The sequence below is a fragment of the Pleurodeles waltl genome, chromosome 3_1 (assembly GCF_031143425.1).
Source record: "Pleurodeles waltl isolate 20211129_DDA chromosome 3_1, aPleWal1.hap1.20221129, whole genome shotgun sequence".
Lineage (NCBI taxonomy): Eukaryota > Metazoa > Chordata > Amphibia > Caudata > Salamandridae > Pleurodeles > Pleurodeles waltl.
The window spans coordinates 907395856-907467944 of NC_090440.1; positions in this window are offsets into that span (position 1 = coordinate 907395856).

Genomic DNA, 72089 nt, shown 5'->3' on the forward strand with positions numbered 1-72089 from the left:
TAGAGTAGCGCATACTGGGGGAGGACCCCATCCACAAGTTTCTCCAACTCTTCTCCAGTGAAGGCAGGGGCCCTTTCCCCAGGCGCAGCAGCCATTGTCCCTTCCAGACCGAGGTCACAGCAACACTTGCAGTATAGGTCCTCTCCTGTGAAAGTTCAAGTCGCAAGTGAATAAGTAGATAGAAAATGGCGGTCACGTCCGCGGCGGTGCGTACCGCGGCGGTGCGTACCGCCACCGCCGGCGCCCTTCGCCATTGGCTCCTGAAACCCATAGGCTTCAATGTTAACCAATGCGGCTTCGCGCCGCGGTCTTCGACCGCCGACCGCCGCGGTGTGCCACGCCAGCGCATTGACCTCACATCCCATTGTCACACTTCACAGGTCAGGCAGCCGCCATTTCAAGGGTCCACATGGCTCAATTTCAACTGCGTCACACAGGCCTAGGCCTTGCATAGCCACTCAGACACGCCATTCACTGCATAGAGAATCGTTTACTGTGCAAGCTGTGAGTACGTACCTGTGGGTTGCTTGACTGTGTGCTCCATGTTGTCCTTCCTAGGCACCGTCCGCTGGGTTTGACGAGGAGACGGATGAATCCTCCCGTGTACAGGCCGCTGGTGGACCTGTCGACAATGGAAGCACGCCACATTATCCTGACCTACCGGCTTGACCGTGCCACTATACAAGAACTGTGTGCCCAGCTGGAGCCCGACCTGATGTCCCCCATCCGCCAACCCACAGGGATTCCCCCTCTGGTGCAGGTCCTGTCAGTACTCCATTTCTTGGCAAGTGGGTCATTTCAGACAACAGTGGGAATTGCTTCTGGGATGTCTCAGCCCATGTTTTCGAAGGTGTTATCCAGAGTGTTGTCGGCCCTGATGAAATACGTGAGGAGCTACATCATTTTCCCTGAGGTGGGCGAATTGGCTACAGTGAAGGGTGATTTCTATGCCCTTGGACATATTCCCAACGTCATTGGTGCCATTGATGGGACCCATGTGGCTTTGGTTCCCCCAAGAGACAGGGAGCAGGTGTACAGGAACAGAAAAAGTTACCATTCCATGAACATCCAGGTGGTGTGTTTGGCTGACCAGTACATCTCGCATGTAAATGCCAAATTCCCAGGGTCAGTGCATGACGCCTACATCCTAAGGAATAGCAGCATCCCTTACGTGATGGAACAGCTAGAGAGACACCGTGTATGGCTATTGGGGGACTCTGGGTACCCCAACCTGTCGTGGCTACTGACCCCAGTAAGGAATCCCCGGACCAGGGCAGAGGAACGGTACAATGAGGCCCATGGGCATACTAGGAGGGTGATCGAACGCACCTTCGGCCTCCTAAAGGCCAGGTTTCGGTGCCTGCATATGACAGGTGGATCCCTAATGTACTCACCTAAGAAGGTGTGTCACATCATCGTGGCCTGCTGCATGCTTCACAACCTGGCTTTGCGCCGCCAGGTGCCTTTCCTGCAGGAGGATGGTCGAGACGGTGGTGTTGTGGCAGCTGTGGAACCTGTGGAGAGTGACGAGGAGGAAGACGACGGGGCTGAAACAGACAACAGGGACAGAATCATTGAACAGTACTTCCAATAGGACACAGGTAACAATTCAAACATCATTTAGTAAATGTGAACTACTCTCCTGCATCTCTGCTGCCTGTCTATTTGCCCCAGTGTATGATGACTGAGTTGTGGCTTTTCCCTCCCTATTTCAGATCTGGGGTCCCCACTACGAGTCCTGTGCTTCGTTTCCCCATGGACTACAGCTTTGTGGCAGCTGTTTGTTGACTTCACTATGTACAAGGACATATTTGCACTGTCATGTCAATTACATTATTTTGAAATCACAGCCAGACTCCAGATAGTTTTGTGCAAAATAGGTGTTTATTTCAGTGCTCAAAATGGGATGGGTGGTTTCAAGTGGGTGGGGGCTATGGTGAAGGAATGTCCATGGCAGAGTCCAGAGTAACAGTCACACAGGTGCATTGTCCATAGGCCTGTGGAGAGATGGAGCATGGGGAGTTCAAGGATGGACAGGGTGACAATGTGGGACAGTGGGATGACATCAGGTGGTATCCTTTGCTGGCGGGGGTCTTGACATCCTACTCTGTCTTCTTGCGAGATCTCAGGGCCCTCTTGCGGGGTGGTTCTTCTCCTGCAGGAGGTGGGGGTCTGGTGGGCTGCTGTTGTGCGGGGGCCTCCTGTCCACTAGCGCCGGCGGAGGTGGTTGGCTGTTCTTGGTCCAGGCTAGTGGCAGGGGCCCTTTGTTGTTGTTGAGTGTCCGTCCTGGTGTTGATGAGGTCCTGCAGCAGCCCTACCATGGTAACCAGGGTGGAGGTGAGGGCTCTGATGTCCTCCCTGTACCCCCGATAGTGTTCCTTCTGCAGTACCTGGATCTCCTGGAACCGGGCCAGTACCGTCGCCATCGTCTCCTGGGAGCGGTTGTATGCTCCCATGATGGTGGCGAGGGCCTCGTGGAGAGTGGGTTCCCTGGGCCCGTCCCCCCCCTGTCGCACAGCTGCCCTCCGAGTTGCCCTGTTTCCCTGGGCCTCTGCCCTCTGGCCGGTGTGCCCACTACCACTGCCCCCAGGTCCCTGTTGTTGTTGGGGTGGTGGGTTATCCTGGGTGCACTGTAGTGGTAGACACACCGCATATTGACGCGCCCTGGAGACAGAGGCATGGGCCCACTGGGTGGGAGCTGTGCTGGTGTTCCCAGAGAGGTTTGGGTCTGTAGTGGCCTGTGCCTGTGTGAGGGGAACCGACTGTCCAGAGGTCCCCGATGGTCCGGGCTGGTCATCAGTGTCCAGGTCGACAGAGCTTCTGTCATCGCTGACGGCCTCTTGGGTGGGGGGTGTGGAGAATTCTGGGCCCTCCATGGCGGTGTGTTGACGGTCGGGTCCTGCAGGGGTATAGAGGTATGGTTATAGTTTCAATGTGTGGCATATGGGTGTATCTGTGGGTTCCCGTGTCCCCAAGTGCTGGCATTCGTGTGTGGGTGCTTTGGTGAGGGTGGCTTGTGGGGGGGATGTGTATATGCATTGGGCATGCTTTGGTGATGGGTGTCCATGCTTAGTGGACGCATGCAGGCCTAGGTTTTGGGATGTGTGGGTTGTGATGGTGAGACATTGGCAGGGAATAGGTGTGCTGGGGGTGGGGGTGAGGATGGTGGTGGGGGTGAGGATGGTGGTGGGGGTGAGGGTGGGGGTGAGGATGGGGGTGGGGGTGAGGGTGGGGTTCGAGGATGGGGGTGAGGGTTGGGGTATGATTTGGCATGCAGGTGGGGGGGAAGCAGTATTGAAGCTTCAACTTACCAGAATCCATTCCTCCGCCGACTCCTGCGAGGCCGTCAGGATGCAGGATGTTCAAGACTTCCTCCTCCCATGTTGTAAATTGTGGGGGTTGAGGTGGGGGTCCTCCGCCAGTCTTCTGCACGGCGATGTTGTGCCTGGATACCATGGAACGAACCTTCCCCCGTAGGTCGTTCCATCGCTTCCTGATGTCTTCCCGATTTCTGGGGTGCTGTCCCACAGCGTTGACCCTGTCGACAATCCTCTGCCATAGCTCCGTCCTCCGGGCAATGCTGGTGTATTGGACCTGTGTGCCGAAGAGCTGGGGCTCTACCCGAACGATTTCCTCCACCATGACCCTGAGTTCTTCGTCTGAGAAGCGGGGGTGTCTTTGGGGTGCCATGGAGTGGTGTGTATGATGTGTGGGGTGGAGTATGTGTAGTTAAGTGTGTTGAGTGTGGTGGTGTGTGTTGTTTTGTGTGTGGATATTGTGTGGGTGATGGTGTAGTGTGCCTCTGTGTGATGGTATTCTGTGATCGCTGATGTGTCTCTCAGTGCTTCTTTCTGAATTTTTGGTCGTAGGGGTTTGTGGGTGATGTGGGTGTGTGTTTTATATTGTATTGTGTGTGTGGGAGTGGTGTGTGTATGTGTATCAGGTGTGTGGAATTCAAATCGTCCAATGTGGCTGAGTTTTTTTCGTTTGTGTGTATTCTGACCGCGGTGGTGTGTACCGCCAATGGAAAACCGCGTTTGAAAGACCGCCGCGTGGATTCGTGGGTCGTAATGGCATGGGCGTATTTCTGTTGGCGTGACGGTGGAGGTTTGGTCACCTCCACTTTTCCGCCGACCGCTGGTCTGGCGGTCTGTTGTGGCTGTCGGATTTTCGGAGGTTTGGCTGCTGCGGGTCAGAATGACCGTGGCGGGTTACCGCGACCGCCGCGGAATTATGGAGGATTTCTGACCGGCGGTAGGCGCCTTTTACCGCCGAGGTCAGAATGACCACCATAATATGTTGACTGGAAACTTCGGTGAGCCATGGCAAAGTCCATCCATATGGAAGAAAGCTTCCAACTGCTTAGGCCAGTGTTCCAATCCTGCATCTTTCACTTTGTTCCTAAATTTCCCCATGTATACTGTCACCAATGCTGAGGCTGATGTTGGGGTGGGTCACTGCAAAAAACCTCCTCCAAAACTGTAAATCTAGTGCTCCCTATCGGCATCCTTGGTGTATCCTATTAATAGGTCAATCGTAAACTGGTTTCTTAACACTGCAGTCACGAATGATAAACTTCTTGATGCCCCTACAATTGGCTCAGCCAGTGGCAGCAGTTCTGTAGTTCTGAGGGCAGGAGCTGATGCCCACTGCCATACTTGTCCTTGTAAGTGAGGTCTAGCAACTCTTGGGAAACAGGTCTTACTCACCGACTTTACATGACTGCTTTGCATTGGTACGTTTTTTACGCACTTCTGCACCTTACCTCTGGAGTGTCACTAGTTCATTTGAAGTTTCCATTCTGAGCACAAGTGTGGGTGCTGTCCTAATTTGTTTTCATCTTCTCACAAATTCCTGGCTTCCAACTTTGTCATTTATGTGGCCACAACTATCAACTTCACCCACCTTTTGTGAGATTATGTCCTCTTTTCACGACTCTTGAGAATTTATGCTCAACCCACCTCTTGGAGATGAGCTATGATGTCATTCCCTGTGGATGTCCTGTTTACTGTATTTAACTTTGGAGCCTTGAAAAAGTCACAGGTTGTGATGAAATATGTGTTGGTTGATGATGATATTGAATATGGAATAAACAGATACTTACCTGTCAATAAAAGAGCTTGAATCCAATTTTAACCTCTCTGAACTCTCTTTTTGCAATTGGACTAGATCATTGGAGTTGAGTGTTGGGGTTCTTTTTTACCCATTTTTACAGTGTACCACGCCAGATACATTGATATGCCTTTGGGTAGTCGAGCATAAATAATTCACCATTCAGTACTCCCCATACATCCTGTTCATTTATCTACAAACTTGACACTGTATACTATTGGATACTCAAAGGAGGTTCAACCAATAATACCACTACTAACCACCCTTTTTTTGTTTACAGTAACACATCTTCGTGTGCAGTGGGAGGCCATTTGCAAAGGTTGTCTGTTCCTCTTTCTGTTGTTTATTGATGTTGTTGGTATTAAACTGATACTAATAATGTGAAACCCTTGCCCAGGTAGTGTAATATGTGTAAAAGTGACAAAATACAAAAGTGACACGATAAGTCTAAATGTTGTATTATTTGCCTTTTCTTGCAACATAAATGATACATCCCTGCTGCATTATTTGGTCACTTTCTGCCACATAATTCTAGATGCCTGTCAGGGGAATGTGCCTCGTTATGTCGCATAATTTACCTTTCTAGCCACACAATTTATTCAGCCCTGCGGCACAGGTTGAGGCTTTCCTGCTGTAGAATTCAGAGGGCATAGTCATAATTTTACACAGGTTTATTTTCCCTTTCTCACAGGAGTGACAGTTGGGAAACACAACGGTTGTTACTCGACCCTGCCATCTCCTTTTCCTGATTTCAGAGGTTTTGTCCTAGAGAGAGTTTCCAACACAGGGGACGGTCGACAGAGAGTGAGGCTGGTGACGAGGGTGGCTGATGTTGCCAGTCCTACAAGGCAATGGGGAAGTTCTTGGCCTAGCCAGAGCCCTATTTTAGTCACCATTTTTGTTCTTTTAGTTTGTGTTTTTGCTTTGGGAAGCTCACATAGTTTAAAAAATATTTTATGAGATTGTGACCATGTCATCGTTGCAGTTTCACACAGCCCTGATTTTCTAATGTTGTTAAACATTTTTTTTTGCCAAAACTAGGCCTGGGGTCATTTCAATTCCTCTAGCGAAATTCCCGATTTTCATATTACACCTTTTCATGTAATGTTTGTCCAGAGAAAGACCGGTTCGTGCAGAACATATATCATAAAAGAGAGATCTCCTGCTTGAACCAATCTCTAACCAGTATGTTGTAAGGCTTTTTATGCCATGTGCAAGGCTCGCATACAAATAAGGCTCCATACCAGCAAACCTTTCAGTCTGGAAACGTAATGTGAGAAATGTTTATGGATTTTTTGGGGAAAAAATATGCGATTTTGAACACCCCCCTAGTTTAAGTTCTAGATTGTAACTAAACAGTAAACCTTTTGCAAAACTATAAGACAGGTCGGACACAGCCCCCTTTGACCCTATACTACGTTGTACACCAAGGGCCTCAAGCTGGCCGAAAGAAGGCCACTGCAATTAAAACAAGCGAGATCGTGCTGCGAACTTAAGGTAAAAAATAGTTCCCAAACCGGACGGAAAACAGCAGCCTCGCATCTTTTCTGCACTTGGTCGCTGCGCTCGAGGAGGGCTAACCACCAGAAAAGGCATGACGTGTGCGTGCCTTCAACTAATGAAAGCAAGCAGATTTCAACAGGCAAACCCTCGAACCAATGAAAGACAACTAACATAACATGAACAGGGCTCAGAGCCCCTTTCTAACTCCTAAATCGTCTCGCAAGCGAAATGCAAGCGCATGCAACGTAGGCTCGACCCTAAAAAACTGCGGTGCCTACACAGCCGCACGCATCAAGATAGGAAAAGTGGAAGTTAGAAAGAAACACATACTTTAGTGCCATATGCACAGAATGGCGTCCAAGCAGCCCTTACAGCGCATAGGTAACGAGTGGACACAAAGAAAGAACTAAAAGTTCTTAGGGATGGAAGGGGCTATAAGCTCTTTGTCCTTCCTCCCTTTCATGGAAAGGGGCACAGAACAGAATAACGTTGAGATACGATTGTACCAGGATACACTGTGAATGGAGAAGTCACATTGCTGGGGCCAGGACCTCGTTGAAAAGCCATGGAAATTTAGGAAATAGCTTTCTAAAGGTGATGTGAGGAATGAATGGGAACATCCCCTTCATAACTCCTTAACTATAGGAATGGGACGAGGAAGGATGATGAGGAGGTAATGAATCATATACCACGAAACATAGTGAGTTGCCGCTTAAACTCAGAAAAATAAAACCAACATGCCAGAAACAGATAATTATCGAGGTCAAAACCCAGCAGTGCCCGCCAGTTCCGACACACGCACTTTGGCGTGGTAGCACAAAAAACGCATTCAGATAGGCAGCAGTCGTTTTTGTACCGAGAATTCAAACGATAAACGGTGAAGTTGTATCCTCCATGCCACAGAGACACTTATTTGGCCAAATGTCTGTGACTGGTAAGCAAGCAGAAAGCTGTTTTGACCCATAACATAAACACATTTTTTCAATCACTTCTATAAACAAGAAATTTTCGCAAGAGAAAGGGTGTTACCAAGAGTCTTTAAACTGAACAGAATTTTAATTTGCCCATAAATCTGAAATTGATTTGTGACCCCTTTTGGCAGGCCGCGAGCAACCCGTAGTAACCTTAGGTGTCGCTTTCACAAGATATTGACTGGGAAAAATAATTTCCTCCCAGTGGCAGTGACTGATGCCTTTCAAACGCCCCCGACAGAATCGGCAATTTCATTTTCATAATTAGAAATGGCCGCGTCCCCTTTTATCGCACCGAGGGTGACAACCACCTTTCACATCAAACAAAGGGGGGGCTTTATCAACACCAAACACTGCTTTGATTGTGGAGCAGCAGCTCTGATTTAAATGAGACCCCCCTCCCTCAGCCTCTCTTTGGACATAAACAAAGCAGGGCAGAAGAATGATTACCAAGGAAATGGTAATGGGTCATTTTTTAACAGGCAGGTTCTTCACCAGTTCTAATATACGGCCCCATCTGTGCTGATCTAATTTACATTTTGTCCCTATGCTTTTTCTAGAATTACACAAATGTGCTGTGTAATGAGATCTGACAGCATGCGTAATGAATATGGCAGAAAGGCGCGCGTCTGTGTTTCAGAAGATTCGCTACTTGTGCATTTGTGTGTTTTTGGCTTTGGATGCCTGAATGTAGCAAAGAACTACCACAGGCTTATGCTGGTGGCAAGGCCACAGCATGGATGTCAATTAGCGGTACCCTGAGGTAGCAGGGATTATTTCTGTCTTGGTATGTGCAATGACCCAGTAAGTGAGCCTTGGGTCCTAATGCTCGCAAGAAAAATGGGCTCTCATCTCCTGGTTTGATAATAAAAGCAGCTATAAGTGGGATGCAGTAGGACCCCACATTTCTGGGCTCTGATGCAGCTGCTCCTGCTGCTCTATTATTTGACAGGGACAAGTCCAAAAAAAAGAAATGAGGGGGACTAACTAAGTTAGGCAGTATGCAAGTGAATTCACAGCACGTGACATCGTTCGTAGCAATAAAGGAAGTGACATCACAGGAAGTTAATCATAACCCATGACTTTACAGGAAGTGACATCATAAGAACTGACATTAGTCAGTGGTGTGATGAAACTGGAGAGGTCCCACAGCAAACAACATGGAAGGTCCCCACTCTGGACTCAATCAGGCCAGGTGCTGTGCTGAGGGGGCCCCTAGAGCTCTGCACCTCAGAGGCTGCGGGGGGCTTTATTACTCCACTGACATTAGATCATAAGATCGTACACATATGTTTAGCACGTCTATCATGAGTACATTTGAGACCATTACGGCTGTACATGCAAACACTACTGATTTAGACAGAAGACACGTTTTTGTAAGCTACACATAAATCAATGCTGCCTTTTGTCAGCATATTGTTTTCTTTACCCAAGGACTGAACAAACTATCTCCGCCAGGCATAATAGTCCGTATGCAACACATTTCCATATAGATGAAATTGCTTTAGCTGCCTGCACATGTAACACCTACCTGATGCACTGTAACACAACGCAAGGCAATGTGCTGCCTTGAGGTTGTGTTTCCTTTTAACAAATCACTGCAGCCGGGATTTGTGTGGACTGTAAATCCCAAAAAATATTTTGCATCAGGATGGTGCCAGAAAAGTGACGCAATGTTGACGCAAAATCTGCACCTCAACTTTGTTTTTTAAAAACTCTGCCATAAAGATATTGACAACAAGGAGAAACAGGGCAGTGAATCTGTTGTGCTTAATTGGTTTCAAAGTCTGAATTTTAAAATATTTTATGGGGTTAAGGTACCTGCTGCATAGATCTTTGGGTTCTCAATAAACCTGAGGAAATAATGATAATAGTAAGAAAGGTGGTTAATACATTTGCTGGAAAGATCAATGTTTTGTCTAGTGCCCATTTTGACTCAAAGTAGCATAGAGAGTTAATGCGTCTCCTGCAAAGCACATTGTTAGAAATGGGGTCTTTGGTTGGCAGTCAGGTTACCCCCTGTCCAAGCAAGGACCCTCACTCTAGTCAGGGTAAGTCACACACAATCCTAATTATCCTGTGCCCACCCTCTGGTAGCTTGGCACTGAGCAGTCAGGCTTAACTTAGAAGGCAATGTGTAAAGTATTTGTGCAATAAATCATACAACAACACAATATAGCACCAGAAAAATACACCACACAGTGTTTAGAAAAATAGATAATATTTATCTGGATATTTGCAGGTCAAAACGATAAAAGATGCAATATGAAATTGTAGAGATATCACTGAAAAGTGATATAAAGTGGTCATTACAACCCTGGCGGACGGTGTTAAAGCGGCGGTAAGACCGCCAACAGGCTGGCGGTAAAAATGTTGCTATTACGACCGTGGCGGAAACCGCCAACAAAGACAGCCTCTTTAACACTCTGACCGCCACGGCGGTACAAACAAACGGCGCGGCGGTCACCGCCAACAGACAGGCGGGAGACAATGTACCGCCCACACTATTATGACAGGCCAATTCGCCACCTTTTCCGGGGCGGATTCACCGCGGATAAAAACACGGCGGAAACAGGAATTTCGAAGGGAAAACGCTCACCTCTACACACCCCACGAGGACACCATGGACCCGGAACTCCTAATTCTACCTGCAATAGTCTTCCTGCTCCTCTAACAGGAGCACGAATGCCGGCGGCGAAGACCACGGTGAGTACTGCACCTACGACACAGAGGAGGGAAAAAACAGGGACATACACACGCAACACCCCCACCCTCACCCACTACAACACACACACTAATGCATATTAATACATCACATTTACACCCCCCCAAACCCCCTGGATGAATGCAAAGACAATAGAAAATGAGTGTAACCATTGTAATATATTAAAATCAAGTAGGCAAAAATATATATATATATACACCATTTACAAAATATATACCAAGCATAGTAGTCCAGGTAGTGCTCCAATTAAGACCGTGGAACACTGGGCCCAAACGGTATGGGCGAGGCCCACACAAGATCCCCGACCATGACGGAGAGAACACTGCAGGGGCATCAGACAGCAACTAAACAGGCACCTCAGGGGGAGGGAAAGGGGGGCATCTCAGCCGCTTGAGTGCACGACGCCAAACCCACGAGGGGGCCACATGCCCACTGTTCAATCCTGGGGAGTGCAAAGCCACAGTCTCTCAAGTCTCTACAGTGGGTGGCTTGCCCACTGTTCAATCCTGGGGAGTGCAAAGCCACAGTCTCTCAAGTCTCTACAGTGGGTGGCTTGCCCACTGTTCAATCCTGGGGAGGGTAAAGCCATAGTCTCTCAAGTCTCTACAGTGGGTGGGTTTCCCACTGTTCCATCCTGGGGAGTGCAAAGCCACAGTCTCTCAAGTGGATAACAGTCTCCACTGGTTCTGGAGGGAGCCTTGTGCCCAGAGTGCTTCATCCTGCTAAGGACAGAGGTAGTGGATGTATCTCTCAACTGGTTCTGGAGGGGGCCTTGTGCCCAGAGTGCTTCATCCTGCTAAGGACAGAGGTAGTGGATGTATCTCTCCACTGGTTCTGGAGGGGGCCTTGTGTCCAGAGTGCTTCATCCTGCTAAGGACAGAGGTAGTGGGTGTATCTCTCCACTGGTTCTGGAGGGGGCCTTGTGCCCAGAGTGCTTCATTCTGCCCGTGACGGACTCAGTAGCGTCAGTGCCCTTGGCGCTCATGGGCCAGCGGTGCTTGAGGTGGCGGTGCCCTGTTCAGCGGTGCTTGAGATGGCGGTGCCCTGTTCAGCGGTGCCTGAGATGGCGTGCCCTGTTCAGCGGTGCTTGAGACGGCGGTGCCCTGTTCAGCGGTGCTTGAGGCGGCGGTGCCCTGTTCAGCGGTGCTTGAGGCGGCGGTGCCCTGTTCAGCGGTGCTTGAGGCGGCGGTCTCCATTGCAGGGACTCAGCTGCTGGCGGTCCTTCATGGCCCAGCGGGGCTTGTGCTGGCGGTCCTTCATGGCCCAGCGGGGCTTTTGCTGGCGATCCTTCATGGCCCAGCGGGGCTTTTGCTGGCGGTCCTTCATGGCCCAGCGGGGATTCTGCTGGCGGTGGCCTCCTGGGCAGCTGGGCTTGTGCTGGCGGTGGCCTCCTGGGCAGCTGGGCTGGTGCTGGCGGTGGCCTCCTGGGCAGCTGGACTGGTGCTGGCAGTGGCCTCCTGGGCAGCTGGGCTGGTGCCTGCGGTGGCATCCTGGGCAGCTGGGCTGGTGCTGGCGGTGGCCTCCTGGGCAGCGGGGATGATGGCGGTCTTCTCTGCCGTGCTGCTCTTCACAGACTTGCCGGCTTTCTTGTGGCCCTTCCCCACCTTGGAAGGTGTCACAGCTGACTCCACACTCCCACCGGGACCCCTGGGAGCGGCTTTGGTGGCTGGAGTCTTCCCCCTCTCCCGCCGGGCACTGGCAAACTTCTGATGCTTCTCAGGTGGGGGACTGTCTGTGCTGTGGCTCCGTGCCACACTGGCTGCCCTGGTGGCCGGTGCACTCCAGATTCCGGTGACTACAGGCACCACTGGTCCCGGAGATGTTGTGGCTGAGGTGCTAGTTCGGGACCTATGAGACAGACGGGGTGGGGGAGGTGTGGGAAAGAGGTCAAGGTTGGACAGGAAATGTTTTTTTGACACACTGGGATGGGTAGCTGGAGGGGTTTGGGAGTGGAGGAAGAGGTTGTGGTTGTAGGAGGTGTTCGTTTGCTGACTTTGGGTGAAGGTGCATGCGCTGGAGGCTGTCATGAGGTGGATGGCTGTTGGGTGGGTGTGTGCCTGTGTTTGTGTATCTTCGGAGGGGGCGTCACAGACACACTGGGAGAGGACACAGGGGACGTATGAATGGTAGTGGGGGTAGTGACTGCATGTGAGCGGGGTGTGGTGGTGGGCGTGCTGGAGAGGGACGTAGTGGCTGTAGAGGTAGTGCATGCAGGTGTGAGTGTAGATGAGACAGGGAGGGAGGAGGGATATGAGGAGGAGGGGGACACAGTGGAGGCAGTGTATGTTGGTGTGTCTGCATGTGTGTGATGCTTACGTGAGTGCCTGTGGGATGTGTGGTGCTTATGTTTGCCTGAGCTTCCCTTGTGTGTTGACGTGTGTGCATGCTGGTCTGTAGGTGTGCTTGGGATAGGCCGAGGTACAGGGGATTGGGTCGAGGTGGAGGAAGTTGGAGGGGGGAGGCTAGACACAGGGACAATGGCTGACATCAGTGCTGAGGCCAGAGCCTGAAAAGCTCGCTGAAGGGCTGCATGACCAGAATGATTGCCCTCCAGGAATTCATTTGTTTGTTGCAACTGTCTTTCTACACCCTGGATGGCATTCAAAATGGTAGACTGCCCAACAGTGAGGGACCTGAGGAGGTCAATGGCCTCCTCACTGAGGGCAGCAGGGCTGACTGGGGCAGGGCCTGAGGTGCCTGGGGCGAAGGTGATGCCAACCCTCCCGGGTGAGCGGGGACGGGGTGAAGGCTGAGGGGCTGCTGGGAGGGCGGTGCAGGAAGGGGGGATGGCGGCTGTATCTGTAGATGGGGGGGGCACAGATGTTGCCGCCACCACAAGGGAGCTTCCATCAGAGGACAAGTCTGTGTCACTGGTCTCAGCTCCTGTCCCCGCCGTGGAGCTCCCCTGGCCCTCCGTCCCACTGGTGAACTCCGAGTCCGTAGTGTGGCCCTCCACGGCCATGTGGGATGCAGCTCCCTCGTGCTCCGGTGCCACTGCTCCTCCGCCTGGTGATGCTAATGTACACAAGAACAGGGAGACCACAAAAAGGGGGGGGAACGACAGAAGAAAGACATGTTGAGTGCATGCATTACCGCTACTGTTAGTGGACACAACAGACACAGAAGCCCCCTACACTACCCCGCGCTCTTGGGCTCCACTGTTCAATTCCTGGGAAATGGCCTACAAGGCTATGGATGACATCTGCACACATAGATGACACAGGGGAATGACTAGGTGTACTTGGCACTCTACAGAGGTGGGCTGGGGTGCCACATGGCCTGCCTTACGGAGGGACCTTGCCTACGGAACTCGCCCTGGCCTAGGGAAACCCACAGCCCTCCTCCCCCACCCAGACAACTCCACTGCGCGCAAAGTGAGCAGAATGAGAGTGTACCCCCTTGTGTCTGCTGTGATGCCCTCAAGAACCCATCCAACTCTGGGTAGGCCACCGGCAGGATCCTGAACATCAGGGGGGTCATGGTGCGACGGGCACCCCTCCCACGTTGGGAGGCCATCCCCAGCTGAGCCTCTGCCGTCTTCTTGCTCCAGCGGCGAATGTCCTCCCATCAATTCTGGCAGTGGGTGCTCCGTCTGTGGTAGACCCCAAGGGTCCGGACGTCCTTGGCGATGGCACGACAAATATCTTTCTTCTGGTGGGCGCTGACCTACATGAAATGTACAGGGGAAAAAGAGAAGTCATTACCAACTGCACCGTCAAAGTGATTGGCCCCCATCCCTACCCTTGTCATGTGGCACATGCATTCACCGTCTTTCATGCACGCAGCACTCTGCCCCCTTCCTTCTTACATCCAGCCCTCTCCACACAGGCATAGCCCATACAACATGCTCCCTGTGTACTTACCTGTTTGTCTGGAGGAACGTAGAGTAGGTTGTACTGGGGGAGGACCCCATCCACAAGTTTCTCCAACTCCTCCGATGTGAAGGCAGGGGCCCTTTCCCCAGACTCATGAGCCATTGTCTCTTCCAGACCAAGGTCACAGCAGCACTTGCAGTGTAGGTCCTCTACTGTCGAAGATCAGGTATCGAGTGATTGAACAGATAGAAAATGGCAGTCACGTCCGCGGCGGTGCGTACAGTCACCGCCGGCGTAGATCGTCATTGGCTCCTGGGGCCCATAGGGTCCAATGTTAACCAATGCAGCATTGCGCCGCGGTCTTCGACCGCCTACCGCAACGCTGTACAACGCCAGCGCAGTTACCTCACATCTCATTGTCCCACTTTAGAGGTCAGGCAGCCGCCATTTCAGGGGCCCACATGGCTTCATTTTCAACTGCGTCACATATACCTAGGCCCAGACTCAACACACATACAGGCCACCTTTTGTGTATGGATGGTGTTCTGTGTAAACTGTGGGTACGTACCTCTGAGTTGGTTGACTCTGTGCTCGCTGTTGTCCTTCATAGGCACCGTCCACTGGGACATGTGAGGAGATGGCGGCATCCTCTGGTGTACAGACCGTTGGTGGACCTGTCGACAATGGAGGAGCGACATTTAATAATCACCTACAGGCTTGACCGTGCCACAATCCAGGAACTGTGTACCCAGTTGGAGCCAGACCTGATGTCAGCAATCCGCCATCCCACAGGAATCCCCCCTCAAGTGCAGGTGCTGTCAGTGCTCCATTTCCTTGCAAGTGGCTCTTTTCAGACAACTGTGGCCATGGCATCAGGGAGGTCCCAGCCTATGTTTTCCAACTTATGGTCCAGAGTGTTGTCTGCCCTTCTGAAACACATGCGGAGCTACATCGTTTTCCCTCAGGTGGAGGATTTGCCTACAGTGAAAGGTGATTTCTATGCCCAGGGACATATCCCCAACATCATAGGTGCCATTGAGGGGACCCATGTGGCTTTGGTCCCCCCCAACAGGAGTGAATAGGTGTACAGAAACCGGAAGAGTTATCATTCGATGAATGTACAGATGGTATGTTTGGCAGACCAGTACATCTCCCTTGTGAATGCCATGTTCCCTGGCTCAGTGCATGACGCCTACATCCTGCGAAATAGCAGAATCCCTTATGTGATGGGTCAACTCAGAGGCACCGTGTGTGGCTATTAGGTGAGCACCTGGAAGCAAAACATTGGGAATGGTTGTCTGGGTCTGGGGTTATTCCTACAGGTTAGTGTGTGTCTAACAGTTGTCCCTCGCCATTTGCAGGTGACTCTGGTTACCCCAACCTGTCATGGCTACTGACCCCAGTGAGGAATCCCAGGACAAGCGCAGAGGAACGCTACAATGAAGCCCATGGGCGAACTAGGAGGGTGATCGAGCTGACCTTCGGCCTCCTGAAGGCCAGGTTCAGGTGCCTCCATTTGACAGGTGGATCCCTATTCTACTCACCAAAGAAGGTGTGCCAGATCATTGTGGCCTGCTGTATGCTTCACAACGGCTTTGCGACGACAGGTGCCTTTTCTGCAGGAGGATGGTACAGATGGCGGTGTTGTGGCAGCTGTGGAGCCTGTGGACAGTGATGAGGAGGAAGCAGAGGAAGAAGGCATGCACAACAGGGACTCAGTGATCCTGCAATATTTCCAGTGAGACACAGGTAGGAATCCAAACCTGCCTACTATATGTACTTTGACCATACTACCTCTCTCCTGTCTGTCGTTTTCACCCAGTGTATGGTCACTGAGTTGTCACTTTCCCTTACGATTTCACAGATGTGGGTCCCACTGTGTGACATCTGCTTAGATTCCTCATGGACTAGAGCTGTGTGACATAGGTATGTTGACATTACTATTTAAAAGACATTTTAGCACTGTAATTGCTAATACACTATTTCAAAATCACAGACAGACTCCAGATCGTTTTGTGCTTTATGTGTGTTTATTTAAATGCTCAATATTGGAGGGGGTAGTGAAATGGTGAGGGGTGATGGCGGAGGAGTGTCCATGGCAGAGTCCAGTCTATTAGTCTCACAGGTGCATTGCCCATATGGGCATAGGAAGTGGAGCTGCGGCAGTTTAATTATGGACAGGGTGACAAAGTGGGACAGTAGGATGACAATCAGGGTGGTCTCATTTCTTGGCGGGGTCTTGGCATCGTGCTCTGTCTTTGTCCTGGATCTCAGGGACTGTTTGCGGGGTGCTTCTCCCTCTGCAGGGGTTGGGGTGCTGGTGTGGTGGTCCTGTGGCGGGGCATCCTGTCCACTAGCGCCGGCGGAGGTGGTGGGCAGTTCATCGTCCATGCTAGTGTCAGGGGCCCCTTGTAGTGCCACAGTGTCCCTCCTGGTGTTGAGTACTTCCTTCAGGACCCCTACGATGGTGCCCAGGGTGGAGCTGATGGTTCTGAGTTCCTCCCTGAAGCCCATATACTGTTCCTCCTGCATGCGCTGGGTCTCCTGAAACTTGGCCAGTACCGTTGCCATTGTCTCCTGGGAGTGGTGGTAGGCTCGCATGATGGAGGAGAGGGCATCGTGGAGAGTGGGTTCCCTTGGCCTGTCTGCCCCCTGTCGCACAGCAGCCCTCCCAGGTCCCCTGTGTTCCTGGGCCTCCGTCCCCTGGACCGTGTGCCCACTACCACTGCCCCCAGGTCCCTGTTGTTGTTGGGGTGGTGCGTTAGCCTGGGTTCCCTGTAGTGGTGGACACACAGCTGATTGACGTGTCCTGGGGACGGAGGTATGGGCCCGCTGGGTGGGTGCTGTGCTGGTGTTTCCAGAGGGGGAAGGTCTGTGGTGGCCTGTGCCTGTGTGAGGGGAACCGACTGTCCAAAGGTCTCCGATAGTCCGGGCTGGTCATCTAGATCCAGTTGGACAGAGGTGCTGTCATCACTGTGGGCCTCTTCTGTTGATGGTGTGGACATGTGTGGACCCTCCTGTCTGGTGACGTTGGGTAGGGGTCCTGCAGGGGTATAAAAGGATGTTTATTAAATCTGTGTGTGTAATGGTGTGCAATGGGTGGGTGACCGTGTACCCCAGTGCTGGCATTCCTGTGTGGGAGATTGTGTGATGATGGTTTAGGGGGGTTGTATGGAAATGCCTCCTTGGCATGGTTACCCCCTGACTTTTTGCCTTTGCTGATGCTATGTTTTGAATTGAAAGTGTGCTGAGGCCTGCTAACCAGGCCCAGCACCAGTGTTCTTTCCCTAACCTGTACTTTTGTTTTCACAATTGGCACACCCTGGAATCCAGATAAGTCCCTTGTACCTGGTACCCCTGGTACCAAGGGCCCTGATGCCAGGGAAGGTCTCTAAGGGCTGCAGCATATCTTATGCCACCCTGGGGACCCCTCACTCAGCGCAGACACACTGCTTGCCAGCTTGTGTGTGCTGGTGAGGACAAAACGAGTAAGTCGACATGGCACTCCCCTCAGGGTTCCATGCCAACCTCACACTGCCTATGCAATATAGATAAGTCACCCCTCTAGCAGGCCTTACAGCCCTAAGGCAGGGTGCACTATACCATAGGTGAGGGCACCAGTGTATGAGCACTGTGCCCCTACAGTGTCTAAGCAAAACCTTAGACATTGTAAGTGCAGGGTAGCCATAAGAGTATATGGTCTGGGAGTCTGTCAAACACGAACTCAACAGCACCATAATGGCTACACTGAAAACTGGGAAGTTTGGTATCAAACTTCTCAGCACAATAAATGCACACTGATGCCAGTGTACATTTTATTGTAAAATACACCCCAGAGGGCACCTTAGAGGTGCCCTCTGAAACCTTAACCAACTACCCGTGTAGGCTGACTGGTTTTAGCAGCCTGCCACACTCGAGACATGTTGCTGGCCACCTTTGGAGAGTGCCTTTGTCACTCTGTGGCTAGTAACAAAGCCTGCACTGGGTGGAGATGCTATCACCTGCCCCAGGCAGGAGCTGTAACACCTGGCGGTGAGCCTCAAAGGCTCACCCCCTTTGTTCCAGCACCACAGGGCACTCCAGCTAGTGGAGTTGCCCGCCCCCTCCGGCCACGGCCCCACTTTTGGCGGCAAGGCCGGAGGAAATAATGAGAATAACAAGGCGGAGTCACTGGCCAGTCAGGACAGCCCCTAAGGTGTCCTGAGCTGAGGTGACTCTAACTTTTAGAAATTCTCCATCTTGTAGATGGAGGATTCCCCCAATAGGGATAGGAATGTGACCCCCTCCCCTTGGGAGGAGGCACAAAGAGGGTGTACCCCCCAGACCTAAACACGCCCTTAAATTTAGTATTTAAGGGCTCCCCTGAACCTAGGAACTCAGATTCCTGCAACCTAAGAAGAAGAGGACTGCTGAGCTGAAAAACCCTGCAGAGAAGACGGAGACACCGACTGCCTTGGCCCCAGCTCTACCGGCCTGTCTCCCCCCTTCGGAAGAAAACTGTTCCAGCGACGCTTTCCCCAGGACCAGCGACCTCTGAATCCTCAGAGGACTGCCCTCCTCTAAAAGTACCAAGAAACTCCCGAGAACAGCGGCCCTGTTCACCCAAGACTGCAACTTTGTTTCCAAAGGAGCAACTTAAAGACAACAGCGTTTCCCGCCAGAAGCGTGAGACTTGCAACCCTGCACCCGGCGACCCCGACTCGACTGGTGGAGAAACAACACTTCAGGGAGGACCCCCCGGCGACTCCGAGACTGTGAGTAACCAAAGTTGTCCCCCCTGAGCCCCCACAGCGACGCCTGCAGAGGGAATCCCGAGGCTCCCCCTGACCGCGACTATCTGACTCTCAGATCCCGACGCCTGGAAAAGACCCTGCACCCGCAGCCCCCAGGACCTGAAGGATCGGAACTCCAGTGCAGGAGTGACCCCCAGGAGGCCCTCTCCCTTGCCCAGGTGGTGGCTACCCCGATGAGCCCCCCCCTTGCCTGCCTGCATCGCTGAAGAGACCCCTTGGTTTCCCATTGATTCCAATTGAAAACCCGATGTGTGTTTGCACACTGCACCAGGCCGCCCCTGTGCTGCTGAGGGTGTACTCTCTGTGCTAACTTATGTCCCCCCCAGTGCCCTACAAAACCCCCCTGGTCTGCCCTCCGAAGACGCGGGTACTTACCTGCTGGCAGACTGGAACCGGGGCACCCCCTTCTCTTGAAGCCTAAGCGTTTTGGGCACCACTTTGAACTCTGCACCTGACCGGCCCTGAGCTGCTGGTGTGGTAACTTTCGTGTTGCTCTGAACCCCCAACGGTGGGCTACCTTGGACCCAAACTTGAACCCCGTAGGTGGTTTACTTACCTGCAAGAACTAACAATTACTTACCTCCCCTAGGAACTGTGAAAATTGCACTGTGTCTAGTTTTAAAATAGCTATATGTGTTTTATTTGAAAAGTATATATGCTATTGTGATTATTCAAAGTTCCTAAAGTACTTACCTGCAATACCTTTCATTTGAGATATTACATGTAAAATTTGAACCTGTGGTTCTTAAAATAAACTAAGAAAATATATTTTTCTATTAAAAAACCTATTGGCCTGTAATTGTCTCTGAGTGTGTGTTCCTCATTTATTGCCTGTGTGTATGTACCACAAATGCTTAACACTACTCCTTTGATAAGCCTACTGCTCGACCACACTACCACAAAATAGAGCATTAGTATTATCTCTTTTTGCCACTATCTTAACTCTAAGGGGAACCCTTGGACTCTGTGCATACTATTCCTTACTTTGAAATAGTGCATACAGAGCCAACTTCCTACAGGGGTGTATGGGTATGTGCAGTGGGCATGCTTTGGTGATGGGTGTCCATGCTTTGTTGTTGCATGCAGGGCTTGGTGTTGGGATGTGTAGTTTGTGATGTTGGGACATATGTGAGGAGTTGGGGTGGTGGGGGTGAGGGTGGGGGTATGTGATAGCATGTAGGTAGGGTGGGGGATGTAATAGTAGCTTTGACTTACCAGAGTCCATTCCTCCACCTACTCCTGCGAGGCCCTCACGATGCAGAATCGCCAAGACCTGCTCCTCCCATGTTGTTAGTTGTGGGTGAGGAGGTGGGGGTCCGCCGCCAGTCCGCTGAACTGCCAGGTGGTGTCTTGAGACCACGGAACGCACCTTCCCCCGTAGGTCGTTCCACCTCTTCCTGATGTCCTCCCGATTTCTCGGGTGCTGTCCCACTGCGTTGACCCTGTCCACTATTCTTCGCCATAGCTCCATCTTCCTAGCTATGGAGGTGTGCTGCAACTGTGATTCGAATAGCTGTGGCTCTACCCGGACGATTTCCTCCACCATGACCCTGAGCTCCTCCTCCGAGAACCTGGGGTGTCTTTGCCGTGCCATGGGGTGGTGTAGGTGATGTGTGGGTTGGAGTGTGTGGTGATAAGTGTGGTGATATGTAGTGGTGTGTTGTGTGAGGTGCGTGGAAATTGTGTGGGTGATGGTATTGTGTGCCTGTGGATGCTGTTGTTCTTGCTGGTGGTGTCTCTCTCTGGCCTTCTTTCAGAATATTTTGTCGGGGGTTTGTGGGTGATGTGGGTGTGTGTTTTATATTGTATTGGGTGTGTGGGAGTGGTGTGTGTATGTGTATCAGGTGTGTGTATTTTGAATTGTCCAATGTGGCTGTGTTGTGAAAGAGTGTGTGTATTTTGAGCGCGGCAGTGTGTACCGCCAATGGAATACCGCGGATGAAAGACCGCCTCGTGGATTCGTGTGTCGTGATAGTGTGGGCGTATTTCTGTTGGCATGACGGTGGAGGTTTTGTTTTCGCCAGTTTATCACTGACCTTTGATGTGGCGGACTTGTGTGGGTGTGTGACTTTTGGCAGATTCCGAGTTGTGGGTCATAATAGTTGTGGCAGATTTCCGCGGCCGCGGCGGTGTGTTGGTGGTATTATGCACGGCGGTAAGTGGCTTTTACCGCCAATGTTGTAATGACCGCCTATATGTCTATTGTGTTTGTGTTCTAAAATGCTAACTTTTTTTCCTGAAGAGCATGTGGCTTCCATTCAGAGTTAAGTTACATTTAGTTTACATTAAGAATATTATTATTATGTGATTCATTTAGAGCGAGGCAGGTGCTCATCGCTACATCATCCTACTCATAGGTAGGCTCTCGCCTTGGCTGATTAATAAAGAAGCCATTGCAACGCAGATTCCTCTGTCCTCCTGTCGCCATAGTGAATTAATTATATCAGTGAGTTAGCATTCTCTGTGACTTTATGTAGCTCGCACAGTCCCAAGCAATTTCACAGTGATGCGAGTATGCATGCATTGCAAAAAAGGGAGACTTAGTTGGTCCAGCAAGTGGTTTGAGAAATGAGAATAGAATGAAAATTCATTCGCTAAAATGCATTAGTTCCAAATGTAGTTTTTGTTAAAGAAATTTGGAATAGGGATTAGTATCCAACTCAACGATAGTAGACCATACTAGTATAGTACCGTAAGGTATATGTTTTAAGTACAATGTTATTGCATTTGCCTGTTATATATTAATGTTGTGTAGATTAAGGGTGCCACTATTGTATTTTTTTATCTGCTTTATTTCTTACTTCAGCACCCAAGGGCAAGAAAAGGGGTACTGCACCTGCGGATCCCGCAGAACCCCGGTAGGAGCCGACCACTAGCGCTGATGCTGATGGCTCTGCTCATCCCACTAAGTCCTATTATGTAACATCATTATTATTATTTCTCTAACTTTTACCTCTCCCCACTTTTATACTACTTTTAATTTTGCCTTGTTTACTTTTTATACTATCTCCCTTTTTTCCAGCTCCCCTATCCAAGTATTGTTTAATTCCTGTTATCCCTGCATTATCTTTTTTTCTGTTCTTTATTGACGATTTTGTATTCCACCACTCTTTGCACTTCAGTGATTCAGAGTCATCATCAATCATAGGCTAGAGCTCTGTCCCTCTATTACGCAAAGCTTCCAGTGGGATTGACTCCCTGGCTTTTTCTAATATTCTAACAAAATGCCCAGAGTGATATTTTTGACTGACAACACTGTAATGCTAGCTGAACTGTAACAATGTATTGAGGTTGCATTTTTTTGTTTTAAAAAAGTAAGAATGTGAGGTGTGCCTGGCATCTAAAAACTGTATACTGTTTTTTTATAGCCACACCAACCAGTGGAGCCGGCTAAAGTTCTATCGCTGCAGGAGCAAATGGAGCAGGGGGAGACGCTGCGGTAGGGACGGGTGATGATAAGTCACATTGCTTGCTTATTGACAATTACTCTTATTCACTAGCTACAAGGCCATTGTCATAATTGGATTCACGGACCCCCTGCATTATAACTACAGTGGTAGTTGGGTGTCCTATGGATTCTTCTACCTGCAACTCAGCAAAAGCACACATACTGTATGCAAAATATGATGGCTTGATGGAAACATGAAAGAATGGAAGGTTTAAAGAAAAGATGGGTGAAGAGTGAAAGGAAAGGATGTGTAGGTGGATGAAAAAGGATACATAGTTGAGTATTTGTATTGGGTAGATGGATCATTGGATGGAAGGATGGGTTAAAGGATGGTTAAAAGAAAGGGTGGAGACTGTGGGGACTGAATGGATGGATAAAGGATTGTGAATTTGGGTGAAAGACTGGATGAGAGAAAGTAAGGCTTAACTAATGGTAGCTATGGGTGTATATACGTAGGGGTAGAATAGAAGGATGATTGAATAATTACTTGGATGAATAAAGAAAGGAGCTCTTCTTTTGTAGAGAGATCAGTGACACCTCTATTTTCTTCTATAGCAAAAGCTCTACCTACCTGCCTAGTCCATCTGCCTTACTGTGAAAAAGAGTGAGTTAAGTTTCTTCACTTTGATTATGGCCCAGTGAATCAATTTGTTGGAAAGAATTTGTGATGGTGGGACAGACCAGTGAGTAAAGTGGAACTAGTAAGAGCCCAATTTGATTTCAAGTTTGCCGTAGGGAATACTCTGTGAGGAACGTGCCAAATACAATTAATCCATTCCTTTCCCTATAATGCAGTACATTGTTTTTCCCTCCTTGTACTTACGGCAAACAGGATAAATATATCCACATTTTATACATGACATGTGTGACGTATCATTCATTCATCTGCCTCTTTGGAGTCAGGGTAGAAATCAAACTAAATGAAAGGCATGTGAGGAAGAGCAGGGCCATTGGAATTCCAATGTCGGTGGGGGACCAGCAATGTAGTGCTACTGTGCCACTCACCATATATCATTCGAAGAAGTGTTTGTTCAGAGCATTATTTACAAGTTGTCTTTTTTATTCTTCTTTTTTTTTATATAGTTACACCTGCTCGATGACCACCATCAATCAGGCAGGAGATAGTGGCCCATCTGTGGCAGCAAAGGCTGGGGAGGATTTGGGCAGAATATCAGTGCCTGGTGATCCTGGAAGTGGAAGAGGCCAAAACAGCTGCCTCGGACCCAGGACCCAGCAGAGCAGCACATCAGCCCCCAGCCTCCTGGCCCGTACATCCCCAGCATCGCTGCCAGCAGGCAGGGTCCCTGACTGCACCTGTTGCTGCACCCTCCCGCTCCAACAGGGCATTGCTCAGACACATGCTGCAGCAGATGGACTGGATGGAGAGCGGGCTCACCAGCATTGTACAGAGCCTGGAGCAGTTCTGGAACGGTATTGTCAGTGCCCTCTTTTAAGTCCTTTTGAGCCCTTTTTAAATTTATTTTGTTTTGGTGAGAGGGACTTATTGTGGGTGGAGAGTGCAGAGAGGGATTTGGGCTGGACTTTAGACTTTTTATTGAACTTTTTGGGGACAGGGTTATTTGTTTGGGTAGAGGGATGGGACTGTTGTGGGTGGAGAAGGAGAGTTTTCTCTATGTAAATAATAAAGGGGATCAATTTATCTTTACTTCATTTGCATCCCAAATCTTAATTTTTGGTGTTTAGACTGCTTTTAGTGTAGCCTGTTATTTTAATCTGCTAACAAAGTGTATGTCATTTACTTTGGCCCTTGCTACATTGCCCTCTCTAACTATATATTGACCACTCAGGATGATTTCCCTACAAAAACCCAGTACACACAGACAAACATCAGTAGGAGCTAATTACTAACTAAACAAGTTCATTTCAATCCATAATTCTGCTCTTACCTGAAGAGATGAAGCAAGGGAGTCTTCTTACTGCAGGGTTTTTCCTAAGGTGGCATCTTAAGGAGGTGGTAAGGGTAGTAGTAGCGGGCTAGCATGCTAACAGGGAAGACAGAAGGTGCCACTCCCATCTATGTGAACTCCAACTGCAGGTTTTATTAAAGGGTTATCCATCACTGCCACCTAGATTGAAAGGAAACAGTGAGTTTGTGGGACATATGTCATAACGTTAGAAAGACTGAGACCAGACTAACACAATGACAGCATTAGACACAGAACAAAGAAGACCATATGAGCAACATCAATTTCTTCTTAGCAATGGTGGGGAGCTATAAAACTAAACTCAGGAAATTAAATCATGGAGTCAGGAGAAGTGGGTTGAGACTCAAGAGTGTTTGGACCAGGTTAGGTGTTTACAGAACACACACACAAGGCATGAATAAGATGTTGATGGGGCCGGTGTGGAATATTACTCAAGTAATAGAAGGTAGAAGGTCATGCAGTGAGCTGGTGCTGCTTTCACCACATCCACCCCAGCAAGTGTGTAATTTTTCTAAATTGGTGTTGGACTTCTTTCAAGGCGTGTCATTTATTTATCCTTCCTGTGATTCATTTGTGGTAGAAATTTAGGTCACACCTCAATAAATCACACAGCCCGGGGGGAAGAAAGTTAGGGGCTCAATGAATGGATGGGTGGTGCTGTTGATGCAGGATTGCTGTTTCCTGATTCACTCCAGAAAAAGGTTGCGGTTGGCACGCCACTGGCGGACAGCTGCTTCTTCTCACTGGCCAGTTTCTTGGGAGCCACTTTCTTTGGGACCATCTTAAGCTCTAGATTGGCAAACAGGTTTATTGCATGTGGACTGAAGTAACTGTCAGACTTTCTCTTTGGCAATACTGCGCATGATGTGGGGGTCTTTTCTCTTGTACACCTAAAATAAACAAGTGAGAAAAACATGTAGTTAGTGAAATGTGGCATTATTGCAGGTTGAAATAGTACAGAGAATGCAATCTTAGGGGCATATTTATACTCCGTTTGCACCGAATTAGCGTCGTTTTTTTCGACGCAAATTCGGCGCAAAACTAACGCCATATTTATACTTTGGTGTTAGACGCGTCTAGCGCCAAAGTATGAGGAAAGAGCGTCATTTTTTTGCGTGAACGCCTTCCTTGCGTTAATGAGATGCAAGGTAGGCGTTCCCGTCTAAAAAAATGACTGCGCCGCAAATGCGTCGTATTTATACTCCCGGGCAAAAATGACGCCCGGGAGTGGGCGGGGCAAAAAAACCCGCATTCGCGCCGGATTTTAGCGCCTGGGTCAGGGCAGGCGTTAAGGGACCTGTGGGCTCAAAATGAGCCCACAGCTGCCCTCACATGCCCCCAGGGACCCCCCCTGCCACCCTTGCCCACCCCAGGAGGACACCCAAGGATGGAGGGACCCACCCCAGGGACATTCAGGTAAGTTTTTTTTTTTTTTGGCATAGGGGGTCCTGATTTGTGCCCCCCTACATGCCTCAATGCCCAATGACCATGCCCAGGGGACAAGGCCATTGGGCAAGTGGGCATGTCTCCTGTCTTTACTAAGACAGGAGTCATGTAAATGGCGTCTGGGCGTCGTTAAAAATGGCGCAAATCGGGTGGAGGCGATTTTTTGCGTCAACCTGACTTGCACCATTTTTAAGACGCCCTAGCGCCATTTTTCCCAACGCCGGCGCTGCCTGGTGTACGTGGTTTTTTTCCACGCACACCAGGCAGCGCCGGTCTGCTTGCGCCGGCTGACGCCATTCAATAAATACGCCGCCCGCATGGCGCTTCAGAATGGCGTTAGCCGGCGCAAAACCTTTTGACGCTAAACTGCGTTAGCGCAGTTTAGCGTCAAAAAGTATAAATACGGGCCTTAGTGCGCTAAGTTACTTATGATATATGCCTATTTGATCAAACATTGTAGCGGCAAACCACACCACCACACCATAGACAATACAACAGGCAGATCTAGCTCTTTGCTTTATCTCATCTGTTTCAAAGGAGACACCTGGGGTAGTCAGAGAGAGGTGCATGGGTAAATGGAATAACCCTTTAAATAATATGTGGCGGCAAGGTGGTCCAGGGGAAATTGAATAATCAATAACAAACTGAATCATGCTGCTGATTTGTCTGCTGTGCTCCACAGCCAGGGTGTCTTGGAGGAAATGGAATTACACCTAAAGAAAGTGGATGCTGTATTGCAGCTGTGCGTCTTTGGTGGATGGATGGATGGATGGAAGAATGGATTGGATGGATGTGAATGGATGGCTCAAGGCAAAATGCAGAATTAAATAAAAAATAAAATAAAACTAAGACAATATAAAAACAATTAAAAAATAAACTAAAATTAAACTAAAAAGAACTTTAAAAAATAAACTAAAAAATAAAAAAGGAAAAAGAAAATTATACAAAAATAAAAATAATAAAAATAAAAATGAAATTAAAAAATGAAATAATGGCATCAAATAAAAATGAAAAATATGTTTTTTGAATTAAAATAGAAAAAATAAAAAGTGAAACTTAAAAAGCTAATTATCAATAATTCACGATGTTTGTATGTAAGCTTATGTCAAAGACACACTGGCTGCACACACAAAATGACTGCCAGCCAACCACATGGTCAAACAACAACAACAACAAGGAGCATGGAGGAGGCATAGAGAGTAAAGAACACATGGAGGCCTATGGCAAGGGACACTGGCTAGATGGACAAAAGGGCTACCAGCCAGACTCATTGTCAAACAACAATAAGGAGCAAGGAGGTAAGGCAAACAAAGAACACATGCAAGCCTATTGCAAAGGACACTGGCTAGATAGACAAAATGGCTGCCAGACGGCCACATGGTCAAGAAACAACAAGGAGCAAGGACGCATGGCAAACAGATAACACATGCAAGCTTTTGGCAAAGGGACACTGGCTGCATGCAAAAAATGGTTGCCAGCCTGCCAACATCAGGACAGTGCGCGCTCTACGGGCGACGTAAATGCAAAAACCCAGTCCTTACGCATAGGCATATTTCATGCATTATGTTTCTATGCAGTATGTTAACCTTTTGCATTGCAGATCTTTTACCTTGAAAAGTCATTAATGCTGTTTGTAATTCATTGTTCATTTGCAAGGCTTGTTTGCAGGACTACAGGGTGTGGTCCTTTATTCTAAGACTTTCTAGAAGTCTTTCTTGCAGCATGGTTGGTTGTGGCTCATGGGCGGGGCTTTGCTCTATATAAGGGAGCCAGCCCAGCTCCACATGCTCACTATTCAGAGGTCCCGGTGCAGGGCAGCAGCATTTTCCAGAGCTCCTGTCCTGAAGGCCTATCCAGTCATTTCCAGGCCTGCACTTGTTTATTTGGTGATCTTCAAGCAGGGCGGTAAGGCGGAGGTCGGGTTAGGCCCCCGACTCAGTTTTCCAGTGACACTTGAGTTTTGGGCCTAAACCTGAAATCGCGTGTGTGATTGTTTTCATGGCATTTGTATCGTGAATTCCGAATTGGCAACAGGGTGCACGATTCTTTCCAGGCATTTACTTCTTGGCATTCAGATCGGCAGTGTGCGCGATCATTTCATGGCATTCGTATCGTGAATTCAGAATCGGCAACAGAGTGCGCGATTCCTTCCAGGCATTTACTTCTTGGCATTCAGATTGGCAGTGTGCGCGATCATTTCATGGCATTTGTATCGTGAATCCTGAATCGGCAACATGGTGCGCGATTCCTTCCAGGCTCACCCCCTTGGGAGCTTGGCACGAGCAGTCAGGCTTAACCTGGAGGCAATGTGTAAAGCGTTAGCACAACACACAACACACATGACGCAAAATGTACACCACAAAATAAACACAACACTGAGCTATGTAAAAATAATCTGTATTGCACAAAACATAATTAGACCAACATTACACGTAAGTAATACCCTGCTACCTTAGCAGTTGTCAGAAGGTTACACAAGTTACTAATACTCTGCAAGAATATGCAGTTGTCACATTAGAACACGTAAGTACTCAGGATTCTGCAACATAAGCAGTAGTCAGGAATTAGAGTAAAAGATATATGCACTTGTTATTAAAAATTCCTGAATAAAAGAATCCTTAGAGAATATATCACAAGTCATATACATATATATACATATCAGGTAGACATGCCCATAAACAGGAACATTAGCACATACGTGTAAAAAGAAAATCAAACACAGGTATGGAATATATGAACCAAAGAACTTTGGATGATCACTATTACTGGTCCCTTAGAAAAAGTACCTGGTTGGATGAAGAGGCACTTCCAGTGCCTAAGGAGGAGTATGGGGGCCCCCGGCGCTCCTATGCACGGAAAACAGTGCCTCGCCGGTCTCCTTTGGAGAGAGGGGTGATCTGTACCCTTCCTACTGTAACAAAAGTGAGAACGGGCCCCTCCGGGGACCCGTGATCCTTGTGGGGCCCCCCTGGCCTCTAATGGCCCTCTTCAAAGGGGGGGGCCCAAAGTACCACAAAGATTAAAGGAGGTGGGGGCGATCGCACCCCTAGGGCAGTGACCGGGGAGAAGGGAACTCCTGTTTCTCCCCGTGCCCTGCGTGCAAGGGGGAAGCCGCCCTTGTCCGCGGTGTGGCTGCCCAAAGGAGGTAAAGGAAGCAGGGACCTCCGTTGAGGCTCCTCGCCTGCTTCCTGCGGCGGCCGCACCCGGTCTGGTGCACGAGCCGCTCTGCTGCCGTCCCTCGTCCATGAGGGAGGCAGCTCAGGGAGTGCCGTCATGTGCCCCGGGGGCACTCCGCAAAGCGTGCGTCACCCGGGGGCACAATAGGAGTGGCCCAGCTCCTTTATTAGCCTCAGCAAGTGCTCTGGGGGCACAACAAACAGCGCGGTCGTCGCGCTAGTCACAGATGCGGCGCCCGGGTTGCAGCAGTGATTTTTCCCAACAACGAAGCGCTAAAGAAGGCGCAAAGGTTCTCTTCCAAGCCCAGGTTGCGGCGGTGATTCCGGGAACAGAAACAAAGTGCTTTTTAAGGCGCTACGGCCAATCTGAAGCCAGGGCTGCGGCGGTGATCTGTTTCTAGCAACAAGAAGAGCGCCCTTTGAAAAGCACTTGAGGCCAAAGTCTGTAGAAGGTTTTGTAGGGGTGAGGGGCCACAGCACCCTGCCCCTGGGAGCAATAAGGAGACAAGGGGAGCACAGGCTGGTGGGCCCAGCTACAGGCCAGCACAAGGTTTGCAGAGGGTGACAGTCCTTATAGTGACCAGGCAGGTCACAGGTCAGCACAGCAGCAGCAGTCCAAGGTGGTTTCCTGGTGAGTCCATTCATCAGCGTTCTGTGTCCAGTTTCAAGTTCCAAGAGTGTTCAAATTGTGGGGAAAATTCCCCTGTACTTTTAGTCAGTTCTTACAGTGTTTTTCAATGCTAAGGAGAGGAGGTTCCAGACAGTTACAACTGGTTCTGAGAGTGCCCCCTCTCTCCTTTCAGCACAGGCTCCAAACATCAGTGGGGGGTTAACGACCCTATTGTGTGAGGCCAGGGCACAGTCTTTACAAATGCAGGTGTGCCCCACCTCTTCCTTCTCTCAGCCCTGGAAGGCTTTACAATATGTAGATGCACCTCTGTGTCACCTCCACCCTCCCTGTGTTCAGGCTGTCTGAGAAGTATGCACAAAGCCCCAACTGTCAGTCTGCCCAGACGTTGATTAGAGACAAGCTGCAAAACAACAAAGTTATAAGCACAGATAAATGCGCACTTTCTAGAAGTGGCATTTCTGTGATAGTAATAAAAAATACACCTACACCAGTAAGCAGCATTTCTTACCACTGTCACAGCCATACCAAACATGCATACGCTACCCCTCATAAATCAGACAATACCCCTTACACCTAAGGCAGGGCATTTCCAATGCAATCCTATGAGAGGGCAGCACTCACAGCAGTGAGACTCCAAATTAGGCTGTTTGTCACTACCAGGACAGGCCATGCAACATGGCACATGTCCTGCCTTCTACATACATGGCACCCTGCCCAAAGGGCTAGCTAGGGCGTACCTTAGGGGTAACTTACATGTAGTAAAAGGGGAATTCTGGGCCTGGCAAGTAAATTTAGATGCCAGGTCCCTGTGGCAGAAAACTGCGCACACAGGCTCTGCGCTAGCAGGCCTTAGATAGGTTTGACAGGCTACTTCAGTGGGTGGCACAAGCAGCACTGCAGGCCCACTAGTAGCATTTAATTTACAGGCCCAGGGTATTGGAGTACCACTTTACAAGGGACTTATAGGTAAATTAAATATGCCAATTAGGTATATCCAATCATACCAAATTTGTAAGAGAGAGCACATGCACTTTAGCACTGGTTAGCAGTGAAAAAGTGCTCAGAGTCAAAACGTCAGCCAACAAAGGTCAGAAAAATAAGGAGGCAAAAAGCAAAAAGTCTGGGGAATGACCCCGTAAAAGGGCCAGGTCCAACAACATTGAAACCTAGATGTGAAGTTTGGATTAAAGTGCCTAATATTCCCTGAACATTTGAGTCTTGAAACTCTTAATCAGAGAGTGATGTTGCAGTGTTATTCATGGTACTTGTACAGTTCATTCATGCTGAGAAAAAAAAATACTTGTGCTCTTTGATTCTTGCTACAATGCAGAGATTATTCTAAGAAGTATTTTGGAGAGATTTTATTGTTCAAAATATAGTATGTTAATTCTGGAATGTTCATGAGGAAACCTTGCATAACCTTTCTTAATTTCCAGGTACCTAGATTCTTGAGGCCTAGTTATAGTGAAGCCTTAGGCCATTCATGTTTTCAGCATAAGTGTTTATTTGAAACAAAACTTATTGAAAGTCATTGTGATTAATCTTGCAATTGTGTTGTTTAACTCTTGCTTCCACAGGTCTCCTTCCCCGCTGTTCCCAACTCAAAACCCATTCCCCCACTTGGCCATTCTTTAACTCTGTGCTATATAACTAGTGGAGTTTGGAGCTGCCAAGAGGTGGACATGTTGGGAACATGCGCAAGCCCCGAGGATCTGGTCTCCTTGACACAGCCATATTATCAAACAACAACAACAAAGAGCAAGGAGGCATGACAAACAAAGAGCACATGCAAGCCTACAGGAAAAGGCTACTGGATGCATGCCCAAAATGGCTGAGAGCTACATGGTCAAACAACAACAAGGAGCAAGGAGACCAAAGAAGAACACCTGCAAGCCCATGGCAAAGAAATACTGGCTGCATGCACAAAATGACTGTCAGTCACATGGTCAAACAACAACTGCAAACAAAGAGGCATGGAGAACAAAGAACACCTGCAACCCCACGGCAATGGACACTGGCTGGATGGACAAAATGGCTGCCAGCCATCCACATGGTCAAACAACAACAAGGAGCAAGGAGGCGTGGCAAACAACAAACACATGCAAGTCTATGGCAAAGGGACACTGGCTGAATGCACAAAATGTGGCAAGCCACGTGGTCATGGTCAAACAACAACTGCAAACAAGGTGCGGAGAACAAAGACCACATGCAAGCCTATGGCAAGGGACACTGGCTGAATGGACAAAATGGCTGTCAGCCAGCCACGTGATCAAACAACAACAAAAAGGAGCAAGGGGGCATGGCAAACAAAGATCTCATGCAAGCCTATGACTAAGGAACACTGGCTGCATGCACAAAATGGCTGCCAGCCACATGATCAAACAACTACAACAAGGAGTAAGGAGGCATGGCAAACAAACAACACATGCAAGCCTATGGTAAAGGGACACTGGCTGCATGCACAAAATGGCTGCATGACCACATTGTCACACAACAACAAGGAGCAAGGAGAACAAAGAAGAACACATGCAAGCCTATGGCAAAGGACACTGGCTGAAGGTACAAAATGGCTGCAGCCACATGGTCAAACAACATCCTCCTATGCCATCAAATATTATTACCCCACAATATATACACTTTTTGCAAAAAAATTAAATGCAAACAATAGCCAACATTTTAAATGTAATCCAATTCCATCCCTGCTCTAAGTGAAGTTTTAAAAACATAGAACACTTGAACATTTATTTCATTCACTGATGACTACTAGTACTGGGCCTACTGGCTAAATGGCCCATTGGAATCTAGGCCACATACTAAAATAATATTGCAATTGTTACAAACATGTGAAAAGGGCACTGAGCTGTGCAACAATTTTCATTTGCAAAAGGTGAAAAATCAATGAAATGCAAAACAAAAAATAACTTGGTCCATACTTAAACTCCACCCCCCCAAACACCATACAATTTTAAAATCAAATACCAAATTAAAGTCCAAAGAAATACTGGTGCATGTCCAAGCAAACGAACAACACCCATATCCAATAGTTTTTTAACTTGCTTGTGTGATTCAACAGTCCTTATCCAAAGGTACATCCAGGAGACAAAGAGAGTGATCCTTCCACCTCAAAATCCATGTGAAAAGAGACCAGGAGATAGACAAAACTCAGGGAGCGGCCTGCTGGACAGTAACGGGAAGTTGGAGTCTCTGACACCCCTACTGTTTGGAAAGAAGACTTCTCACTCTGAAAAAACTAATTGCAGGGTCCACTGGAGAAGAAAATCTAGTCAACATCTTTTTTAGAGCAGATTTAGTAGCTCTGGAATTTATTTCAGAAGTGAGTTTGCACTTGCGAGCAGCCCTGTTTTGGCCAGCGGTGCAGCTGGAATCAAAGCCAAGTCACAACACGAACATAAAGGGGGTTATTCTAACTTTGGAGGAGTGTTAATCCGTCCCAAAAGTGACGGTAAAGTGACGGATATACCACCAGCCGTATTACGAGTTCCATAGGATATAATGGACTCGTAATACGGCTGGTGGTAAATCCGTCACTTTTCCGTCACTTTTGGGACGGATTAACACCTCCTCCAAAGTTAGAATAACCCCCAAAGTCTTGCACATGCTCAATAGCGGCCTGGGAGTATCGCCGCACTTGTGAAAGCGTGCCAAAAGCCAATCTCACATGTGCGAACAAACTCCGCTCCAAGCCGGAGTGCAGAATTCAGGAACTCCACGCTACACCGCATAGCGCGAAGTGCCCGAATTCCACAAACTCTGCCGGCAGAGTGGAATTCTATGCCCAGGCCTAATTATTACATTCAAGAATTAGGTCCACTATATTTTTCTAGTCACAGTATCTTTGACACGCTATTCATGTCACATGACAATTAAGAAATGTTATTTGTGCCATTCACCATAAAGACCATGACTTACCACTCTACTTTATGTAGATATTATAATAACTACTGTGAGAGTTTGGAGAATCCAGCATTTCGAGTGTGGAAATGCCAACTGAGGGCCTCATTTCGAGTTTGGCTCTCCCACAGTGGGACACCAAACTCGTGAGGAGGACGCCATCCCCCATTACAATTTTCCTGCCAGTCTGATCAGTGGGAACAGTTTTAATAAAGCGTTCCCACTGGCAAGATTGGCAGGAACAGTGCTACAAGATAGCACTCGGCTTCCTTAAGGAACCAAGTGCTACCTCGTTGCGCAGAGGGGGCCGACCAGCACCCTTGGAATGTGCACTTTCTGCAAAGCGGAGCAGTGCAGGGTCCCCCCCAGCACACCCCGTCAGCCTTTCCATGCTTGTCAGACCACCATGGAGAGACTGGCAGTGAGGGAAGTTGCAATCAGCTAGGCAGCACTGAGTTCAGCTCTGACCCCCGTCATGCCATCGGGAACCATGTACCCAGCAGAGATGGTGGTCTCCTGGTGGGTCCGCCCACCAGGGTTGTAATTGGTCAGTCGGACTGCCTGAAGTGAAGTGGTCTGACCATGAACTTGAGTGTTTGCTGTAAGCAAAATTGAGACGGTCTCTCTACTAACTAAACAGATAATTATCTGCTGCTCCCTGCATCCCACGCAGCAGGAACTTTTCTACTGTGGCATATGACACCTTTTTCATTGCTATATTTATTTTTTATTAAAAATACTTTTGCATCATTAAGAGTGTGGAGGTCCGAGGACTCCCACACTCACGTTGATGGTTGGACCAACGAACTCGAGGCAGACCGACTGCTGACCTACAACTTTGGCAGATGGACCCACCTGAAGACCGCTGTCCCCGCTAGGATCATAGATCCCGACGGGGTGATGGGGGTCAGGCATGTAACTAGCCATTGTAGTGCTGAACTTAGCACCGCCTGGCTGATTACAACTCCACTTTCCGCCAGCCTTTTCATGGCAGGGACCCTGCCGTGAAATGGCTGGTGGAAAGCAAGTGCCGGGGGCCACAGGAGGGGCCCTGCACAGCACCATCAGCATGCGCATTATCTGCTTTGCATACAGTTTACATTCCAAGGGTGCTGGTTGGACCCCTCTGTGCTACGGCATAGGCCTCAGCTCCATTAAGGAAGCCAAGTCCTATACTGCAGCACTGTTCCTGCTGGACTGACAGGCAGCAACGCTCTATTACAATGTTCCCACAGGTCAGCCCAGTGGTAACATTGTAATGGGGAGTTGCCACCAGTATGACAGTGGTGTAATCAGGCCCTTTGTCATTTTTGTACTTAGTCAAAGTGACATTTTTTTTAAACTGAGAATTTGCAAACTCTCATACCTTGCAAAACCATGCAATTCCTCTTTAAATAATGCTTTCCTCCTCTTTTTCACCCAGTCAGCAATCTCTACCTTTCCCTGCCTGCTGATTTAATGCTTCTTGTCATCTCTCACTCCTTCCTATGTTATCTCCTCCTTACCTTCTGTAGCCCTCCCCAGTTTCTAATCTCCCCAGTCTTCTCTTGTATATATGTATTCTTTTTCATATTTCCCTTCTGAACCCCATTCTTTCTCTAGACCATAGTCAAATGAGGCTTTGATGACGTGACACCTATATAATAATAAACACTTCCAGCACAAAACCTGGATTTTGTTTCTCATTTTTGTTCCCTATATTCTTTGCCTGTAAATAATACATCTTTGCTGAAATGAAAACATTTCTCAAAATGCTGAATCAAAAATACCAAAGTATCAATCACTTTCTTATATTGTCTCTCTATACAACTACTTAAGATAAAAAGCAATAATATTGAATCCTAGTAAAACGAATATTGTCCCATTTAATAGTTATGCTAAACATTTAACTACAGGAGAATCCCAGTGTGCAGACTTCTTTTATTCTTTTAGATCTTCCCTATAAGACAGTATTAGCTTTCCCACCTGATTATTGTTTTTTCAAAAAAATCTACGGAGAGAGGGGCTTTGGTTAAATGGGCTTCATCTAATGTCTTGTAAAATTGTAATTCACATTCTGTTTTCACCCACTTTAAGTATACTGCATGGGCCAATGGGAAACCCCACTTTGCCCTTAGGTACCTTTCAGTTTGAGTGACTACGGAAATTCTGTATACATTATGCACATCTGCTTAGAAAAAGTTTCAGCCTCCTCAGTGACAAAGGTGCTTCAAAGTGTGTTTTATTTATTTTGCCCGAACATATGATGTCCAGGTAGATGGTGATTTATTTGCCATCTTTATAAAGTTGCTAGAATCAAGTGTTTAAGTGGCTCTGTAACATTTAACTGCTGTGCAATTTGATGGATTGGTTTGGTTTGTTTTGTTTTGTTTTCTCTTGTGTCCCCACAAATAATAATAAAAATAGCTAGCACGACCTCAAGGCTTGCTATTTCAAAAACATAACCAGTAAAGTGGCCACCTCAGTCAATATTTGTTTAATTTAAAACTTTTTATTGTGAACATATGGCATCCACATATAGGTGGCTGCATTTTTTTCTTCTTTTTATTCCGTGGCATATGCGTGCATTAAAAAAAATGTAGGGTCTCTTTAAACCTTTGGCGGTTGGACCGCCAGACCGCCATGGTGGTGTTCCTAAAAAGACCACCATGTTGGCGGTCTTCCAGGCTGCTCTATAATGAGTTAGACAGGCAGGACCGCCGACCGCCAAGCAAAAAAGGCAGATTGCCAGTGGCGTGGAGGCCTAGTAATAGGAGGTCCAAGTTCCAATGCCATCAGCACCGTGACCAACCTCTGACCTTATTGCAAGCACACAGTTGCCATGGCGGACCCCCATGGTTGTTAGCCAATGACAGTCCAAACCACTGCGATCCACAGTCACCAAAGTGATACACAACAGCACACTGGATGACACACATTGCCACACTGGACACAAATGTAAAGGACACTATAAAACACACCCCTTCACAGACTACAATCCTTTGCATTTCCACTTGGAGCCACAGAACCACTAACAGCACATATTGAGTATTACACAGATTAGGCACCCCTTGTTTCTCCATCCCATTGAACACCCAGCACACACTTTTATCCATGCACACCCTATTGCACTTCCTCTATTAAGTAAGTCACAGGCACACTTTTTTCTTTGTTCCACCATGTCACATTCCAAAAATCCCTGTTTTTCCGAGGATAAGATAAGAGTCATGGTGGGTGAAATCATAAGAGTAGAGCCACAATTGTTTGTAGCACAAATCCAGCATACTCCTCTCAGTGGGAAAATGAAAATATGGGACAAGATAGTTGACAGAGTGAATGCTATAGGCACTACCCTGCACATAAAGGAGGACATTAGAAAGAGGTGGAACGACCTAAGGGGCAAGATCCATTCCCGGATCTCCAGGCACCAGCTGCAGGCCAAGAAGACTGCAATGGCCCTCCCGGTGCCCCATTACACCTCTTTCCATGGGAGGAGAAGGTCTTGGCTATCATGCATCCTGAAGGCTTGAAAGGAATACCTGTACTGTCACTCCACCCAACAGCCAAGTGTCCACCTGTCCAAAGACCTCTATTTGGCAACTCACAATTGAAGTGTACTCACTTGGGGAGATGAGATTTGTATAATATGTGTAGTACAGGGACTGACATGACTCCAAATCCCAGCAGGAACTGTTCTACAACTCCAAACACCAAACCAGTGGTCACTTGTCCACATAGACCTGTTTGGCAAATTACAAATGTACTTCACTCACCTGGGAATATGCCATTTGTCAAGTGTGGGAAGTAGAGAGAGTGACCTGACTGCAACTCCCAGGAGGCACTATTCCTGTAACTCCAAACACTATCACAGTGGTCACACGCTACAATATATCTGTTAGTGAACTTTAAATTGACATGTACTCATCTGGGAGATAAACGTTGGTCAAGTGTGTGTAGGAGAGAGAGTTAACTGACTGCAACTCATAGGAGGCACTGTTTCAGCAACTTCAAACACCAGAATAGTGTTAACTAGTCCAAAGACCACTGTCTGGCAAATTACAATTTAAGTTTACTCATCTGGGAGGATTCCATTTGTACAATGTGTGAAGTAGAGGGATTGATATGACTAATATGGCCTGGAAGGCCCTGTGTTTGTAAAACCAACCGTCAGCCCAGTGTTCTCTAGCCAAAATACCATTGTTTGGTAACTCTCAATTGAAGTGGACTCAGCTGGGAGGGTAGCATTAGTATAGTGTGTGTAGTACAGGAACAGACATGACTGCAACTCACAACAGCCCTTGTTTCGGTAACTCCAAACACCAGCACAGTGTTTGCTTGCCCTGATACATCTGTTTGTAATCCCTCCAATGTTCTTCACTCACCTGGTAGTATACCAATTGCCAAGTGTTGGAAACTAGAGGGAGTGCTGTGACTGCAACTCCCAACAGTTAACTCTGTATCTGTAACTCCAAACACCAGCCCAGTGCACTCTTGTCCATGGACCCCTCAGTCTTTACTCTCAATTGAAGTTTACTCACCTGGGAGGATACCAGTTGTACAGTGTGTATAGTGTGTGAAGTACATGGACTGACATTACTACAACACCCAGGAGGCTCTTCTGCTGTCACTCCAACCACCAGTCCAGTGTTGTCTCCTCCAAATACTCTTGTTTGGTAACTCACACATGAAGTGTACTCATCTGGGGGGACAATAATTGTACTGTGTGTGTACTATAGGGACTGACCTGACTCCAATTCCCAGCAGACCCTGTTTCCATAACTTGAAACACCAACACAGTGGTCACTTGCCCATACACCCCTGTTTGTCAACTCCCAAATGAAGTATATTCACCTGGGGGTGGGGGGAGAACATTTGTCAAGTATTGAGAAGTAGAGGGAGTGTTTTGACTGCAACTCACAGGAGGCACTGTTTCAGCAACTCCAAATATCAGAACAGTGGTCACTTCTCTATAGACCTCTGTTTGGGAACTCACAATTTAAGTTTACTGAGCTGGGAGAATACCATTTGTATAGTGTGTGTAGTAGAGAGACTGACATGACTGCTAAGGTCAGGAGGGTCCGTCACTGTTACTTCACCCACCAGCCCAGTATCCCCAACTCCAAAGACTCCTGTTTGTTAACTCACAAATGAAGTGTATCCACCTGAGGGAATACCATCTGTATAGTGTGTGTATTAGAGAGAGTTTAGTGTGTGTAATAGAGAGAGTGACATGACTTCAACTCCCAGCAGGCCCTGTTTCAGTAACTTCAAACACCAACCCAGTGTTCCCTTGTCCAAGGACCCCTATGTTTTAACTCTCAATTGAAGTGAACTCACCTGGGAGAATAATTTTTACATAGTGTGTAGTACAGGAGTTACATGACTGCAACTCCCAGGAGGCACTGTTTCACTAACTCAAAGTACCCTTCCCCTGTTCAGTTCTCCAAATACCCTCTTTGGAAACTCACAAATGAATTGTACTCATCTGTGGGGCAGACATTTATCAAGGGTATGAAGAAGAGGGGGTGGCATGACAGCTAATGCAAGGGGGCTCTGTCTCTCTAACTCCAAACACAATCCCAGTGTTCTCATGCCCAAATACCCCTGTCTCTTAACTCTAAAATGAATTTTACCCATCTAGGAGGATAACATTTGTGTGGTGGAGGAAAGAAGAGGGAGTGACCAGAATACAAAGCCCAATGGGCCCTGTGCCTCTAGCTCCAACCCAATAAACAATGTTCATTTGTCCAAATCAATTTACTATAAACTCTCAATTGACATTTACTCACATGGGAGGGTAACATTTGTCAAGTCTGTGTAGTATGGAGAGTGACATGACTGCAACTCTCAGGAGGCACTGTTTCAGTAACTCCAAACACCAGACCAGTGTTCACTTGTCCAAAAACCCTTGCCTGTTAACTCTCAATTGAAGTTTACTCACCAAGATACAGATCCCACTCAACTCTGAGTTGTGTCTGGCAACCTAGCTCCATCTTGACTTTCTAAGCCAAGATGAAACTTTTGAGGACAGGAAGGACACATTAGCCAGTATGCAAAACAATGATCCAAAAGACCTGGAGATGCATAACCAGAATGGTATTGGCAGCAGACACATTCACAATACACTGACCACATGATGACTCCAGTCACATATACGACAAACTCCTGGGTACGCCTGCATCACAATCAAATAGGCCTCAAAATGCCCAATGACATATCATGTCAAGCCACTGTTTTCCCTGTACTGGTGACAAGATGGCATTCTCAGGCCATCCTCCCAAGTGCTAATGATCTGCGCATTTCAGCAGCAGCTTGACTTAGATGGCATTGGCATGCTTTACAAATGTTAGCTCAATACATCCAATACCATTGGTAATTGCCACAATAGGATTAACTGCAAATCAACTTTGTACAAGGTCTATGCTTAATGTAACAATAAATTGTTGGAGGTAGTTGTCACAATTCAACCAGTAATGTATCTTTCACATCAACAGGTCAAGCTGCTGCTCTGCACACAGAGACCACAGAAGAGACTGGCAGTACCTCCTTGGATGAAGCCCTCAGTGAAGAAGACACTCCTGGATGTCTTTACACGGAGGACGGTACTGGCCCATCTGGCCAACCTGATCAGACACCAACAGTGAGTCTCACTGTGGCCAAATCAACACCTCCCAGTCCGGTTGCCTCAACATCACAGGCAACCTTTCTCCTCTCAACCTGTGGACCGCACACAGTGTCTACCATCTTGTGTCCCCCAGTCTTGGTTCCTGAGTTGCAGCTCAACACTTCATACAATGAGGGTCCAGGACTCACTTGGAGAGGGGACCCTGTGGCAAGAGCACAGGGCCGTGGGAGTAGGGTGCATGGGAGGGATGCTGTGGTCCAGTGGGATGAGGCCACTGGGGCTGCTCCTGTCCAGGACACCATCAGCTACGCCTTGGTGGTCTATAAGGAGTCCCAAGAAATGATGTGCCAGGTAATAACCAAGCTCCTTGATATCAAACAGAGGGACATGCATAGGGGCATGTGAGAACAGTGGGAGGGCCACAATACCAACATGGCCTCCCTAACAGGGGTGATGAGGGACATTCACACAGTTCTGAGCAGGGAAACTAATCTTCCCCTTCCTCTGGCTCATCAAAACCAAGCATATCTACATTGGTTCCAACCACTGGAAGGGAGGCCCTGCTAGTGAAAGAACCCGCCCCAGACACCCCAGCCTCTGTAGAGGCAGATCCCCCCCACCATGCAAGCAAGGACATCCAGCAAAGAATTCAGGAGGTGCGGATGGCAAGACACTCACCACTGCCAGAAAGTGACCTCTTCCTAAAGGACTTCTTTTATGTGCCACGCATTCACTCTGTTGACTGATCCTCAACCACATACTAGTTCCAATGGGAAGAGTATTCTGGACTTCGGACTACCAGTGGTGTGGCATTTACTCCGATGATTTTAATCACCATGACGGACACCTTCACTACTTTTTTCTTCATGTCTGTCCAAATTTTATTTACTGCATCAGTATTGTAATAAATTCACCCATCACAAACTCATTGCTTGCTTAATTTCAACATTTTGTTATGTAGAGATGTAAGACCATGTGAACCATATGATGAAGACATAACTTGCTTGCACAAGGAAGGATATGTTACAGGTACACAGTGTCCTGCTCAGGATTACAACCATTACACACAAACACATAGGTACAAGTGTCTGGTCACACCAACCATTTTATTCCAGTGTGCAGCCCATAGGCTGTCTGTTTGTCTGGACCTTTTTGACAAAAGAATGTGTGACTCATATTGAGTCAAAGTACATATTCCAGGGTGCAGCACCCCAGACCACGGAAGGCAGGGATTTGTCAGACATTGTCCTGTAGAATAGGCAAACATTAAAGCGGACGATGACACCAGCCTGAGCCTTATCGCATATCACACCAAAGTAATCCAACATCACATAATCCAAGATACAGACAGTGGGCAGTATGACAGTCCCTGATCACAGGCCCATCATAATCCAATGGCCATGCATCTGGTGGTATGACACAAACATATGTCAGTGTAGGCACTGTGGCCTGCAATAATGAAATACATCTACAGCTACATATTGCTCATACAAGAATAGTGTTTAACCAATGGGAAGGGTAAATGACTTGGTCACAATCTATGACTGCATATTTCATGTCCACACAGTGGCACACATGATGCAATTGGCCCACCACAGCACACAGAACAAGTCCAATGTACACTTCTAACCTTCCACCCAAACACCCTGCAAGGTGCCTAAGCACAGGTATCATTAAGCCCAAATCTGTGACGTACATTACCTGGAACAATCCATGTCCACTTTGTATGTCAGAACAGCATCAGATACCTGCCAATGTCACAACTCTGCAATGCCCACATAAGGATGTCATGGTGAAGGACCTGTACAAACACAAAACAAGAAGTATAGGCTTGAAAACATACCTGTTACAAAAATCACATAGAAAGCAACTGGAAATGTAATTGCATTGCAACAAAACTGACACAAACAAAGCAACATCATGAAGGGTGGGGATATGTCAAAGGGTAACTCTTCAAGCAGCCTTTGGCTGAATATTGCAGAGTATCAGTTCCCTAGTTGTTGCTAAAACACTCAACTCCACACATTCTCAGAACTGTAGTTAATTTTACAGTCACAGTTATTCCATCACATAACATACTTATGCTCATCAAATGTAGCTGTTGATGAGATCTTCCCGCAAGTCAGCTGCCTCCTCTTCCCCAGTGTCATCCTCACTTGCCATTTCAGGAGTCTCACCTGGTGGCACTGCAGTCTCCCCCTCCTCCGGGATGTACAGGATATTCCTCCTCAGGGCAAGGATGTGAAGCATGCATAGTGATCTGACACACTTTTCCAGGTGAACAGAGGAGGGCTCCAGCAGTCCTGTCTAGACACCTAAATCTGGCCTTTAGGAGCCTAAAAGCCCACTCCACTACCCGCTGTGTTCTTCCATGAGGCTCCTTGAAGCAGACTTCTCCTGGCATAGTTGGATGCCTTAGTGGTGTCAACAACCAAGAACGATTTGGATATGTGGAGTCTCCTGTTAAGGAATGGGACATATATGCAACAATGAGTCACTCACTTCATGATTGTAGCACCTGACATTGCACTCACAGAAACAGAACAGATGAGACTCATCAACCAGCCAGGCCCTCTAGGGGTACAGTTGTGACAGCTGGGGTATGGTGCTGTTCTGAATTATGAAGGAGTCATGGGCTGAAACCGAATAACGGGCACAAACATATGAAATATAGGGATCTGCCAAACAGGCAACTTGCACATTGATGGAATTGAAGGTATTTCTGTTGCAATAGACTTGATCAATAGCCTGCGGTGGGACCAAGCCAACTTGTGTGCCATCAATGGCCCCCAGTACGTGTGGGATGCATGCAAATCCATAAAAGTCAGCCTTCACTTGGGCTAAATCCTTGCGTCATGGAAACTGGATATGGCTGACAAGGTGTTGCAACATTGCTGAGAGGAAATCCTTCAACACCACACTGAACATATGTTGGGACATCCAAGCAGACAGGGCCATTGTATGTTGGAAGGACCCTGTGGCTAGGAAGTTCAATACTGACATGACTTGTACAATGGGTGGTATGCTGGTTCGATAACTAATACCTGGCATCAGATCTGGCTCCAACTGTATGACATGATTTCTAACATTAGTCAGTTTGTTCAGAGTAACGTACATGATGCATGTCAATGATATCATGTGGCAAGGCATTTCTGAATGGGTGGACATGGCACTCGGTACACATCACAGCTGCAAATAACAAAAGGGTCACATGTGCCCCCCCATGGTTTTCCACACATGTGTCCACAGCATGGATATGAACGACACATAGATCATATTTTTCCTGAACAGTTGTATGACATAGCTGACAGTCCCACAGTGCAGACAGTGTGTTGGTTCCTGGAAGACCTTGATATGTGACTCAGTAGCTCGGTCCATTAGCAGAAACTGTGCAATGCATGCCTTTGTTTGTTGGTTGCAATCTTTGTAGGATAGACACATATGTTCAAAGGAGTGTTCTGTGGTACAGGTACATACCACAGAATCCCACCCTCTAAAGTGGCATGAGTCTGCGTTTGTTATTCCACATGTCCACAAATGGACAAGAAAGACTCTTTCTATACTTACAATGGCAGCCCCTTGATCGTTACCCGTGTGTAATGTTGATGTTTGTACTCCGGCAGCTGTCTGTAGGGAATGTATGCAGTGAGTCATTCTCACAGAGTGTGAATGCATTGGTCCATTCATGCCTAAGGAGTTTACCTTTCAGAAGCCACATAGGTGTGTAGTGTTTCATTGTGGCTCACATCACAGTACAGGTTGCTAGAGCATGGGCTACCTCATGTCAGTAAGCTTGTTTAGTCATTGTAGGCCATGAGCAGGGTAGTGGCTTAGTCTGTAGATACAAAGACATATGTCTGTAGTCATGTCCAGTTACTTATTGCTTGTGTGCTTCACACTTGCGGAGAATTAACAAATAGAAAAGTTCTAGCTTGGTACTACTGACATGTATGTGACTCAATCATTTGTGATAAAACTGGTGATTGTAATCTCTTGATTTGTCTTTTGCATCCATGCAGGTCAACGCCCATCAGAAAAAGGGACTGTGGAGAGCCATCTCCAAGAAGGAGCTGAGCCTGGGGTCCACAGCCGGTGGAGTGCCCGCTGTAGGACAAGGTGGGAGGACCTAAGATGCTGGGCCCAGAAGATTGCTGAGGTCCAGCTAGGGATGTCCTTCCAACATGGGCAGGGGGGCCCATCAGGCCATGACCCTCCAAACCGCCCGCATTCTGGTGGTGACCTACCCAGACCTTGGTGGGCGTTTAAGGACAGCACAGCAGCAACAAAGGGGTGAGCACAGGGCAAATTCCTGCCTGTTACATTGCCAAGTGATTGTTAGGTTCTGACTGCTCCCCCTGATGAATGAGGATAAGCCATGTGTATCACAGTAGATGAGTGATTGATTGTATAGACATGTCATGTGTTGTATACTGATGTGCCTTTCCTATTGGCCCAGGACCTAGGAGAAAACTGTGTACAAATACACAAAAAACTGTTCTCCAGGGACAACATTTGGATGTGTATAGTGATCAACCAGTATTGTTTGTTGTTTAGTGGTTGTAAATTCTATTCAACAGACTACTACTCCTCAGTGTTACAGGCCAAAGGTAAGGAACTGATGGATCACTGTCCTCAGCCATGTGTCTGGTTAAAAAAGTATTTTGGCATCTGCCACCCAGAGGCTAGTTGTCTTTAGCATATGGCGGGTGCTGGTGCCTCACTACAGTCTGTTATGTGAAGATGTCCATCATACATGTGACATTGCTCTTTGGGTGCAGCTACAGACCAAAACTTTCCCTTGGTACATGGGGAATGTCCATTGACATGTTTCATGTGCCATCACTGTTGCCACCATTCCTTGTGCCTACATGGCAGCATGTGTTCCTTTCTCTTTAGCAAAACATTTGTAAGCTGCTGTTTCATGTATGGTCTACCTGTGTTGATGGCTGTTCCCTCACATATATGCGCATGGCAACCTGTTTATGGAATTACACATTTACAATGGAGGTACATTTTATGTTGTGTGGTAGTCTTGGCATCATTGGCATGGTCTCCCCTAACTTTCTGCCTCCACTTCCCAGGTTGTTTCTGTGTGCTGGACTCTGTTTTTGCTGTTCTGTTTGCTCTGGACACTTTACCACTGCTGTCCAGTGCTTAAGTGTAAGTGTTCCCTGAATACATTATATGTGTACATTGGCTTATCCATGACTGGCATATTTGATTTAGTAGTAAGTCCCTAGTAAAGTGCACTAGAAGTGCCCAGGGCCTGTAAATCAAATGCTACTAGTGGGCCTGCAGCACTGGTTGTGCCACCCACATAAGTAGCCCTGTAAACATGGCTCAGACCTGCCACTGCAGTTTCCGTGAGTGCAGTTTTAAACTGCCAACTCGACTTGGCAAGTGTAACCACTTGCCAGGCCTAAATCTTCCATTTTTATAGATGTAAGGCACCCCTAAGGTAGGCCCTAGTTAGCCCCATGGGCAGGGTGCAGTGTATGTTGAAGGTGGGGCATGTACTTTATGTGTTTTACATGTCCTGACAGTGAAATGCTACCAAATTCGGTTTTCACTGTTGAAAGGCCTATCTCTCTCATAGGTTGAGATTCCTGGTGACCTACAAAGAGAAGAAGGACTGCTAAGCTGAGAACCCAAGCAGAGAAGAAGGAAGACAACAACTGCTTTGGTCCCAGCCCTACCGGCCTGTCTCCTGCTTCAAAGAACCTGCAAAAAGAACAGCAATGCATCCAGTGGGCCCAGCGACCTCTGACAACTCCGGGGGACTGTCCTGCACCCCAAAGGACCAAGGACTCCTGAGGATAGCAGCTCTGTCCAAAAGAAAGTTTCAACCAAGGACTCTCACCTCACTCCGGATGTGTGAGTTCTGACCCCTGTGCACCCGACGCTTACGGCCTGTGTCCAGGTGGTCCACCCAGCAAGAAAGGGTCGCCAGGCAATTGGGAACAAAAGCCCACCATGGGTTGACACCTCCAAGCCACCACGATGACGCCTGCTTAGGGAATCCAGAGGACCGCCCTGACCGCAAGCTCCACACAAAGATATCCAACGCATAAAAAAGACACTGCACCTGCAGCCCCCAGGCCTTGGAGAACCTGACCCCTGGTGCAGCATCGACCAGCAGCCAGCCTCCTTCTCTGTCCAGCCAGTGGTTTGCATGAGAAGTCCCCTTGGACCTTGTCTGCAGCCTCAGAGTGACCCCAGGTGTCCCCTCATAGAGTTGCATTGGAAACCTGACACTCTGTTTGCACCCTGCACCAGGCCGCCCTAGTGATGCTGAGGGTGTGTATTTGGTGCCTACTTGGGGCCCCTTCAGTCTTCTCTTGAACCCTCCTGGTCTGCCCTCCGAGTCGCGGGTACTTACCTGCTGGCTGACCGGATTACCCACCTGTCTCCATAGGAGCCCTTGTTAATTTGGTACCTCTTTGACCTCTGCACCCGACTAGCCCCGTGTTGCTGGTGGTGGGTGTTTGGGGTTAACCTGAACCCCCAACGATGGACTACCTAAAACCCGGAGATAAGAACTGTAAGTCAAATACTTACCTGTAAAACTGTACAATCTTTTCTTCCCCCAGAAACTGTTGAAAATTTCAGTGTCCACTTTTAAAATAGCTTTTTGCCATTTTAAAGAAAACTGTATACATTGTTGATCCCATTCAAAGTTCTGATTATAACCATGCAAAGTACCTTACATTTTATGTACTTACCTGCAAACTGGATCTTGTGGTTCTAGAAATAAATTAACAAAGCATATTTTTCTATGTAAAATCCTATTAGTCTGGAGTTAAGTCACTGAGTGAGTGTTTCTTCTGTTGCTTGTGTGTGTACAGCAAATGCGTAACACTACCCTCTAATAAGCCTAACTGCTCGACCACACTACCACAAATAGAGCATTAGTATTATCTATTATTGCCTCTGTCAAGCCTCTGGGGAACCCCTGGACTCTGTGCTCACTACGTCTAACTTTGATATAGTATATACAGCGCCAGCTTCCTACAGAGGGTCCTTGCTTGGACGGGGGTAACCTGGCTGCCAAACAAAGATCCCATTTCTACCATTGTGCAATATACAGGAGTGTGTCATCATTGTTTATTGGCTGACACATACCCTCATGCATCAGAGCATGCCATTTGGCATGTACACCTGTAGCTGCAATGAGGGACATGACAGGTAGGCCTAGAGTTTTTAGCCACAATGTCCATTTCCACGCCATTGATGTAGAATCATGTAGAAAGTGCTTGGCACATGTGAAATGGGTAAGGATTGTAACCTGACTGTAGGCTTGCATCATGGAGTGACTTGCAGTTATGTTGAAATCATATGTTAGGGTACAAGCATTCATCCACCGACATCTGGGTTTGCATGATGAAAATGGAGACAATAATGTAGCCTACAGTTGGGCAACATGTTATGTTGAGGGCCTTCAAACTGTACTTGCAAACCTCTGAGCCTCTCCAACCTCCAAGGGACTATTGGCATCTACTGATGCACTCAGAGTATGTCATTGTAAGGGGTGCCATAAATTAGTGATGATTTCCCTGAAGCTTTCTGATTCGTTGTGTTGTGGAGTATAGAGACATCTTTCCCTGACATATTGCACATGATGCTTACATTGTCCATTCCCATACCACATGTGTGGCCTATATGAGCAACACTAGTATTACCTCCATGATCCCAATGGAACAAATATCACTTGGTGAAGTGTGCATTTTGGAACTGCTTCCAGTGTTACATGAGTATTTCCATGTCACCTTCTCCAGGCTATTGTACTTTTGTCAGCAACATGGCCGGATTTAGGAGCATCATTTCTTATTGTTATGTCATTATGTATTTGACAAACATATGTGTGCTTGACCTTGTGTGGAATCTGTGGGAATGCAGTTGGCATTGGCCTACTAATGTATCACAACTGGTAACTGAGGTATGTTCCCATGGGGCGAAGCATTGAGGATGATGAGGTCTCCTACTAGTTCAATGGTTATTGTTATTGCACAACTCCAGGTATTGCAATTCTAGTTGTGTGAGATCCTAATTTTCCTGTGAGCAACTGTTGACAGTTCAGATGGCAGGCATGAATATAGTATGGTACATGTATGGGCCACTTAGGTGGATTTTGTTGCTGGGGCCTACTGGACATCATGGTAATGTTTGCTAATCACAACTGTTGTTCAAGTGTGATCATGGACATGTGATGAGTCTATCTCTCTTCTCTTTGTATTTGCAGCATCAGCCTATGGAAGTGAAGGAGATAGGGCACAGCTGAGTGGGGACGCATCTGGACATGGGACCTCGGGTCAAGACACCACTGACACAGAGGGGCCCGAGGGTGAGGGGAGTCCCACGGGGGAGACCGGAACATCAGCAGATTCTTCCTCCAGTGGCCACTCCCTAGTGGTGGTGGACACATCAGGGTATATCCCTATACCACCTTTGTCCTCCACCCCCGCTCTATCGCCACCCTCCCTGTTGCTCCCCACCCAGGTGGCTGAGCCCATTTACCCAAGAAGGTGGATGTCTCCTTTGCCCCAGTCACCTCTGCCCCAGCCCCTGTTACCCCTGCTGCCCTCATTGAGAATGCCATCCAGGAAATGGCAACCCAGCTGCAGCAGACCAATGCATTTCTGGAAGGCATTCATGGTGCGATGTCTGGCCTACAGAGATCTTTTCAGGCTGTGACCTCCACACTGATGGCAGCCAGTCACCCCCTACCTTCCATCCCCCCACCTCCTTCTTCCCACTCCAAATCCCCCATTCCTTTACCTAGCCCAAGCACACAGACTGATCCACATGCATCCACCTCAACACACAAGAGCAGCACACATGAACACAAGCACCACAAAACACACACACAAGGAAATAACAGACACCCACACACACAACATCAGTCACCACTTTCATAGACACCCCTACCATCCCCACAGTAATACACACAATGGGGGTCATTACAACCCTGGCGGATGGCGGAGAACCGGCGGTAAGACCGCCAACAGGCTGGCGGTCTTACCTTGGTGTATTATGTAACCGCCATGGTCATCCGCCGGTTCTCCGTCCCGCCCGCCAGGGCGGAGACGACCGGCGGGCTGGAGACCTGGGTCTCCAGCCCGGCGGCCGTCAGTATACCGCTGGCGGTATTTGGACCCGGCTTACCGCCGTGGATTTCCAGCGGTTTCAACCGCCATGAAATCCATGGCGGTAAGCACTATCAGTGCCAGGGAATTCCTTCCCTGGCACTGATAGGGGTCTCCCCCACCCCTCACCCCCACCCTGACTCCCTCCCCTACACCCCTCACCACCCCTGCCACCCCCCAGAGGTGGCAGGGCCCCCTCCCCACCCCGACCGCCAAAATAACATTACTCACACACACCCGACACGCATGCAGGCACCACCAACACACACACGCACACATCCCGACATACATGCCTACATCCACACACACAGTCAGACACGCACACCCACATTCAAACATACACGCACACATCCATACAGACATACCCACAGACAAACACGCACTCATTCCCAAAACACGCAACACCCACGCAAGCATACACGCACTCACACACCCCCCTACATACACAGATGCACACCCCCATGCACCCACACAACACACAACATCCCCCCACCCCCCTCCAATAATGGACGATCGACTTACCTGTTTGGTCGATCTGCCGGAAGGGGACGGGAGCCATGGGGGCAGCTCCGCCGACACCACACCGCCAACAGAACACCGCCGCGCAGAATCACAGGAAGTGATTAGCTGGGCGGTGTTCTGTTGGCGTTGTGGCGGAGGTGGAGCAACCTCCACTTGCCCGCCGCCCGCAAGTATGGCTGTTGACGGCTCTCCGTCGGAAAAACGACTGAGGACAGCCAACGGTCATAATACGCCGAGCGGCAAACCGCCTCCACTGGCAGTCTTCCGCACGGCGGTCCCTCGGCGGTCTTGTTAAAAGACCACCGAGGTTGTAATGACCACCAATATCAGGCATACCCACAGGCACCCCCACAACAGTCAGTGACACACCCACCACACCTAGCATACCCGCAGACACCATCCCAACAGACACACAAACATCCACCACAGCCTCCAGTCCTGCAGACACTACCCCAACAGACACACAGACATCCACCACTCCCAGCATACCCACAAACACCACCCCAACAGAGACACACACACATCCACCACTCCCACTCCCCAAGATGATCTCTGAGGTGCCTGACAGCATGCCCACTTGATGCCCCTTCCTGTGGAGGTTCCCTGGTAGTTAGGAGTCAAGTACCAGCACAATGATGAGCCTGAACTTTTTAAAAATGGACTGGCCAATGACCTTGGACTATTGAAGTTTGGAGTTTAATAAACCCAAACAGTTGTTTTTTGAGTCCACATTTGGCCTGCAATTTCTTTTCTACCTATATGTTTTTCCTGAGTAACTTGTGTTGTCTGTCTTAAGTTGTGTGTGTTTCAGTCGGCTTGTTGATCTATTTTCTGTTGTTTGAAGTATCTCACTTTGTGAGCAGTGCTGGTGTCCCCAAAGACAAGGGTATATGTTGGCTGCATGGATATGTGGGTGTAAATGCAATTGTGGTGTTATAGCATTGTGCACTGTTTGGTATGGTAAGTATTCCAACTTCTGTTGCCCAATGTGAGCATGTATGGTGTTAGACTTGTCCTCCTGATATGGATTATGGATTTACCTAATGTGTGGCAGCATGAGTTTTGTTTGTGCAGACATGGAGTGCTGCCTTTGTTTGCATTTGACTGTGCATGTGTCCATTTAACTGTGTGTACTTTGCAGGCAGTTCATGTGGATGTATGTCCCATGCAGTTGCAGTTGTTTGTGCTTTGTTGAATTGCACTTCCACATTGTGCAGATAGTCATGTCATTTGGGTCCAGTATTGTTTGTCCCTGAGATATATGAAGGGCCAGTTCCTGTGCAAATGTTGTTTAAGGGGCATGTGCAAAGTGATATATCTCCCAGTGCAGCCTCCTTCTCTGAATGTTTCTGATGCCCCATCCCTGTTGTGCAGGTATTGTTTGCATAGTGATCTTTTTTTTCTATTGTGCATCCCATTGTCCTTCCATTGTGTTGCAATATGGGTGATGTGTGTGTCCATTACAAGGCTGTTTAATTGTAGTGGTGTTTGTGTTCCAAGCTACATCCATATATATGTGTGTTGAATGTGATGACAGTCCATGGTATATGTGCAATGTGAGTGTGTCAGTTCTGTTAGTAGTTGTGATGTTGCTGTGTTGTTGGTGTTGTGGGAGACAATGTTGTGTACACTTCACTCTCCCTGTGGCTGAGATGAGCTGATGTATGTTTTGTGTAATGTTGCAGTACAGTGAGAGTTATCTGCCCAAAAGGGGTGTATTGTGACTGTGAATGTGTCCCTATTTGGGTCTAATTCTGACAATGGCATGTGTACTTGGTCTCTGTAGCATGAGCCCCATATAATGTGGCTGAAGGTGCGACAATCTATTGTTAAGCGTAATGACACTGGTAGGTGTGTGTACTTATGGTCAGTTGCATGCACGGGGCATTGATTTTGTGCACCTTTGATGATCAGCAGCAGTGGCAGAACATGTGTTTTGTGCTTCATGGTGGCACTGGACCTGTAATGCTGCCTGCAGGTGGGTGTCTCTCTTTAAACTCCCCATTTCAGCCTGCTGAGATGTGGTGGTTGCACTGCCACGGTCACATTGGTGGTGTGCAACCTCATAATGTGTCCGGCATTAATACAGACTCTGCTGGCCTGTTTGTGCAGCCTTGTGACCACAGCGGTCTGCATTGCCTGGCAGGCCCGGCAGGACGGCGGCAGTCTTTGCTCCATAGGCCATCATGACTTGTAATGCAGCAGTCCGACCACCAACCCGATGGCGGTTGGACCACCAATGCCATCATGGCAGTCCATGGACCGCCAAACTCGTAATGAGACCTTAATCATCACACCAAAGAAGGCCGGGCCGATTGAGTTTTCCAATTCTTGTCAACCTAAGCCAGGATTGAGGGACAAAAGACACACCACATTTGTTTTTAAATTCCTATTGTTATATGAATACTATTTTAAAATAGCAACGTATATTGGGTAAAAAAAAAATTACATTTGTCTTCATTTCTGATTCCTCATTTAAAACGTTGGGCACTGCTAATTCACGTTTCATATCCAGTACCAAACAGGGACAAATGGTCCTTCCTAAAGCTCTCATTTTGAGTGGCCCAGTTACAGAAGAGTTATACATCGACCCAATAAAATATGATACTCCTGAGATCAGTGTTTATCCGGGCCAGTAAATAACTGCTATCCTAGTTTTCCCCATCCAAATGGGGAATAACATATGGATTTTGGTGCTTTCAACAACAAAATCGACATATGTCGTCATTTACAGAGCACCTTCGACAGTAAATTTCAGTGAGTTTGACCTGTAAAAATTCCCTTGAGAAACCCAGGAGGGATGCAATAATTAGCGCAGGACTTGTCATTTCAATCGCTGGGCAAAATTGGAATAAAATGGGGCACTCGTAATGAGACCCATAGGCCCTGATTTATACTTTTTGACACTAATCTGCGCTAACACAGTTTAGCACCAAAAAGTGCACAGCCAGCTAGCGCCATTCCCAAGACGCCGGCAGGGTGTCATATTTATGGTATGACAGTAGCCAGCAGTAAGGCCCGGTCAGTATCATGAAAAATGACACTAGCCAGGTGGGGGAGGCATTGGAGGAACAGGGGGTTTAGCGTCAAAGGATGGCGCTAGTACGGACAGAGGCATAAATAATGCCTCTAAGCAGACTAGCATCATTTTGTGATGTTAAAACTCCATGGACATGACTCCTGTCTTAGTTAAGACCCCTGGGCACGGCCATTGGGCCCAGTGCCATGTAGGGGGGCCCAAGTTAGGCCCCCCTATGGCACTACAAGAAATAAAAAATAATACTTCACTCAACTTACCTATAGGTACCTGGGATGGGGTCCCCCTTCCTCTGCTGTCCCTCTGATGTGGGTGTGGGTGTCTCTGGGGCGAGGAAAGGGCACCTGGGTGTTCTTTCCTTGATCGCCAACCATGGAATAAGGCCCACAGGTCCCCTAATGCCTGCCCTGACCCAGGCATTAAATAATGGTACTAAGCAAGTTTAGCGCCATTATTTAAGGCCCCCGTCACCTGTGCTTGATTTTAGCACAGGGGGATAAATATGGTGCGAAGGCCATATCGTAAATTGTTGCCCAGGAACGTACCTTGCATCTCATTGAAAAAATGACTTTAACTCCAATATTTAAAAAATATGGAGTTAAGTTTGCACTGAATTAGCGTAAAATAAATGACACTATTTCAATGCAAACTGAGTACAAACATGCCCCTTAAAGCCCTATGATATAAATTTCTGTTCGTCGTCAGGTGTGGGGGAGCACACACTTCATGAGCTGCTGAGGCCTTTGGTGTTGAGCCTCTGCTTTGTAATCAGTCCTAAGCATACCATACCCCTGTGGCCTTCGTTATTTCAATCGAGGCGTCCCTTTCGCTGATTTACTTCAAATCTGCATCTCACCTCAGTTTTTCCTCTTTTAATATTCTTTAAATGCTCTCTACATTCCTTGCTTTGCCAAAGCATACACACATCATATCTTCTTTTTTGTCAATACCGAGATTCATTAACCTGCGAGGTTCTCTGTTGATTTTGAATTTGACTAGGTCGAAACTAACTCCTGTGTCAATAGATTCTGATATCAGGTTTAGACGAGGCCATTTTTACTTTATTAAAATGGAAATCTTAAATAAATAGCGTTTTCATACTTAGCCTATGAGTTCTAGCTTTTGCTAAACCATATTGAAGGCAATATCATTGTTTCACAAAGACAATTAAATTCATCTCTAGGGAAAACACAGCCAGGATCCTTTTTCTGCAGACAAATAAATGAGTTTGACTTCCTCAATGGAGTTACCGTCCGTGAAGATGTTTTACAGCAGTATTCCTATGTTTATTGAATTGAAATTGAGACGTTTCAGTTCATGATTTGCGCTCTATACATTTGTACTATTCTATTGACGTGATAAAAAATATGTATTTAATGAAACACAAGAGTTAAGAGGAGTGAGGTATGGGAAAGACCATTAAACCGTCTTCTCCCGGCACCAATAATCCAATGGCTGTTGGAGGAGGTGACACAACTCTATTCCTTGTGTGATGAGGCACATGGCCATCAGGATGCAAAAAATGTTGAAGATGGTTGGCATGCTGGCAGATCTTTTCACGAGTGCACTCCCACAAACTATGGGCCACTTTTACTATAAAGTGGTGCAGCGCTGTGCCAAAATTGGCAGCGCTGAGTCACTTTAGAAAGACAGGGATGTGCTGTATTTACTAAAATATGGCACACTCCTGTGTTTCCCCCTGCGCCAGTGCTAATTAAAGCTGCCAGTTCCAACGCAGGCATCTTTGCACCATAGTACAAGAGTGTCTGCGTTGTGGGAATTGTTTATGTGCAGGAAGGTGTCCCTTCCTGCACATAAATAATCTACAATGACGATTTGGCATTACTGTGTGCTGCAAAATGTAGCACACATAGAAGTACCACATCGTCATTTTTGAATGATTGTTTATGTGCCGGAAGGTCTCCCTTCATCATTTATGGACCACAATCATTCATGGTCTGTTGCTCTTTTTATGTGTGTTGCAGAATGCAGCACAAATGGAAAAAGCAAAAACGAGGAGGAATAAAAGTATTCCTCCTTGTTGCGCAATGCTAACACCAGCCCTGGGGTGACGTTAGTTGTTGGTGCTCCCACAGATTTAAGCCTTTTTGTAAATCTGAGGCAGCGTCAAAAGCAATGAGTGTTGTGGTGGAATGCCCACAGTAACACCCATTGCATCCCCTCTGATGTAGAAAACTGTGTCCAAGGGGCACACATTTACAAGGTGCATTTAAGCCGCAAAAAGAGGCTTAGGACCGCCTTGTAAATGTGGCACAGTGCACAGCGCCACCGGAGCATCACAAAAAGTGACGCTCCGGTGGCACTAGGGCCTTGTTCGTCTGTTTAATTTGAGCCCTGTGTAACATCATAATTTAACAAATCTCCTGATGTGCCAGGTTTTTTTCTTGCAGGCCCACATCTGTTCTATCACTCCTTTGTATTAGTGCCTGAATAATTAGGACCCACCATGTGATCATCAATCACCACTGTGCACTCTCTTATACGAACCACTTCTCAACTCTCCTTGCCTGTAATTGTGGCATTTGTGAGTAGCTGTATACACTGGAACAACCCAGGATTGGTAGGGGAAAGTCACAATTATCACATGGACTCTAACAAGTACCCACTACAATTCTTATTATAGTACACAACATAGTGATCAATTTGGAGTAACTCACTTTTGCCTTGCTACCTCTTGTACTGCCATGACACCCTGGTCTTAGGGACTATGAAGACCATGTTAGGATCTGGGAATCAGGTCTTTAAAATTCCTGTTTACACTCTGTAGTTTCCACTCCCCACAGCTCCACATGCCCCTTCGCAGCAACTACGAGGCTGTTGAGGATCTAGAGGTGAGAAACTGGTTCAAACCTGTGATGTCTTTAGAGGACAAAGGATACCTGATGTCACTCTACTACCCAAGGCATTGTGGTGCATCAAATAGTCTCAATGAATGTAAGCGGGGCTTGGGCTTTTTGATGGTAAGGCAAAAGTGGCTGTAATGACAAGAAAATACTTTCTTACAATGTAAATAGTACATCACCGCAACCAATGCAGTGTCAATCAGAACATCAGAGCAAAGTCATGGCACACTGAGATACTGGTGATTCCTTGATAATCTCACCAACTACTCCATAAAGAACATAAATCACCTTCAGGGTAAATGTAATTGAGAACTCAAGTATGCCATCTCAGGATTTCTCAGAAACCAGATTGGCTGTGACAGAGCCCTGGAAACTGTCCTTCTGAAAGAGCTGTGGCCATTATAAAAGTGTCTTTAACATGAGTTGACCTCAAGGAATTCTTTAATCTATGGCTGTGAGCTAATGTTAGAGGTGTCCCATGCAAGCTCATGCCCAAGAATACAGTTTCTGTGACTTTGCACACCAGCATCAGTGTTATCACATACATGAGAAATCTCAAAAGTGAATGACATCGGAAGCGGTGTCTTTCAGCTATCTTTGCTAGTTCATCCTAAATGTGTCGTTCAATATAAAAATCTCCTTTGATCAGCAAATCACCCTACAGCATGAAACAAAGATCTTGAGTAGAAGCCATTCTAAAGCAACCATGGTCATGCAACTCTCTATTAATGGGGTCCCTATGCTCCTAGCACAACAAACGTGACAAGGTGGTATCCTTTGCACACTTCCGCTTACAAACCTTTTCACAATAGAAGGGCACTTTCAATATGATACAACTGATCGCAAGTTGACAAGTTCTTGACATCACTTTACCACATGAATCTCCCATACTTCCCAGATTCCAATTATGGTCAAAACGTATTCACTTCTTGCTGACACACAAAGACTCACCACTCTGGGTGTCCATTTAGCAACAGTGGATGCACAGTGGCTCCGGCATCTATCTGATATATGGTCTAAGTCCAATCAACCTGCAGATCTATAACCTGACACCCCTAACTACTTGCCAGCACCCAGGCATGGCAACGCTCCCACAAACTGTTATATAGATATGCTCACAATGGTGCCCCAATCTGGCACAATGCCAGAATACTTGTAGGGAACCGTCCTGTAGTTGGGGAGGTATGGCGCTCCAGAGAGATATTGATGATTAACCAGCTTCTTTTGGCGGGGACGCTGACGTTCATTCCATCTCTGGAGGACGAGTTCCTTTTCCCTTATACACAAGAATTGCAATACTTACAGCTCAAGCATGTTCTCCGCAGCATATTGTGGGCCCTATCATGGGATGTTCCTGATACCCTTATTCTTCAATATCTGAAACACCTAGTTTCCGCATTTCTGTTTTTTGGTACACAGGTTTTGTTTTTGTATGTGATAGCTGTATTCTATCGTGACGTCACTATATTGCATAGTAATGTCTTGTTCCCTTGGCTTGCCTTTGCTGTTATGCTGCTCCACACAACTGTCAAGTGATCACTGTACACCCCAGCGGTACCAGCAGCCACCAACTCATCGGTCGACATGCACATCAGAAGATCTATGTTTCTGTTTGAGGCTCAGGGTATGGGTCTCTCTGTACTTTGCGCTTTGTGTTCTTGGATCACTGTTCTTTGGCCTTTTGGTGTTTTGTTTTTCCGGTTTGGGGCGTACTCACAATCGTGTGACTTGACTGTATTCCTGCTGTGTTTTTCTTCCCCTTTTTCAATGAAGAATTGAAACAGATTCCAATTATGCCCTCTAACCTGGAGTTGTCAAAAATGTATATTGTAGGCTAAATCGTGATCCTAATGGTGGTATTGGTGATAATGGGTTGGCAGAAGATGACTTCTGTATGACGTTGTTCGCATCAGATTTGTATTTGTCATTGTTTTGCTTTCCTAAATGATTTAAATATGGGGGTTGAAATACAGGATCCATATAAAAGGTGGGTCCAGTCTATTGGACTAATTGGACTAATACATCCAATAGTATACTTCCTAGTTTGCACAGTTGATTTTATCCAATATGTAACAATTGACTGCTTTCAAACCTGGTGGAAACTGTTGCTGCAGGTGTAGTGAGAGATGCCACTTGTCTGCAAAGCAAAATGCAAACTTTTATCACTTTGGGTCACGTGTACAAAGCATTTTCCTAGAAGCAAATAGGCCAATTCACCCAAATGGGCTCGTTTGTGCATAGAAAAATGCTTTTTGGGATGTACAAAGCACAATTCGGGAATCACTAACTTATTATTGAATCGCAATTTGGGTTTTGAGATTCAGTATTAGGAAGGGGCGTGTTCAGGGCATCCCTTCCTAATACTAAATCTAAAAGGTATGTACGACTGTTTTGCGACCAAAATGCAGTCACAAAACATTCGCAGATTACAACCAATTTCAAATTGGTGGTAAGCCATTCGCAAATAGGAAGGGGTGCCGACAGGACCCCTTCACCTGTGTGAATGGGGATGCCAACATTTTTTCAGAGCAGGCAGTGGTGCCACGGACCACTGCCTACTCTGAAAAAATAAAAAGGAAACTTTTCATTTTTATTTTTGAAATGTATCCCATTTGCTTTTAAGGAAAATGTGCTGCATTTAAAAACAAATAAACTGCTTTATTTAAAAAGCAGTCACAGACAAGGTGGTCTGCTGATCCCAGCAGGCCACCATCACTGTAAATGCCAGACATTCACAAAGGGTCACAAATTTTGACCTACCTCATTAATATTGCGACCATTTAGGAATCACTAACAGACACTGAGACACTGTTGTAAATCAGGTTTTGTGACTCGCATATTTCAAGTTACTAAGGGCCAGATGTAGCAAAAAATTGCGAGTCGCAAATGGGCCGATTCGCTATTTGCGACAATGCAAAATCAGAAATGGGATTCAAAAACCCCATTTCCGACTTGCAAAAAGCGTTGGGAGCCGTTTGCGAGTCGCAACAGTTGCGACCTCATTTTGCGACCCGCAAATAGCAAGTCGCAATTTGCGAGTCGCAAAGCTTATGCAATTGCAACTCGCAAATTGCGACTAGTCGCAAAAAGCCCAGTTTGCATGTCCCATTTACCACTAACTCAGAGCAGGTGGTAACCATAACCAAAGCATAAAAGGAGACCCAGAAAGCATCTGGGTTACTCAAGATGGCAGACATATACCTGATAGCAGTGAGGAGGAGAGTCCACGCCGCACAGCAGAGGAGGAGGAGGGGCCACAGACAGGAGAAGATTTATAGAACAAGGCAGACTCTTTTCCAGCAAACTGAGGATGAGATATACGATAAATACCGCCTTAGCAGCGCAGCCATACTAGAATTAATTGATTTACTTAAACCACAGCTAGAACACCAGACTCTGTGTGGCTGCTCCATCCCTATGCATGTGCAAGTGCTATGCTCACTGCACCTCTTGGCCTCAGGGAGCTATCAGGGGGTCATTGCTGTGGCAGGTGGGGTATCCCAAAGTGCAGTGTCAAGGTTCCTCAGGGCCTTCCTAGATGCCTTAGTCACACACATGTCTCACTTCATATACCTACCCAGGAATGAGGCAGAAATTAACAGCATTGCCAAGTTTCCCCATGTCATAGGATGTGTAGATGGGACACACATTCAAATATGCCCCCCTGCAAACCTGGAACATATTTTCCGCAACAGAAAGTGTACCCACTCACTCAATATTCAGGTTGTTTGTGATGCCCATTATGTCATCACTGACATTGTAGCTAAGTTTCCAGGCAGTACCCATGACTCATACATTTTTAGGCATAGTGGGATACATCAACGCCTGGAACGTGGGGAATTTGGAGACGGATACCTTCTAGGTAGAGCTACATACACCATGCAGACATACACACAGGTCACTGTGCACAACAATCAGGACTTCCTAACAGTGTACATTTTGTGCCCAACAGGTGACAGTGCATATGCTCTAAGACCATGGATTCTGACTCCGTTTTTAACACCCAGCAATGAATGTGAGAGGCGATACAACAATGCACATAAGAGGACCAGGAACATGATAGAGCGCACCTTCGGACTCCTGAAAGCAAGATTCAGATGCCTCCACCGCAGTGGAGGTGCCCTCCAGTATACCCCCATTACAGCATTCAAAATTGTGGTTGCATGCGCCATCCTCCACAACATAGCCACCCGACGTGGGCTACCTCTCACCCCTGCAGACCCAGATCCTGATGATGAAGAGCAAGAACAACCACATCGCCATCATGGGGATCGGAGTATAGCTAATCAAGGCAGAGTGAGACGGGAACACATCGCAAACCAATACTTTGGAAGGTACGTGTCAACTCCAACCATACTCACCTATTGACCAAAAACACCATTCATTAAGTGGAACAAAAATAACTATTTTATTAGTGCAGAAATTGAACTATATACAAGTAATGAATGTCCATGGGCATGAAAATGCAAACCAGGCATGTGCCACATTGACGTCATGTGCCACTTCTACAGGACCAGGGTAATCTCTATGACCTTCTGCCCCTCCTGCCAGCCTGGCTGGTCCCTGGTGCTTCTGCTGTGCTCTGCCTGGTACTCCTGAGCACCCTACTGTCAGTGGCAGAGACACTGCTCACTGTCGAGCCCTCCTCACTGTCCTGGGGTGTTTCCCCTGTGCCCCTAGACAGATGCCGTGCCTCCATCAAGTCAATGATGTGGGTGAGACGTCCCAGGCCCCTAGCCACATCCCCAGCGAAATGGCCCATTTCCACCTGCACCCCAACTGTCCTCCTCGACAGGCCTGTGGTGTTCATGGTGAGCCTGCCGATGGATGTGGCCATCCTGTCTAGTCTGTGCAGGAGCTGACGGTCCCTGCGCCGCCCACCCTCAGCCTGGGCCAGTAGTCCTCCTGCCAGTTCCCTTATGGCTAGGGCAAGGTCCCCAGTGTTAGTGCATATCATGTCCATCCTGGAGTTCAGTTGCTGCATGCTGGCCTGGTTATTGCGCACGAAGCGGTGCAGCACACCACTAATCCTCCCTAAAATTCTATTTTGTAGGCGCTGACCATGCAGCAGCTGTGCCTCACTGGTGCTGGGAGGTTGTTGGCCGGACTGCAGCCCTGATGTCCTGGACCTACGTCGCCTGCGCAGCGGTGGCTGCCCTATGAGTTCCACTGTCTCACTCCTGCCAGTTGCTGGCGCAGCCTCTTGGGATACAGTTGCAGCAGGTGTGGATACTGCAGGGATGCTGTTGGCCGTGCAGGTGGGAGTGCTGGCGGGTCCTGAGGTGTCCTCATGGGGCTGGCTGATCTGAGTAGTGGTGGTGTCTTGTTGGAGACCTGTGGGACATGGGGAACAGACTGTCAGTGTCTACTATCTGTTGGACACTTCCTAATAAACATTTGACTATGAACTGCCTACTTGACTACATTTCCCATAATGCATCATTCTGGCGTTTGCTACCCTGAAATGGAGCTATCTTGGTTGAGCATGCCCCTGTGTACATGGTGGGTGGGGGTATGGCATTGATAGGGGTACAGGCATGTCACATGGTACTCACCGGTTGATGTGCTGGGCTGTGAGGTGTCCCGGTCCGCAAATCCGGAGACTGCCTCCTGCTCCAGGGTTTCCTCCACCCTTTCTTCCAGGGGTGTGGGTGGTGGCACAGACGATGGTCCCCCTCCCGTGCTCTCATCTCCCGGAGCCTTTCAGCCACCCTCTCATTGGTCCGGGAGCGGAGGTCATACCACCTTTTTTTGATGTCATCAATGCTCCTGTGGCTCACCCTCAGGGAATTTATTTTGTCCTGGATGTCCTGCCACAGCTGTTTCTTGGTGGCTTCAGGCACATTTAGGGCTGATTTACCAAACAATTCGTCATAGTGCTGACAGCATTCGTCTTTTCAGCACCTCCAGCTCCCTCTCAGAGAACTTCAGCTTTCTCTTCCTTGGAGTTCCTTCCATGGCAGCTGCTGTTTCTCCTGTGTGCAGTTCAGCAGTTATAAAAGGGTGTGGTACCTCCCTCCTCCCAGGTGTATTAGTAAACTTCCTGGCTGTGATGTCATCATCATGTGCCAGGAAGTGTTTCCAGAGTGTTCTGGAGTGGTTTCTGGAGTGTTCTGCAGCACCTGTAAGCAATTAACAAGCTAATCGCAATTTGCGACAGCCACTCGCTAATTGCGAGTTCGTTTTTTGCACAGTCGCAAAAATCGACCTCGCAATCAGTGGACTCGCACACTGCGTTGCGAGCCCGGGTGAGAGTCGCAATTTAGGCACTGTTGTTTTGCCTGCATTGCGATTTGCGACTCGCATTTTGCGAGTCGCACAAACTCGCAAATTGCGAGTCGCAATTTTTTTGTTTGCTACATCTGGTCCTAAGACTTGCTATTTGCGAAGTGCAAAACCTAACATTTGTACATGTGGCTCATAGCTGACTGTGTCCTTGCCTTTGGCCCAGTTGTCTGGATTTATGCAATACAAATAACACACACGCACGCACACACACACACACATATATATCAAGTAATAAGTATAATAATTCATTTAATCTCTCGAGCATGTTGATAAGTAAAAGACACTGCAAGAACACAAAGGATGCTCTTTGAGCTACAGACAGTACTTTTAGTAGTGATCCTATAGAGTGGGCAACAGTCAGGGTTGTCCTGCAACAGAAAACAGGCCCGGGCACCAAAATAAAAGTGGCATCCAGAAGCAAATCAGATAGTAAAAAAAGTGTCCCACATTTCCACAATAGGTCAGTTTGAACTGGTAAAAACACGCTCTATCAGTATTTCACAAGGCATATGAGTGCATGCATTTGTGCATGCTACAGAAAATGTTAGTGGTAATATAAGATAAAGAAATAGTAAAAACCAGCCCATCAGACCATAAAACAAGCCCACAAACCTCCAGAAAACTGGCCCACACAATGGTCTATCACACCAGCTCCTCGAGCACTGCCTGATTACCACACAGGCCAGTCCAACCCTGACTACATTTTATATATGGTTGCTATTCAGTTTCATCGCAGGCATGTTTCCTGTCACAAACTAAATTAATAGGAGTGAATAGAAAACTTTCGAAAGGAGTAGTCAGAAGAAAAATGAGGGCAAATTGGTACGTAGTCGAGAAGTAAAATAAGTTTGTCTTGGCTTTCCTGTTAAACACATGTTGTGATCCTGAACAAATCAATTTACCTCCCTGCATCTCAGTACTTTACGTTGCACATATATTTGGGAAACATGTTAAACTATGGTCGAAAAAACAGGTGTTACTATTGCCTTTTTAACATTACTCAATTTATTTATTAATATTGGTAGAATAAAAGGCTGAGTCACCAGTGTTGGCATTCAAAATTGCAACCTTGATCACACAGATACTTATGACCAGTGAGCACTTAACCGATTGAACCATTAACATTTCTGAGTTAAGTATTTTGAATTTCCTTATCTCAGCTTCATGCTTTTTTACAATGAACATAAGGTGTTTGCAGGGTATGGAAATTATGGGCCTCATTACAACCCTCTGTTTTGGAGGTTGTACCGCCAACAGGCTGGCGGTGCAAACTCAGGGATTACGACCGCGGCGGAAGCGCCACGGTCGCACCGCCGGGACCGGCGGTTTCCCGCCACAGTGGTCCCGGCGGTTTCCCGCCACAGTGGTCCCGGCGGTTTCCCGCCACAGTGGTCCCGGCGGTTGTAATCCACCAGGGCAGCGCTGCTTGCAGCGCTGCCCAGGGGATTACGAGTCCCCTTCCCGCCAGCCTTTCCATGGCGGTAGGAACCGGCATGGAAAGGCTGGCAGGAAGGGGAGTCGCGGGGCCACCTGGCACAGCCCCACACTGCTTTTCACTGTCTGCACAGCAGACAGTGAAAAGCGCGACGGGTGTGCTGCAGTTTATTTGCTTTACAACGCTAATAGCTCTAACTCAAACAAATGCTAGACCCGTTGCATTGAAAATGCTTGTTTCTTTTGTCTCTCCCCTACATGCTCCACTGGGGCCATGGCACTTTGAAGTTCCATGCAGTATTGGAGAACTTTTCATGAATACCAGTTTATAAACATACTGCAGGCTAATACAGGGAAAAAAAAAAATTGTCGGTTTGTTTGCTGTACTGGGGAGGTCACACTGGCTGCCTGTGACAGAGTGATTTACACGAGGATCATTAAAATCTGTTCATTCTGTACTGACAGTGATACTGGTCCCAAAGAAATGTATACTACTCACAATCGCTTTCCAGGAATATCTGCCCTCACCCAGGAATACCCATCTCTATAGCTTATCTTCTTTATGCATCCCACTTCTGCTACCCCAGCCCCTTTAGCCACAATTTTGTCTAGATCAGGCCTTGACAACCCTTGTAGGAATATTGTGATCATTGTCTGTGGCATTACGCATATCAGTGTGTGTACATGCTGACAAACCAGTTACTCACCCTTGCCATTGCTTTAGGCTATCCTTTGCAATATGGGCTAGTCCATTTCTGCGCTTTGATCATATATTTAATCCACAATAACGCAAATGCCCCTCCATAGTAGCTGTGTGAGACAGATGATCTCAGCTAGTTGTTGGTAACAAGGGCTGCAATGCTTTATTAACACAATGCTTCTTGCATGGTTTTTGAGGGACTCTGCTTTGCACCACTGGAGCCAGGAGGCAGAGTCGGTCTTGTCTGGACTCGAGCCCATGGCCTGTAGGTGACCGCATGACACGGCTACAAGCGCTCAACACGCTGAGCCATTCAGATTTACGTTTCTTAGCTCCAACAGCATCCAAATATAAGGGGTTGTGATGTGTGTTTTCAATACTTGTAACATAGCAGCAGCTCACTAATATTACTGCAAATAACCTCTGTGACAACCTCCCATTTCTCATATGTGAGGTCGTCTTTTGACTTTAAAGAACCTTTTTTTATGGATGCTGCATAAAACAAACACAACATTTCTCTGAAAATGTCAGTAACAGTCCCTCACACATCACCCGCCTTAAAAATAATTTACAAGAAAACGGTACTAAAAACAATCTAGTAAATATTCAAAGTCATCAGGGCAAGAAGTGCTTTAATGATATGCAGGGCTACTAGAATTATGTGGCAGAGAGGACCAAATTATGCGGGGGCGTTGACCAATTTATGTGTCAAGAAAAGTCCAGTCTTGTATTTACAACGCCAATAGGTCTAACTCAAGCAAATGCGAGACCTATTGCATTGCAAATGCATGTTTAAGGGATTAAAGTTATTTTCAGGCACGCTGTTTATTTTAGGATTTCACAATAAACTAACGTTCAAGCTTAACTGACTTGATTTTAAAAAGTCCTCTCGTTTTGAGTATTTCTTTTTCTTGTAAAATGTATTTTTCTCTTTCATTGTTCTTTATTAAGGAAGGACAACTAGCATATTAAAAAAAACAGTTTTATAATTCATTTGTCTCATGGTATTTTCTGTATGACTTTTTTTCTTTTCTCTTCTGAGACACATTATCCGAACTGTGAGTTTTACAACTATGGAAAATTGAAAATTATCCATGGGTGTCCTCCAGGGGTGGGCGAGGGTGGCAGGGGGTGTCCCTGGGGGTCGAAGACCATGGAAATGAGCCCACAGGTCCCTTAACGCCTGCCCTGACCCAGGCATTTAAAAATGACTCTAAACCGGTTTAGAGTCATTTTTAAGGCCCTCCCGTGTGTCATTTTTGCATGGGAGTATAAATAAGGTGCAAAGGCCTTAGAGTCATTTTTTGCCCTGGAACGCCTACCTTGCACCTCATTAACGCAAGGTAGGTTTCTACGGTAAAAAAATGACTCAAACTCCATAAATTTGGCGCTAGACGGGTCTAGCACCAAAGTAAAAATATGGAGTTAAGTTTGCGCTGGATTTGTGTAAAAAGAAAATGACGCAAATCCGGTACAAACAGAGTATAAATATGGGCCCAAGTGACGTAGTTATCCTTGCAAGAATATTTTTTCAGAAAGATATTTAAAAGCAGTATATACAACATACTATCATACACTACCTGTTGGAGTCTCATGGAGAGGTATTCTTGCTGAAGATCTCTACTTCTGTCTTGTCGGTGTTGACCTTGAGAGAGTTTTCATCTGGTGAGCTTCTTCAGTCGTGCAGACGGTGAACTTGGTTCTTGTGTGGGGGTCTTGTCCAAGAAGGAGAGTATGAGCTGCACATCATCAGCATGGAAGAATATGTTGAGGTCATGTGCACAGATGACGTTGGCCAGAGGGAGCGTGTATGCATTAAAGAGGTTGGGGCTAAGCGAAGACCCTTGAGACACTCCATAGATGAGTTTGTGGGCTTCCGAATAGTATGGTACCAGGCTGACAGCTTATGTTCTGTCTGTCGTAGGTCCACCAGAGAGCAGGTTATGGGATACCAATCTTGAGCAGAAGCCTGATGAGGATGGAGTGAGAGACCATGTCAAATTGTGCAGAGAGATCCAGGAGAATGAATAGCTAATTTTCCCTCTTTCCAGCTGTGTCTCCTCTGTTGATGATCAAGCGGATGTTGTCCGTGTCAGTGATGAATATTGTTCCTGTACTGTGGCTGGGACTGAATGCACACTATGTGGTGTTGAGTAACCATTGGTTACTGAGATGTTCGGTGAGGAATTGTTTGACTAGTTTCTCTAAGACCTTTGCCAGTTATGGTAGGATGGAGATGGTTCTCTAGTTGGAAAGGGGGGCTAGGTCAGCAGGTATTTTCTTGAGCAGGAGTATGATGGTGACATATTTCCAGGTGTCTGGGAATGAAGCTGTGGAAGAAGGGTCAGGTGGGGCCCCATGTAAATGCTGTTCATAGTAGGAGCAGTTTCGACAGTGGTGATGGTGGGCTACAAGGTCAGGGTTCATTCTCGTTCATGATGGGAAGTTGAGCTGCAACAGTGAGGAGGTGATATTGATGGAGGTGGCAGGAAGCATGTTGAAGTCTTTGATGTTGGTGAAGATTTCCTTGCTGCTGTTAGTACCAGTATTGAAGTGATCTGCAAGAGCTGTGTGCTTGGTGTTCCTTATCTGCTGGTGGTAGTGTCTCAGGATGTGTTTATCAGTAGTGTCTTCACTTGTTCTACATTTGCTTCCAGTGGTGTTTTTTCAGCCTGCGTTCTCCTGTATCCAAACTGGCCTGTGGTTGGGCTTCTGCTATTGGGTTGCTCTTGAGTGGAGCCGGGTGTTAGCACATGTGATTCAGCTTTCGATGTTCTTGATGGATTTTGGTATGTTGCTAGTCTATTTGGGCCCAGAAGCCCACTTCTCTTCTGTGGTGCTTTTGCAGCAGTGGTTGGCAGGTCGGGTGGTGATGCAACTGATATGGGCTTGGTCAGTCCAGGGGAGTGAGTACATGAGAACTTGCAGGAAGCACATGTGAATGCTCCTTCCATGTTGTCTGGTGCAGTGTGGCAGCAGTGCAGCGAACGGCAGTCAGGACTGAGAGCACAGCAGAGTCCCCCAGGGTAACAGTGGATGGCGAATGCAAGAGTACCTGGCACTGGGCGCGGTACAGGCATGGATGGGCTCAAACAGGCTTACCTTTGGCATGTCAGCTGAATGCGTGCTGGGCATATTTGGTGCACATCCACACTACAGCTCCACACTACAGCTGCCATTGAGGAGGTCCTTGGAGTGGGTAAGAGCACAGGGTGGGCAGAAAACCAGTGATGCGACCTCCTGTGAAGATGGATGATTGGAAGTGCAGTGATGTCACTTCCTGTGGAGACGGATAATGGGACATGATGTCTACTTGCTTGGTTTTGTCCTTCAACAACAGTTTTGGAAGAAAAACAGAGATGTCACTTCCTGTGCAGATGAATGATGAGAAATCCAGTGATTTCACTTCCTGTGCAGCATGCTGATGGAAAGTGCAGTAAGGTAACTTCCTGTACAGATGGGTGATGGGAAAATAATCCTCTTCTCTGGTTTCCTCTTTAAAAAACAGTTTTGACGGGAAACAAGAGCTGTCACTTCCTTTTCAGATGGGTGATGGGAAATCGAGTGATGCCAATTCGGATGCAGATGAATGAGAAGCCCAGTGATGTCACTTTCTGTGCAGATGGATTATGGGAAATGAAGTCCACTTGCTTGGTTTCATCCTTTGAAGACAGTTTTGGCAGAAAACCAGAGATGTCACTTCCTGTGTAGATAGCTGATGGGACATCCAATGATTTCACTTCCTGTGCAGAGGGCTGATGGGAAACGCAGTAAATTCACTTCCTATGCAGATGGCTGAAGCAAAATGAAGCCTCTTGATTGGTTTCTTCTTTTAAAGGCAGTGTTAGCCGGAAACCATAGCTGCCACTTCCTTTACATATGGATGATGGGAAATTGAGTGATGTCACTTCCTCTGCAGATGAATAATGAGAAGTCCAGTGATTTCACTTCCTTTATGGATGTATTATGAGCTACTAAATTGTTCTTGCTTCTTCTTTTAAAGACAGTTTTGGCTAGAAACCATAGATGTCACTTTCTGTTCAAATGAATGTTAGGAAATCTAGTGATGTCATATCAAGGGCAGATGGGTGATGGCCAGTAACTCCTAGAAATATAACTTTTTACTAACTTGATTTTAGACGCCATTGAGGTTTAAAACCTATTCCTAGCAAAATGCTTAATGTGTGACTGGCACATGGAAGATGAGAGCTTCTGCATCATAGTGTACTACTGTTAATTTTCATTTTCATAGTCAGTCGTTTTCCTGAAAACCTGGGATCGTCCTGACCTTTGTGGACTAACGATAGTCAAACATTTTGTGAAAAACACATCTGTTTGGAGAAAAACATCCACTTCCAAACATGTATACTTTTCCATAGATTCAACAGAGGTTGTGATACTGTTAGTGATTATTGTAAAGTCCTCTCTTTTGGATTGTCCCCCCCACTTTTTGCTGCTTAATGCTCTTGCTTTTGACTTGTGAGTGTACAGAGACCTGCTATTCAGGCCCCAGTACCAGTGTTCTTTCCCTTAAATTGTACTGAGATGTTTACAAACCCAGTTGGCAAGGACTTTACCACCCCTGTAAGGACCTAGTAAATAGTACCAATGGTACCCAGGGCAGGGATAGTAAAGGGTCACCAGGGCTGCAGCACTGATTGATAAGATGCCCCAGTCATGCAACATAATACTGCTACTTTGCTACACTAATTTTGTGGACTAAACAAGGCATGCTATTATGTAGGCCAAGGTGGGAAGTGGTTTTGTGCTCCACTATTTTACACTGCCCATATTCTGCTACCAATGCACAAATACTGGGTCACCTGTTTATTGCAAAACTTGTAGGATGGTCTAATGTATTGAAAATAGATCATGACTGCCTGCCTAGAAGTTACTGATTAAAACCTCTGTTTTCACATTTCCTCTTTGCTTTATTCCTCCAACTTCTGACTGAGTTCTTAAAATTTAACCCCCTGGGTGCCTGGGGCGAGCAGGTCTCGTCCAGGCACACGGTCCCGTGTGCCCTGGACGAGACCAGCTCGTCCTGCACATGGCCCGCAGGGGAGTGCTAGCGCTCCCCCCATGGGCCTCCCACCCACACCCCCCAGTCGAGGATGGAAGGGGAATCCCTTCCCCTTCCACCCCGACCCCCCCCCTCAGCAATCTGATGACTTCAGCGCGCCAACGTCATCAGAAGCTGCTGAGGACGCGCTGGAAGCCATTTGCTTCCAGCCCGAGGGGAGAGAGGACGTCCTTTTGGGTAAATCCTTCTCCTTGGGGGGGTTGAGGGGGGAAAACAGGCATGGGGGAAAGGAAAGAGTTTTTCCTTTCCCCCTGTGCCTGTTTTCAGTGGATTCCTGGACCAGGAATCCCCACTAGGCACCAGGGATTTTGTCTTGCTATTATTTTTGGGAGTGACCCCTTGGGCAAGTGTTGCTCCCCTGGGGGGCTATAACTAATCCTATTTCGGCCCCCCCTGGGGCAGATCGGCCATTTTTTCGGCGGATATGCCACTGGGGGATCGAAAACCACTAGACCACCAGGGATTTTGTATTCGGTACGTTTTTGGGCAGCGACTCCTTAGGCAAGGGTCGCTGCCCCGGGGGCACTCATTTTTTATATGTTTCGGCCACCCGTGGGGCTAGATCGGCCTTGTTTTTGGCCGATCTCGCCACCGGGAGGGTCGAAACGCACTAGGCGTCAGTGATTATGTGGTATCTGTGTGTGTTTTGTGTGTTTGGGGGCACCCCTTGGGCAAGGGTCGCCCCCCCAAAGGGGGGAAAATTTGTATTGGCCATTTCTGCCTCCCTTGGGGTCAGATAGGCCTATTTTTTTTTAGGCTCATCGGCCCCCAAGGGGGGCAGAAATCACCAATACGCCAGGGTTTTTTTTTTTTTTTTTTTGTTTTGTGCTGGGGTGCCCTGTTTTGTCCTCTTTGGCAAGGGTCGCCCCCTAAAGGGGGCACAGAGCTGTTGGCCATTTCTGCCCCCCATGGGGGCAGATCAGCCAATTTTTTTCACGCCCATCTGCCCCCAAGGGAGGCAGAATCCACTTAGGCACCAGGGTGTGTGTGTGTGCGTTTTGTGTGTGGGGGGGCGGCACCTTTGGCAAGGGTCACCCCCCAAAGGGGGCAGGTTACTGATGGCCATTTCTGCCCACCTTGGAGACAGATCAGCCTATTTTTTTAGGCCTTCTGTCCCCAAGGGGTGCAGAAGGCACCAAGATGTCAGAGATTTTTTTTTGGTTCCCTTTGTTTTTTTGTGTGATGGGGATGCCCCCCCCCTTTGACAAGGGTCGCCCCCCAAAGGGGGCATAGAGCTGTTGGACATTTCTGCCCCCCTTGGGGGCAGATCGGCCTATTTTTTTTAGGCCTAGAAGCCACTTAGGCACCAGGGACAATTTTTAAGTTCTTGGTGGCGGGGTGTTTGTCAACTGGCAAAGTATTTGTATTTGTATTTGTGATTATAACAGTTTATTTCTTCTTTTGTTCTAGTTCAAAGCTTTTGCTTCCTTTGCTGTGGATCCTTGCGAATTTGGCAGTGGTTGTCCTGCGGTTTGCATAGTTGCATGTTTTTGGTAAGTGAAAGCAATTTCCTCCAAAGGAGTGTTGTTGACATGCATGAATGACATGTTTGCAGGTGGTGTACTTAATGCAGTATTGTGTGTGAAATTGTTGTTAGATTTTAGCACAATTCTATTTGTGTTTTCATATGTCTAATTTGCTTCTTTCTTTTTTCTTTACAGTGGGATATCATTGGTGATTGCTGTGTCTGTGCAGAGTAGTTGCTGGTGAGTAGCTTTTTCAGGCAAGTGAGTGGTATAGTTTTTTAGTACATAACTCTTTGTGATAAAGCTACACTTTGGGGCATATTTATACTCCGTTTGCGCCGGAATTGCGTCGTTTTTTTTTACGCAATTCCGACGCAAAACTAACTCCATATTTATACTTTGGCGTTAGACGCATCTAGCGCCAAAGTCCATGGAGTTTGCGTCATTTTTTAGCGTGGACACCTACTTTGCGTTAATGATATGCAAGGTAGGCGTTCACTTCTAAAAAATTGACTCCGAGGCATGTGCGCCGTATTTACACTCCCGGGCAAAATTCACACCCGGGAGTGGGCGGGTCAAAAAAAATGACGTACGGCCGCTTTTGCGCCGTTTTTTAGCGCCTGGAAAAGGCAGCCGTTAAGGGACCTGTGGGCTCTGAAGGAGCCCAAAGGTGCCCTCCCATGCCCCCAGGGACACCCCCTGTCACCCTTGCCCACCCCAGGAGGACACCAAAGGCTGGAGGGACTCATCCCAGGGACATTAAGGTAAGTTCAGGTAAGTCATTTTTTTGTGGCATAGGGGGGCCTGATTTGTGCCAGGGTGTAGAGTCAATACGGAAAACTTTTTGCCTGTCAATTTCTTTCACTTGTTTATGGACGATGTATTTTTGGAAGAGATTGTGGAGCAGACGAATTTGTATGCGGAGCAATATTTGAGGGACAACGCTGCCATACTTAGGCCTCAGTCTAGAGCTACTCAGTGGGTTCCCACATATCTAGAAGAGATTAAAAAGTTTTTAGGTTTGACTTTTTTGATGGGTTGATAAGGAAGCCGTCACTGGCTTCTTAAAGGTCTAGTAGTCCCTTGATGGCAATGGCTATATTTCCTGCAACTATGACACGTAATCGCTATTTGCTTCTTCTTCGTATGTTGCATTTTGTAGACAATGCTTTAGCCTTACCACGAGATCACCCTGATTGTGACCGTCTTTTTAATATTAGGCTTGTCCTTGATCATTTTGTAGATTGGTTTTCAGAGGTCTATGTTCCAGGCAAAGAGATAAGTGTGGACGAGCCTTTGTCCTTTTCAAGGGGCGTTTAGTTTTTAAGCAGTACATTCCTAGTAAGAGGGCACGGTATGGGATTAAATTGTATATGCTGTCAGAAAGCAGTACAGGATACGTGTATAATTTCCGGGTCTACACTGGTAGGGATTCCTGTATTGACCCTCCTGGTTGTCCGGCCACTTTTG